This window comes from Ranitomeya variabilis, chromosome 3 (genome assembly GCF_051348905.1).
Source record: "Ranitomeya variabilis isolate aRanVar5 chromosome 3, aRanVar5.hap1, whole genome shotgun sequence".
Classification (NCBI taxonomy): Eukaryota; Metazoa; Chordata; class Amphibia; order Anura; family Dendrobatidae; genus Ranitomeya; species Ranitomeya variabilis.
The window spans coordinates 379,900,770-379,972,858 of NC_135234.1; the positions used below are offsets into that span (position 1 = coordinate 379,900,770).

Below are 72,089 nucleotides of genomic sequence, written 5' to 3' on the forward strand. Positions count from 1 at the left end.
AGTTTAAACAGGTGCCATTACTACAGGTAATGAGTGGAGGAAAGAGGAGACTCTTAAAGAAGAAGTTACAGGTCTGTGAGAGCCAGAAATCTTGATTGTTTGTTTCTGACCAAATACTTATTTTCCACCATAATATGCAAATAAAGTGATAAAAAAACAGACAATGTGATTTTCTGGATTTTTTTTTCTCAGTTTGTCTCCCATAGTTGAGGTCTACCTATGATGTAAATTACAGACGCCTCTCATCTTTTTAAGTGGTGGAACTTGCACTATTGCTGACTGACTAAATACTTTTTTGCCCCACTGTATATCCCCATCTGGTGCTTGAGGACGGGGATAACATGGGCCTGTGTGATTTCAAATGCCAGGGCTGAATTTCAGTCCCAGTCCGTTCCTGCATGACGTCATCAGAGAAGCGGTCACATGACCGCAACTTAGCGATGACCACAGCACACTGTGCACGTTTCCCACAAAAAAGCAAGAAGTCATAGTGAAGCTCATATAAAGATGAGAAAGTTCTGACTGCTGTGACTGTGAATGAAGGAACAAAAAATAAATCCACAGGTTCCAACTAGAGATGCACAGGATGTACAGATGACTGCATCAGCCTTGACTAATCAAAAACTGCGCCAGGGATGCTAGCAGGTAAGAGATTTGCAGCCTCCCATCCAGCCGCCAGATAACACTGATCTGGATGCTGGACTGGAGTCCCATGTATTGATCTGCTCATCTCTAGTCCTAAGAGACCTGGATACAGAGGGCAGTCCAGGATTTGGGTCTACGCTCTGCAGTCTTGGGCATCTGCTGAGTATCCCTCACTGCTACTGCCCGTCTGACATCTTCTCCTACTTGGGGAGAAAGAAATGGTAAATTGGTGTGGATTGAGGTGTGGCCAATAGCGTGGCCAAAATTTGCCATAATTTGTTCCTCTTTCTGTTCTTTAAAAGATGTGAGGTACGGAATCCTGTTTTTCATAGATTTACACAGAAACCCCCACCCAACATAAGTGCTCAGAGTAGCGCACAGGATAAAGGGAAAACGAGCCTAAAACAATAAAAAAAAATGCTATTTACTCCAAAATAGTGTCAATAAAAACCTTCAACTTATTGCCCAAAAAACAAGCCCCCACTCAGGTCTGTCATCCTTCAACAGAAAAATATGGGGTTTCCATATTACTGATGGCTCAAAGGATCTGGCAAAGCGACACTGAACCACCCCACCTCAAAAGTAAAATCCAGAGAAATCCAAATGCCCCCCTTCCTTCTGAGCTCTGCATTGTGCCTAAACCTTAGTTATGTCCACATTTAGCATTACGGAGTGCATGTCTCCAAAAGCACAACTGTGAAGAATGTATTGGCCACAATGTATCAGTCACTAAGCTGGCATATTTGCAGTTTTCCCTCTGTATGCTTATTTCTGAAAAACACTAGTAGAATCAAAATAGATAAATTCCCAGAGGTGCGTAATTTCCAAAATAAGGTCACTTGAGGAGGGTACTGCTGTCTTGGCCCCTTAGGGACATTGACAACTTATACGACAGTCACACATGGTGCAGGTACTCACAGTGGAATACCTAGAACAATTTATAGAAAAGTGCCATGTGTATGTAGGGGACTGGTAAGGACCTATCTTCGAACTACAAAACAAAAAGAAAAACGATGATATGTTGGTCAAAATAAGTATAAATATAACCTTTATTATTAAAATATAGATAGAACAGGTGAGGGGGAAACAACATATACCACCATAGTCACACAATGTGCTGTAAAAAATGGAGGTGCATCACCCCCAAGACATGGCAGTGGGATATATACGCATAATACCTTCCTGTGTACAATGCATTATTTTAGTTGATATGTTAATTCTAACTAGAGATACAGACACAAACACAGGGCAAATCACTAGCATTAAAGCCCTGCACTAAGATAGGTACAGACCTCATTAAACATGCAAGTGCACAGGTAACATAATAGTCATATATCAGCTTATTAGTAACGTTTATAGAGGAGCTCTTTTACCTAACAAGGGAACAATCCACCACCAGGAGAAATGCGGATCCGCCCCGACGCGCGTTTCGGTCCTGCCTTCGTCAGGTGGCATTGTATGGGTGCACGTAGTCCAATCGGATGCACCCGCAGCATGCTCTGATTATTTTCTCCTGACGAATCAGCATGAGAAATGAATCGAGGATCTGGACTGCCCCATAGTATAACATTGGCTATCAGGAAAAACATTGGATAGCACTCGTACGTGTTACATGTCGGTGTGAGCTAGCCCTTATTGTCATATAGTGCTCCTTTCCTTCCGAGCTCTGCCACGTGCAGTCGTTTACAGCCATATATGTGGTAGGTACTGATGTATCCAGGAGAAATTGTTTAACGCATTTTAGCATCTTCTCCGTTTAACCCTTGTGAAAATGAAAACTCTGAGGCTAAAACAATATTTTACTGGTACAACTGTTATGGTTCTCAATGGCAAGAGAACATAGCCCAGCAAACATAAGTACTAGCTCTTGGAAGAATGGAAACTAAACTGACCATGAACTAAACCTGCCGCACAACTAACAGTAGCCGGGTAGCGTTGCCTACGTTTTTTATCCCTAGACGCCCAGCGCCGGCCGGAGGACTAACTAATCCTGGCAGAGGAAAATATAGTCCTGGCTCACCTCTAGAGAAATTTCCCCGATAGGCAGACAGAGGCCCCCACATATATTGGTGGTGATTTTAGATGAAATGACAAACGTAGTATGAAAATAGGTTTAGCAAAATTGAGGTCCGCTTACTAGATAGCAGGAAGACAGAAAGGGCACTTTCATGGTCAGCTGAAAACCCTATCAAAATACCATCCTGAAATTACTTTAAGACTCTAGTATTAACTCATAACATCAGAGTGGCAATTTCAGATCACAAGAGCTTTCCAGACACAGAAACGAAACTACAGCTGTGAACTGGAACAAAATGCAAAAACAAACGAGGACTAAAGTCCAACTTAGCTGGGAGTTGTCTAGCAGCAGGAACATGCACAGAAAGGCTTCTGATTACAATGTTGACCGGCATGGAAGTGACAGAGGAGCAAGGTTAAATAGCGACTCCCACATCCTGATGGAAACAGGTGAACAGAGGGGATGATGCACACCAGTTCAATTCCACCAGTGGCCACCGGGGGAGCCCAAAATCCAATTTCACAACAGTACCCCCCCTCAAGGAGGGGGCACCGAACCCTCACCAGAACCACCAGGGCGATCAGGATGAGCCCTATGAAAGGCACGGACCAGATCGGAGGCATGAACATCAGAGGCAGTCACCCAAGAATTATCCTCCTGACCGTATCCCTTCCATTTGACCAGATACTGGAGTTTCCGTCTGGAAACACGGGAGTCCAAGATCCTCTCCACAACGTACTCCAACTCGCCCTCAACCAACACCGGAGCAGGAGGCTCAACGGAAGGCACAACCGGTACCTCATACCTGCGCAACAATGACCGATGAAAAACATTATGAATAGAAAAAGATGCAGGGAGGTCCAAACGGAAGGACACAGGGTTAAGAATCTCCAATATCTTGTACGGGCCGATGAACCGAGGCTTAAACTTAGGAGAAGAAACCCTCATAGGGACAAAACGAGAAGACAACCACACCAAGTCCCCAACACAAAGCCGAGGACCAACCCGACGCCGGCGGTTGGCAAAAAGCTGAGTCTTCTCCTGGGACAACTTCAAATTGTCCACTACCTGCCCCCAAATCTGATGCAACCTCTCCACCACAGCATCCACTCCAGGACAATCCGAAGATTCCACCTGACCAGAAGAAAATCGAGGATGAAACCCCGAATTACAGAAAAAAGGAGACACCAAGGTGGCAGAGCTGGCCCGATTATTGAGGGCAAACTCCGCTAAAGGCAAAAAAGCAACCCAATCATCCTGATCTGCAGACACAAAACACCTCAAATATGTCTCCAAGGTCTGATTCGTCCGCTCGGTCTGGCCATTAGTCTGAGGATGGAAAGCAGACGAGAAAGACAAATCTATGCCCATCCTAGCACAGAATGCTCGCCAAAATCTAGACACGAATTGGGTTCCTCTGTCAGAAACGATATTCTCCGGAATACCATGCAAACGGACCACATTTTGAAAAAACAGAGGAACCAACTCGGAAGAAGAAGGCAACTTAGGCAGGGGAACCAAATGGACCATCTTAGAGAAACGGTCACACACCACCCAGATGACAGACATCTTCTGAGAAACAGGAAGATCCGAAATAAAATCCATAGAGATGTGCGTCCAGGGCCTCTTCAGGATAGGCAAGGGCAACAACAATCCACTAGCCCGAGAACAACAAGGCTTGGCCCGAGCACAAACGTCACAAGACTGCACAAAGCCTCGCACATCTCGAGACAGGGAAGGCCACCAGAAGGACCTTGCCACCAAATCCCTGGTACCAAAGATTCCAGGATGACCTGTCAACGCAGAAGAATGAACCTCAGAAATGACTTTACTGGTCCAATCATCAGGAACAAACAGTCTACCAGGTGGGCAACGATCAGGTCTATCCGCCTGAAACTCCTGCAAGGCCCGCCGCAGGTCTGGAGAAACGGCAGACAATATCACTCCATCCTTAAGGATACCTGTAGGTTCAGAGTTACCAGGGGAGTCAGGCTCAAAACTCCTAGAAAGGGCATCCGCCTTAACATTCTTAGAACCCGGCAGGTAGGACACCACAAAATTAAACCGAGAGAAAAACAACGACCAGCGCGCCTGTCTAGGATTCAGGCGTCTGGCGGACTCAAGATAAATTAGATTTTTGTGGTCAGTCAATACCACCACCTGATGTCTAGCCCCCTCAAGCCAATGACGCCACTCCTCAAAAGCCCACTTCATGGCCAAAAGCTCCCGATTCCCAACATCATAATTCCGCTCGGCGGGCGAAAATTTACGCGAGAAAAAGTCACAAGGTCTCATCACGGAACAATCGGAACTTCTCTGCGACAAAACTGCCCCAGCTCCGATTTCAGAAGCGTCGACCTCAACCTGAAAAGGAAGAGCAACATCAGGCTGACGCAACACAGGGGCGGAAGAAAAGCGGCGCTTAAGCTCCCGAAAGGCCTCCACAGGGGACCAATCAGCAACATCAGCACCCTTCTTAGTCAAATCAGTCAATGGTTTAACAACATCAGAAAAACCAGCAATAAATCGACGATAAAAGTTAGCAAAGCCCAAAAATTTCTGAAGACTCTTAAGAGAAGAGGGTTGCGTCCAATCACAAATAGCCTGAACCTTGACAGGATCCATCTCGATGGAAGAGGGGGAAAAAATATATCCCAAAAAGGAAATCTTTTGTACCCCAAAAACGCACTTAGAACCCTTCACACACAAGGAATTAGACCGCAAAACCTGAAAAACCCTCCTGACCTGCTGGACATGAGAGTCCCAGTCATCCGAAAAAATCAAAATATCATCCAGATACACAATCATAAATTTATCCAAATAATCACGGAAAATGTCATGCATAAAGGACTGAAAGACTGAAGGGGCATTTGAAAGACCAAAAGGCATCACCAAATACTCAAAGTGGCCCTCGGGCGTATTAAATGCGGTCTTCCACTCATCCCCCTGCTTAATTCGCACCAAATTATACGCCCCACGGAGATCTATCTTAGAGAACCACTTGGCCCCCTTTATGCGAGCAAACAAATCAGTCAGCAGTGGCAACGGATATTGATATTTAACCGTGATTTTATTCAAAAGCCGATAATCAATACACGGTCTTAAAGAGCCATCTTTCTTAACCACAAAGAAAAAACCGGCTCCTAAGGGAGATGACGAAGGACGAATATGTCCCTTTTCCAAGGACTCCTTTATATATTCTCGCATAGCAGCATGTTCAGGCACAGACAGATTAAATAAACGACCCTTAGGGTATTTACTACCCGGAATCAAATCTATGGCACAATCGCACTCCCGGTGCGGAGGTAATGAACCAAGCTTAGGTTCTTCAAAAACGTCACGATATTCAGTCAAGAATTCAGGAATCTCAGAGGGAATAGATGATGAAATGGAAACCACAGGTACGTCCCCATGCGTCCCCTTACATCCCCAGCTTAACACAGACATAGCTTTCCAGTCAAGGACTGGGTTATGAGATTGCAGCCATGGCAATCCAAGCACCAACACATCATGTAGGTTATACAGCACAAGAAAGCGAATAATCTCCTGATGATCCGGATTAATCCGCATAGTTACTTGTGTCCAGTATTGTGGTTTATTACTAGCCAATGGGGTGGAGTCAATCCCCTTCAGGGGTATAGGAGTTTCAAGAGGCTCCAAATCATACCCACAGCGTTTGGCAAAGGACCAATCCATAAGACTCAAAGCGGCGCCAGAGTCGACATAGGCATCCGCGGTAATAGATGATAAAGAACAAATCAGGGTCACAGATAGAATAAACTTAGACTGTAAAGTGCCAATTGAAACAGACTTATCAAGCTTCTTAGTACGCTTAGAGCATGCTGATATAACATGAGTTGAATCACCGCAATAGAAGCACAACCCATTTTTTCGTCTTAAATTCTGCCGTTCACTTCTGGACAGAATTCTATCACATTGCATATTCTCTGGCGTCTTCTCAGTAGACACCGCCAAATGGTGCACAGGTTTGCGCTCCCGCAGACGCCTATCGATCTGGATAGCCATTGTCATGGACTCATTCAGACCCGCAGGCACAGGGAACCCCACCATAACATCCTTAATGGCATCAGAGAGACCCTCTCTGAAATTCGCCGCCAGGGCGCACTCATTCCACTGAGTAAGCACAGCCCATTTACGGAATTTCTGGCAGTATATTTCAGCTTCGTCTTGCCCCTGAGATAGGGACATCAAGGCCTTTTCCGCCTGAAGCTCTAACTGAGGTTCCTCATAAAGCAACCCCAAGGCCAGAAAAAACGCATCCACATTGAGCAACGCAGGATCCCCTGGAGCCAATGCAAAAGCCCAATCCTGAGGGTCGCCCCGGAGCAAGGAAATCACAATCCTGACCTGCTGAGCAGGATCTCCAGCAGAGCGAGATTTCAGGGACAAAAACAACTTGCAATTATTTTTGAAATTTTGAAAGCAAGATCTATTCCCCGAGAAAAATTCAGGCAAAGGAATTCTAGGTTCAGATATAGGAACATGAACAACAAAATCTTGTAAATTTTGAACTTTCGTGGTGAGATTATTCAAACCTGCAGCTAAACTCTGAATATCCATTTTAAACAGGTGAACACAGAGCCATTCCAGGATTAGAAGGAGAGAGAGAGAGAGAAAGGCTGCAATATAGGCAGACTTGCAAGAGATTCAATTACAAGCACACTCAGAACTGAAGGGAAGGGAAAAAAAAAAATCTTCAGCAGACTTCTCTTTTCTCTCCTTTCTCTGTCAATTAATTTAACCCTTTTTGGCCGGTCAAACTGTTATGGTTCTCAATGGCAAGAGAACATAGCCCAGCAAACATAAGTACTAGCTCTTGGAAGAATGGAAACTAAACTGACCATGAACTAAACCTGCCGCACAACTAACAGTAGCCGGGTAGCGTTGCCTACGTTTTTTATCCCTAGACGCCCAGCGCCGGCCGGAGGACTAACTAATCCTGGCAGAGGAAAATATAGCCCTGGCTCACCTCTAGAGAAATTTCCCCGATAGGCAGACAGAGGCCCCCACATATATTGGCGGTGATTTTAGATGAAATGACAAACGTAGTATGAAAATAGGTTTAGCAAAATTGAGGTCCGCTTACTAGATAGCAGGAAGACAGAAAGGGCACTTTCATGGTCAGCTGAAAACCCTATCAAAATACCATCCTGAAATTACTTTAAGACTCTAGTATTAACTCATAACATCAGAGTGGCAATTTCAGATCACAAGAGCTTTCCAGACACAGAAACGAAACTACAGCTGTGAACTGGAACAAAATGCAAAAACAAACGAGGACTAAAGTCCAACTTAGCTGGGAGTTGTCTAGCAGCAGGAACATGCACAGAAAGGCTTCTGATTACAATGTTGACCGGCATGGAAGTGACAGAGGAGCAAGGTTAAATAGCGACTCCCACATCCTGATGGAAACAGGTGAACAGAGGGGATGATGCACACCAGTTCAATTCCACCAGTGGCCACCGGGGGAGCCCAAAATCCAATTTCACAACATACAACATTTCATGAAACACTGGTGGTATCAACATTCTCACTGTACCACCAAATAAATTCATTGAGGGTTTGTAAAATTGGCTCATTTTTGAGGAGCTCTTCTAATGTGACCGGACCCCAGCAAACCTGCTCTCAAGCTCAGAAGCCTTCCTTTCTGAGTCCTTCCGTGTGCCCAAGCACTCGTTTCTGACCCTGTATTGTCATGTCGGACGCTGTTCATACCAGGGCGTTCGACAGACAGCGGTAATTCCGCTTTTGTCCACTATGTGCTCTGTGGCGTCGGCTAGTTTTTATCTAGCTGGTCCGGGGTTAATTTAGCTGGTGCTCGGATTGGAAGCTGGGCCACGCCCACTGCCTTTAAATAGTTCTTCTGAACATTGGGCATCGCCGATTATAGCTTCTGTCTAGTGCTTGGTTATCTCGGTCTGGAGTGTTGAGCTAGGAGTTGGAGTATCGTATCTGGTGGTGTATTTCCCTTTGTCTTATTTACTCCTTCTTATATTTGTATTTATTTTGCCCTGTGCATTTATAGTGTATTCCTGAGTGACTGCGGCGTGGTGTATATTTTCCGTTATCCTTGTCTGTGCTAACTGTGGGTATTGGTGTATTATCTTTTCACTGGGTGGTGGGCAGTTGGTTTCAGCCTAGGGTTGAAACAGGAGACAGGGTGAGGGTCGAGGCCTAGACATGCACACCATCAGTGTAAACTCTAGGTAGAGGGTCAGACAGGATTTCCCTAGTCTGAGGGAAATTGCAGGGGCCCGGGTTATTAGCTCTTGCCCACCTAGTCTCCCCGTGACACGTATGGGGTGTTACCGTGTTCAGGAAGAATTGCATAATTAAAATGTGCGGTCCATTTTCTCCTGTTACTCTTGTGGAAATTAAAAATTTTAGGGTTAGAACAGCATTTTAGTGAGAATTTTTTTTTGGGGGGGGGGTTTCCATGTCCTAGTGCTGTAAAATTCTGTGAAAAACTTGATGGTTCAAAATGCTCCCATATCCTCAGATGAATTCTTCAAGGGGTGTAGCTTAAAAAAATGTGGTCACTTTCTGAGGGTCTGTGCTGTTTTGGCACCTCGGGGGATCTGCTAATGTGACATGGCGTCCGTGCTCCAAAAATCAGATAGCGCTGTTTGTCTGATGAGCGCCCAAACAGCAGTTTCTGACCACATGTGGGGTATCGTTGTGCTCAGGCGAACGAGCGCCCAAACAGCAATTTCTGACCCCATGTGGGGTATCGTTGTGCTCAGGCGAACGAGCGCCCAAACAGCAGCTTCTGACCACATGTGGGGTATCTGTTATGGACTGGTAATTTAGGAGCGACATGCGACTAGCTCTGGGCAGGTGGTAACTATACAGACCGCAGTTCCTGATCTTAACACAACACTAGCAGTAGCCGTGGAATGTTCCTGTCACTCCCTGGACATCTCGTCACAGCCGGAGAACTAGCTACCCCTAAAGGTAGAAACAGGAAAGCTATCTTGCCTCAGAGAAAATCCCCAAAGGATAGGACAGCCCCCCACAAATATTGGCTGTGAGAGGAGAAGGAAATGACATACGTAGTATGAAACAAGATTTAGCAAAGGAGGCCAATTCTAGCTAGATAGACAGTAAGGAAAGAAACTGTGCGGTCAGTAATAAAAACTAGAAAAAGTCCACCGCAGAGATATGCAAAAATCTCCACACCTGACTAAAGGTGTGGAGGGCAAAAACTGCAGCCCAGAGCTTCCAGCTTAGTTTTTTCTTATTTTATTTATATTTTTTTTTATATAGCGCTAACATATTCCGCAGCGCTTTACAGGTTGCACACATTATCGTCGCTGTCCCCGTTGGGGCTCACAATCTAAATTCCCTATCAGTATGTCTTAGTTGAATAGATCCATACTGATAAGCTGGACAAATGAGCAAAACATAGAATGTGCTGAACAATAAAGTCCACAACAAGTGGACAGCAAAAGGACAAAAGGACTTATCTTTGCTGAACTGGACAGAGTGTCAGAGAAATCCAAAAGAGCAGTGGCTCCAAGCAGGAACAATTGACAACTGGCATTGATTGAGGAATAAGGCCAGACTAAAATAGCCGAGCCAGAAAGACGATCAGTGGGAGCAGCTGCTGATGCTAAATCCAAGAAGCAGCTATACCACTCAAAACCACAGGAGGGAGCCCAAGAGCAGAATTCACAAAAGTGCTACTTACAACCACCGGAGGGAGCGCAAGAGCGGAATTCACAACAGTACCCCCCCCCTTGAGAAGGGGTCACCGAACCCTCACCAGAGCCCCCAGGCCGATCAGGACGAGCCAAGTGAAAAGCACAAACCAAATCGGCAGCATGGACATCGGAGGCAACCACCCAAGAATTATCCTCCTGGCCATAACCCTTCCACTTAACAAGATACTGAAGCCTCCGCCTCGAAAAACGAGAATCCAAAATGTTCTCAACCACATATTCCAACTCCCCCTCAACCAACACCGGGGCAGGAGGATCAACAGAGGGAACAATGGGTACCACATATCTCCGCAACAAAGATCTATAAAAAACATTGTGGATGGCAAAAGAGGCTGGAAGGGCCAAACGAAAAGACACTGGATTGATAATCTCAGAGATCCTATAAGGACCAATAAACCGAGGCTTGAACTTAGGGGAAGAAACCTTCATAGGAACATGACGAGAAGATAACCAGACTAAATCCCCCACACGAAGCCGAGGACCAACACACCGACGGCGGTTAGGAAAACGCTGAGCCTTTTCCTGAGACGTCAAATTGTCTACCACATGAGTCCAAATCTGCTGTAACCTGTCCATCACAGAATCTACACCAGGACAATCAGAAGGCTCAACCTGCCCTGAAGAAAAACGAGGATGGAAACCAAAATTACAAAAAAAAGGCGAAACCAAAGTAGCCGAACTGGCCCGATTATTAAGGGCAAACTCGGCCAACGGCAAGAAAGCCACCCAATCATCCTGATCAGCAGACACAAAGCATCTCAAATAGGTTTCCAAGGTTTGATTAGTTCGCTCAGTTTGGCCATTTGTCTGAGGATGGAACGCCAAAGAAAAAGACAAATTAATGCCCATCCTAGCACAAAAGGCCCGCCAAAACCCGGAAACAAACTGGGAACCTCTGTCAGACACAATATTTTCCGGAATGCCATGCAAACGAACCACATGCTGAAAGAACAATGGAACCAAATCAGAGGAGGAAGGCAATTTAGGCAAAGGTACCAAATGGACCATTTTAGAGAACCGGTCACAAACCACCCAGATAACAGACATCCTCTGGGACACAGGAAGATCCGAAATAAAATCCATGGAAATATGCATCCAGGGCCTCTCAGGGACAGGCAAAGGCAAAAGCAACCCACTAGCACGGGAACAGCAAGGCTTAGCCCGGGCACAAGTCCCACAGGACTGCACAAAAGAACGCACATCCCGCGACAAGGAAGGCCACCAAAAGGACCTAGCCACCAAATCTCTGGTACTAAAAATCCCAGGATGACTGGCCAACACCGAACAATGGACCTCAGAAATTACCTTACTTGTCCATCTATCAGGAACAAACAGCTTCCCCACAGGACAGCGGTCAGGTTTATCAGCCTGAAATTCCTGAAGCACCCGCCGTAAATCAGGGGAGATGGCAGAAAGAATCACCCCTTCCCTAAGAATGCCAACCGGCTCAAGAACTCCAGGAGAATCAGGCAAAAAACTCCTAGAGAGGGCATCCGCTTTAACATTCTTAGATCCCGGAAGATATGAAACCACAAAATTGAAACGGGAGAAAAACAGGGACCATCGAGCCTGTCTAGGGTTCAGCCTCTTGGCCGACTCGAGGTAAATCAGATTCTTATGATCGGTCAAGACCACAATACGGTGCTTGGCCCCCTCAAGCCAATGTCGCCACTCCTCAAATGCCCACTTCATAGCCAACAACTCCCGATTGCCGACATCATAATTGCATTCCGCAGGCGAAAACTTTCGGGAAAAGAAGGCACATGGTTTCATCAAGGAACCATCAGAATTCCTCTGTGACAAAACGGCCCCTGCCCCAATCTCAGAAGCGTCAACCTCAACCTGAAAAGGAAGAGACACATCCGGCTGACGCAAGACAGGAGCAGAAGTAAATCGGCGCTTAAGCTCCTGAAAGGCCTCAACAGCCTCAGAGGACCAATTTGTCACATCAGCGCCTTTCTTCGTCAAATCGGTCAGGGGCTTAACCACACTGGAAAAGTTGGCAATGAAACGGCGATAAAAATTAGCAAAGCCCAAAAATTTCTGAAGGCTCTTCACAGATGTGGGTTGAATCCAGTCATGAATGGCCTGGACCTTAACAGGATCTGTTGTGAAATTGGATTTTGGGCTCCCCCGGTGGCCACTGGTGGAATTGAACTGGTGTGCATCATCCCCTCTGTTCACCTGTTTCCATCAGGATGTGGGAGTCGCTATTTAACCTTGCTCCTCTGTCACTTCCATGCCGGTCAACATTGTAATCAGAAGCCTTTCTGTGCATGTTCCTGCTGCTAGACAACTCCCAGCTAAGTTGGACTTTAGTCCTCGTTTGTTTTTGCATTTTGTTCCAGTTCACTGCTGTAGTTTCGTTTCTGTGTCTGGAAAGCTCTTGTGATCTGAAATTGCCACTCTGATGTTATGAGTTAATACTAGAGTCTTAAAGTAATTTCAGGATGGTATTTTGATAGGGTTTTCAGCTGACCATGAAAGTGCCCTTTCTGTCTTCCTGCTATCTAGTAAGCGGACCTCAATTTTGCTAAACCTATTTTCATACTACGTTTGTCATTTCATCTAAAATCACCGCCAATATATGTGGGGGCCTCTGTCTGCCTATCGGGGAAACTTCTCTAGAGGTGAGCCAGGACTATATTTTCCTCTGCCAGGATTAGTTAGTCCTCCGGCCGGCGCTGGGCGTCTAGGGATAAAAAACGTAGGCAACGCTACCCGGCTACTGTTAGTTGTGCGGCAGGTTTAGTTCATGGTCAGTTTAGTTTCCATCCTTCCAAGAGCTAGTACTTATATTTGCTGGGCTATGTTCTCTTGCCATTGAGAACCATAACAGTTTGACCGGACCAAAAAAGGGTTAAATTAATTGACAGAGAAAGGAGAGAAAAGAGAAGTCTGCTGAAGATTTTTTTTTTTTTTTTTTTCCCCTTCCCTTCAGTTCTGAGTGTGCTTGTAATTGAATCTCTTGCAAGTCTGCCTATATTGCAGCCTTTCTCTCTCTCTCTCTCCTTCTAATCCTGGAATGGCTCTGTGTTCACCTGTTTAAAATGGATATTCAGAGTTTAGCTGCAGGTTTGAATAATCTCACCACGAAAGTTCAAAATTTACAAGATTTTGTTGTTCATGTTCCTATATCTGAACCTAGAATTCCTTTGCCTGAATTTTTCTCGGGGAATAGATCTTGCTTTATATGTTGGGGACTTGGTGTGGTTGTCTTCTCGTTTTGTCCCTATGAGGGTTTCTTCTCCTAAGTTTAAGCCTCGGTTCATCGGCCCGTACAAGATATTGGAGATTCTTAACCCTGTGTCCTTCCGTTTGGACCTCCCTGCATCTTTTTCTATTCATAATGTTTTTCATCGGTCATTGTTGCGCAGGTATGAGGTACCGGTTGTGCCTTCCGTTGAGCCTCCTGCTCCGGTGTTGGTTGAGGGCGAGTTGGAGTACGTTGTGGAAAAAATCTTGGACTCCCGTGTTTCCAGACGGAAACTCCAGTATCTGGTCAAATGGAAGGGATACGGTCAGGAGGATAATTCTTGGGTGACTGCCTCTGATGTTCATGCCTCCGATCTGGTCCGTGCCTTTCATAGGGCTCATCCTGATCGCCCTGGTGGTTCTGGTGAGGGTTCGGTGCCCCCTCCTTGAGGGGGGGGTACTGTTGTGAAATTGGATTTTGGGCTCCCCCGGTGGCCACTGGTGGAATTGAACTGGTGTGCATCATCCCCTCTGTTCACCTGTTTCCATCAGGATGTGGGAGTCGCTATTTAACCTTGCTCCTCTGTCACTTCCATGCCGGTCAACATTGTAATCAGAAGCCTTTCTGTGCATGTTCCTGCTGCTAGACAACTCCCAGCTAAGTTGGACTTTAGTCCTCGTTTGTTTTTGCATTTTGTTCCAGTTCACTGCTGTAGTTTCGTTTCTGTGTCTGGAAAGCTCTTGTGATCTGAAATTGCCACTCTGATGTTATGAGTTAATACTAGAGTCTTAAAGTAATTTCAGGATGGTATTTTGATAGGGTTTTCAGCTGACCATGAAAGTGCCCTTTCTGTCTTCCTGCTATCTAGTAAGCGGACCTCAATTTTGCTAAACCTATTTTCATACTACGTTTGTCATTTCATCTAAAATCACCGCCAATATATGTGGGGGCCTCTGTCTGCCTATCGGGGAAACTTCTCTAGAGGTGAGCCAGGACTATATTTTCCTCTGCCAGGATTAGTTAGTCCTCCGGCCGGCGCTGGGCGTCTAGGGATAAAAAACGTAGGCAACGCTACCCGGCTACTGTTAGTTGTGCAGCAGGTTTAGTTCATGGTCAGTTTAGTTTCCATCCTTCCAAGAGCTAGTACTTATATTTGCTGGGCTATGTTCTCTTGCCATTGAGAACCATAACAAGGATCCATTTCTATAGACGAAGGAGAAAAAATAAACCCCAAAAAAGAGACCTTCTGAACTCCAAATAGGCACTTAGACCCCTTCACAAATAGAGCATTATCACGAAGGATCTGGAATACCATCCTGACCTGCTTCACATGAGACTCCCAATCATTGGAAAAAATCAAAATATCATCCAAATACACAATCAAGAATTTATCAAGATAATTGCGGAAAATGTTATGCATGAAGGACTGAAATACAGAAGGAGCATTAGAAAGCCCGAAAGGCATCACCAGGTATTCAAAATGGCCTTCGGGCGTATTAAATGCAGTTTTCCATTCGTCACCCTGTTTAATACGAACAAGATTATATGCCCCACGAAGGTCAATCTTGGTAAACCAACTAGCCCCCTTAATCCGAGCAAACAAATCAGAGAGCAAAGGTAAAGGGTATTGGAATTTGACCGTGATCTTATTAAGAAGGCGATAATCAATACAGGGTCTCAAGGAGCCATCCTTCTTGGCAACAAAAAAGAATCCCGCTCCCAATGGTGACGAAGACGGCCGAATATGCCCCTTCTCCAAGGACTCCTTAACATAGCTCCGCATAGCGGTATGTTCTGGCACAGACAGGTTGAAAAGTCGGCCCTTAGGGAACTTAGAGCCTGGAATCAAGTCAATAGCACAATCACAGTCCCTATGTGGAGGAAGGGTACTGGACTTGGGCTCATCAAATACATCCTGGAAATCTGACAAAAATTCAGGAACATCAGAAGAGGGGGAAGAGGAAATTGACATTAAAGGAACGTCACTATGTACCCCTTGACAACCCCAACTAGTCACAGACATCGATTTCCAATCCAACACTGGATTGTGTACTTGTAACCATGGAAAACCCAGTACAACAACATCATGTAAATTATGCAATACCAGAAAACGACAATCTTCCTAATGTGCTGGAGCCATGCACATAGTCAGCTGAGTCCAATACTGAGGTTTATTCTTGGCCAACGGTGTAGCATCAATACCCCTCAAAGGAATAGGGCTCTGCAAAGGCTGCAAAGCAAAACCACAGCGCCTGGCAAATTCTAAGTCCATTAAGTTCAGGGCAGCGCCTGAATCCACAAATGCCATGACAGAGAAAGATGACAATAAGCAAATCAGGGTCACAGACAGGAGAAACTTAGGCTGTACAGTACTAATGGTAACAGATCTAGCGACCCTCTTAATACGCTTAGGGCAATCAGAGATAGTATGGACTGAATCACCACAGTAAAAACACAGCCCATTCTGACGTCTGTATCCCCTCCGTTCCGCTCTAGTCAGAATCCTATCACATTGCATAGGCTCAGGACTCTGTTCAGAGGATGCTGCCATATGGTGCACCACTTTGCGCTCGCGCAGGCGCCGATCGATCTGAATGGCTAGAGACATAGATTCGCTCAGACCAACAGGCGTGGGGAACCCCACCATAACATCTTTAAGGGCTTCAGAAAGACCCTTTATGAAAATTGCTGCCAGAGCGTCCTCATTCCATTTAGTGAGCACAGACCATTTTCTAAATTTCTGGCAGTATAATTCTGCCGCTTCCTGACCCTGGCACAGAGCCAACAAGGTTTTTTCCGCATGATCCACAGAGTTAGGTTCGTCATACAATAATCCGAGCGATTGAAAAAATGCATCTACATTAAGCAATGCCGGATCCCCTGACTCAAGGGAGAATGCCCAGTCCTGAGGGTCACCACGCAGCAGAGAAATAACTATTTTAACTTGCTGAGTGGGGTCACCAGAGGAACGGGGTTTCAGAGCAAAAAACAATTTGCAGTTATTTTTAAAGTTCAAAAACTTAGATCTATCCCCGTAAAACAAATCTGGAGTAGGAATTCTAGGCTCTAAGGCTGGAGTCTGAACAACATAATCTTGGATACTCTGAACTCTTGCAGCAAGCTGATCCACACGAGAAAACAAACCCTGAACATCCATGTCTGCGCCCAAATCCACCCAGAGATTAAGAGGAAGGAAAAAGACAAAACAGACTAAAGAAAAAAAAATGGCTCAGAACTCTTTTTCTTTTCCTTCTTTTGAGATGCATTCAACTCATTTTTGGCCAGTTGTACTGTTATGGACTGGTAATTTAGGAGCGACATGCGACTAGCTCTGGGCAGGTGGTAACTATACAGACCGCAGTTCCTGATCTTAACACAACACTAGCAGTAGCCGTGGAATGTTCCTGTCACTCCCTGGACATCTCGTCACAGCCGGAGAACTAGCTACCCCGAAAGGTAGAAACAGGAAAGCTATCTTGCCTCAGAGAAAATCCCCAAAGGATAGGACAGCCCCCCACAAATATTGGCTGTGAAAGGAGAAGGAAATGACATACGTAGTATGAAACAAGATTTAGCAAAGGAGGCCAATTCTAGCTAGATAGACAGTAAGGAAAGAAACACTGTGCGGTCAGTAATAAAAACTAGAAAAAGTCCACCGCAGAGATATGCAAAAATCTCCACACCTGACTAAAGGTGTGGAGGGCAAAAACTGCAGCCCAGAGCTTCCAGCTTAGCTGAATAGATCCATACTGATAAGCTGGACAAATGAGCAAAACATAGAATGTGCTGAACAATAAAGCCCACAACAAGTGGACAGCAAAAGGACAAAAGGACTTATCTTTGCTGAACTGGACAGAGTGTCAGAGAAATCCAAAAGAGCAGTGGCTCCAAGCAGGAACAATTGACAACTGGCATTGATTGAGGAATAAGGCCAGACTAAAATAGCCGAGCCAGAAAGACGATCAGTGGGAGCAGCTGCTGATGCTAAATCCAAGAAGCAGCTATACCACTCAAAACCACCGGAGGGAGCCCAAGAGCAGAATTCACAAAAGTGCTACTTACAACCACCGGAGGGAGCCCAAGAGCGGAATTCACAATAGGTATCGTTGTGCTCAGGCAAATGAGCGCCCAAACAGCAGCTTCTGACCACATGTGGGGTATTGTTGTGCTTAGGCGAATGAGCGCCCAAACAGCAGCTTCTGACCACATGTGGGGTATCGTTGTGCTCAGGCGAACGAGCGCCCAAACAGCAGCTTCTGACCACATTTGGGGTATCATTGTGCTCAGGCAAACGAGCGCCCAAACAGCAGCTTGTGACCACATGTGGGGTATCATTGTGCTCAGGCAAATGAGCGCCCAAACAGCAACTTCTGACCACATGTGGGGTATCGTTGTGCTCAGGCGAACGAGCGCCCAAACAGCAGCTTGTGACCACATGTGGGGTATCGTTGTGCTCAGGCGAACGAGTGCCCAAACAGCAGCTTCTGACCACACGTGGGGTATTGTTGTGCTCAGGCGAACGAGCGCCCAAACAGTAGCTTCTGACCACATGTGGGGTATTGTTGTGCTCAGGCGAACGAGCGCCCAAACAGCAGCTTCTAACCACATGTGGAGTATCGTTGTGCTCAGGCGAACGAGCGCCCAAACAGCTTCTGACCACATGTGGGGTATCGTTGTGCTCAGGCGAACGAGTGCCCAAGCAGCAGCTTCTAACCACATGTGGAGTATCGTTGTACTCAAGCGAACGATCACCCAAACAACAGATTCTGACCACATGTGGGGAATCGTTGTGCTCAGGTGAACGAGTGCCCAAGCAGCAGCTTCTAACCACATGTGGAGTATCGTTGTGCTCAGGCGAACGAGCACCCAAACAGCAGATTCTGACCACATGTGGGGTATCGTTTTGCTCAGGTGAACGAGTGCCCAAGCAGCAGCTTCTGACCACATGTGGGGTATCCTTGTGCTCAGGCAAATAAGCGCCCAAACAGCAGCTTCTGACCACATGTGGGGTATCGTTGTGCTCAGGCAAATAAGCGCCCAAACAGCAGCTTCTGACCACATGTGGGGTATCTTTGTGCTCAGGCAAATAAGCGCCCAAACAGCAGCTTCTGACCACATGTGGGGTATCATTGTGCTCAGGTGAATGAGCGCCCAAACAGCAGCTTCTGACCACATGTGGGGTATCGTTGTGCTCAGGCGAATGAGCGCCCAAACAGCAGCTTCTGACCACATGTGGGGTATCGTTGTGCTCAGGCGAATGAGCGCCCAAACAGTAGCTTCTGACCACATGTGGGGTATTGTTGTGCTGAGGGGAAACTGCCTAATAAATTGCGGGGTCCAATTTTTCCTGGGAAAATAAAAAATATGGGCCAAAAGAACGTTTTTGTGAAAAAATCTAACATTTTATGTTTCCCCTCCAGATATGATAAACTTTTGTGCAGCATCTCTGGGGCCATCATGGCGACTGCAGCCCTAAGTCAAATGGAAAATTGCTGCTTATACTTTTAACCCTTCACATATCCTAACGAAAAAAAAAGATGTTTTCAAACCAATGCTGACACAAAGTAGTCCAATAGGGGGGGTGATTTATTATCTGGGGCGCGTGGCTACTGTGACACCCCCTCATCAGGCGTTGGAGGGGCAAGCGGAACCTTTCTCGCCACCTCACATGAAAGGCGGGGAACAGTCACAGTAACCGTCCGTGTGCAGAACAAGGGAAGCGCAGCCGTGAGCCTGACTCCTCCCACACATGTGACCGATCACATGGACATGACGTCATCACAGGTCCTTTAGCTGCTCGGATCCGGCACTTATTACCAACGTCTGCACTGGACTGTAGCGTCTCACTTCCCCTTCACAGCGTAGACAATGAAGGACCAGGAAATGCAAACTTGCACAACAGCTGCACTTCCCGCCTCCCCCAACAGCTCCCCTGCCCCCATACCAACTCCTGAAGGACAGGACTCAGCAGCTCCATGCACAGCTGCCAGCCAAGGTGAGTGCCCACCCTCACCCTCTAAATGTGCCCCCCACACTGGCTAGTGCTGGCCCAGGATGGGGCTATGTGGGTGTTGTTTACAGGGCGGGGAGTTTTGTTGTGTTCCTGATTGTTTTCTATTTGTTGCAGATTTTCATGTTTTTTTTTATTTGCCTAAACCCCAGCATTGGATAATGAGGAGAGATGACGGGAACATCTGACTTTATCCTCTCTGAATCCCAGTTTGGTACCTTCTAACTCCATTGCGGCCTAAGGTGTTATGCAGGCGACCATAATATTGGTGGATTTTAGCGTCCATATTCCGGCTGCTGGACGCAGCCTGGTTGTGCGTTTTCTGACGCGAGCTAATGGCATCATGGATCCCTATCATACTGTTGGCTCAGGTTACAAAATCTACTTTCAGGCTGGAACTTGGACGTGTAAAAAAAAAAAAGTTGCTAAAATGTGCCTCAATCAGGGCTATAAGGGGATGTAGAGTTAGGGGCTTTCACCAGGACGTCTTGGGGTATCCGGCACAGTTACGTAGCTAAGGAAAATGACTTAAAGTTACAGCCCCAAGGCCTGAAGTGAGAGATGTGATTGCTGCCCGGTGCATTGTTGTCACGGAGACCACCATATACATAGAGACCACCACATACATTGATGTCCTTGTAGAGCCGCCACTGCCCAGACTAGGTGGGACACACATGGTCTCCCCGACAACACTGCACAAGTGACAGCACCGCAGGAAATGTGGCATGTAAGTCTGGCACTTCTGATACACCTTTTGTCTGCTCAAAGTCCACATAAGCCTGTTTGTTTGTTTTTAACACATCCAATTGTGGAACTTAATAATTATTCCAAGATCTATTAATTAAAATGCACCTTGTTTGTATTGTAAAGCAAACCCTTTAAGCCTCCTCACGATAGATATCCGTTGATTGACCGATCAATGATTTGGCTGACATTCTCTTCCCCCAACTCTTTCATCACAAAAGATACGGCTGGCAGAGTCTGAGACCCATTGTTTCAAAGTACAGTGAAATAATAGTATACAGAGGTAAGACCCAACATCCAAGGAAAATAGTTATAAAAAGAGAAAAAAAAGCTTTACTTCATCACAAAAGATTTTTATCTGACCAAGACATTAAATGCTAAAAAAAACAATTAAAATGACCCAAAATTGCATGTCGCATCATATTCTAGGTGACAAGAGTATATATTTGTGCACGCGAACACACCTGTCACAATATAGAAGTCGTGCATGACCACCTAATTACAACTTAACAGTGTCCCATGCCAAATAACGTGAGCAGTGATAATAAATCGCTAACAAACTCTTAGCAAAAAGTATTATTATAATAGCGCCATTTATTCCATGGCGCTTTACATGTGAGGAGGGGTATACATAATAAAAACAGGTACAATAATCTTTAGCAATACAAGTCACGACAGGTACAGAAGGAGAGAGAACCCTGCCCATGAGGGCTCGCAGTCTACAGGAGATGCGGGAGATTACAGTAGGTGAGGGTAGAGCTGGCCGTTCAGCTGTATAGTGGAATGAAGGTCACTGCAGGTTGTAGGCTTGTCGGAGGTAGATCTTCAGGTTTCTTTTGAAGGTTTCCACAGTAGGAGAGAGTCTGATATTTTGGGGTAGGGAAGATGCACGGGAGAAATCTGGTATGCGATTGTGAGGAGAAGAGATAAGAGGGGAGTATAGAAGGAGATCTTGTGAGGATCGGAGGTTACGTGCAGGAAAGTACCGGGAGACCATGTCACAGATGTATGGAGAAGACGGGTTATGGATGGCTTTGTACGTCATGGTTAGGGTTTTGAACTGGAGTCTCTGGGCAATGAATGGGGAGCCAGTGAAGGGATTGACGGAGAGGATTGGCTGAGGAATAGCGGGTGGCTTAGTCGGGCAGCAGAATATAAGATAGATTGGAGGGATGCGAGAGTGTTAAAGGGGAGGCCACTGAGTAGGAGGTTGCAGTAGTCAAGGTGAGAGATGAGGGCATGCATTAGTGCTTTTGCAGATTATTGGTTAAGGAATGTACGGATCCGGGAGATATTTTTGATTTGGCAGGAGGTGGAAAGGGCTTGGATATATGGTTTGAAGGACCAATCAGTCAAAGGGTTACCCCCGAAGCAGCGAGCTTGTGGGACTGAGGAGAGTGAGCAGCTGTTGACTTTGATGGATATGTTTTTTGGGGTGGTTGAATGAGATGGGGTAAAGATGATGATGAATTTTGTTTTGTCTGGGTTGAGTTTTAGAAATTGAGAAGAAGGATGGAATAGCGGACAGACATTGTGGGACTCTGGTTAGTAGGGAGGTGACAACTGGTCCAGAGAGGTAGATCTGTGTGTCATCAGCATAGAGGTGATACTGAAAGCCGTAGGACTCTATACGCTCTCGTAGGCCGAAGGTGTAGATGGAGAAGAGCAGGGGTCCTAGAACTGAAACTTGGTGGACACCGACAGATAGGGGTCATTTCATGGTAACTTACATTACATTCACAAGCCAAAAACTGGCTACAGACTGTTCTTTGAAGGCAGGCACAAAAAGGAGTGAATGTATATTGTACATTAAACTATTCTCAATAGATTTCAACACAGTTTGATTTTTCAACGCTAAAATTAAATACAAAATAAAATTGTTATTACTTGGTAACTTACATTACAAAAAAAGGAAAGACAATTGTCCATATCATGAGTCTGCCAAATTTTCTGTTCTGGTAAACAGGGGAGAAGCACTATTTTTATTGTATTAAAACACCATAGTCCCAGCAACTTTAAAACATTTATTTTAACCTCTCAAGTTAAAAGCAACAGTTTTTATTACAAGAAATATAGATAAGTTTCGTTACCGCACAGTATAGTAACTTTCGTTACTAAGCAGATGGTAACTTACATTACAATATGTTTTATCCATTGGATTAAACTTATTGTAAGGTAAGTTACGGTCATCTTTGTAACGTAAGTTACTATATTGTGTTGTAATGTAAGCTACCATGGAGTGACCCATAGGTGGTTTGTGAGTGGGAGATGCTGAATGTCCGGTCTGTTAGGTATGAAGAGGTCCAGGATAGGGCCAAGTCTGTGATGCTAAGAGATGAGAATCTGTAGTAAGAGGGAATGGTTCACTGTGTCGAAGGCAGAGGACAGGTCCAGGAGGAGGGGGACAACAGAGTACAGTTGCTTTGGCAGTTAGTAGGTCATTGGTGACTTTAGTTAGGGCAGTTTTGGGTGAATGATGCAGTTGGACGCCAGATTGTAACCAGTCAAAGAAGGAGCAGGAGAAATGGGAGGACAGTAAATTAAGTAAACCTTGAAAAATCCCATATTAACAAAGATCAGTGTTAGTGGAAAAAAACAAAACTAAAAAACAAACAAACATGGGGAAGATGTCATGCTAGATAGAGCTGTGTTTCAGGGGGAAAAAATCCCAACTTCCCTATACACGAGCTCTTGGCTTTGCTGAGCACTCCTATGTTCTCTATGAAGGAGCCGTTGTAAGACTTCTCTGGTGGTGGCTTATCTCACCAAGAGCAACAGGATCAGCATTCTGAAATCGGACATGCTGAAGTCTATTCTCTCCTGACATCATCTATTGGTGGATAGTCGGGAGGCCCTATACACTGTTGGCCGAACCTGCCTATATTGCTAAGATCAGATGACATCAGTTTGTGTTTGCGGACCATAAAACCCTGTTCACACATTCATGATTTGATAGATTTGTGTGCAGATCTGTGTGAAAGCATCCGCATCCCCTGTATGTAAATACATTTATGTGCTACAGAAAATTTCCACCCAGATTTTTGGTCACACTGAAAAAAATGTACAAGAATAAGTAGCGTGCTCTTTATTAGCTATACTGACTGGGGATAATCTTTTTGCAGATCTGAGAGACTCGGCACATCCATAAGCAGAAAGTGTCATCTTTTGATTTCTGATGTAGTAGTTATATGTGGGATTTAATGTGTGACTATAACCTCATCCCGCTTTCAGATAGTGTATCCAGACAATGCAAGCGCTCCAAGCAGTTACCGTATGTTTTACCCTTACTGATAAACTATTGAATTTACACTACAGTGATTTTTGTCCTTTAAATGATGTATTTAGCCCACTGTCTACATGTATAATTGTGTGCTCCTCTAAAGGTACCGTTACACTAAAGGTACCGTTACACTAAACGACTTACCAACGATCACGACCAGCGATACGACCTGGCCGTGATCGTTGGTAAGTCGTTGTGTGGTCGCTGGGGAGCTGTCACACAGACAGCTCTCTCAAGCGACCAACGATCAGGGGAACGACTTCGGCATCGTTGAAACTGTCTTCAACGATGCCGAAGTCCCCCTGCAGCACCCGGGTAACCAGGGTAAACATCGGGTTACTAAGTGCAGGGCCGCGCTTAGTAACCCGATATTTACCCTGGTTACCATTGTAAAAGTAAAAAAAACCACACTACATACTCACATTCTGATGTCTGTCACGTCCCCGCCGGCGTCCACAGGGTTAAAACTGCTTTCGGCAGGAGCGCTGCTATTGCACGCGCTGCTGCCGAGAGCTTCCCTGCACTGAATGTGTCAGCGCCGGCAGTAACAGCGGTGATGTCACCGCTGTGCTCTGCTTTACGGCCGGCGCTGACACAGTCAGTGCAGGAAGCTCTCGGCAGCAGCGCGTGCATTTAGCAGCTCTCCTGCCGAAAGCAGTTTTAACCCTGTGGACGCCGGGGGACGTGACAGACATCAGAATGTGAGTATGTAGTGTTTTTTTTAACTTCTACAATGGTAACCAGGGTAAATATCGGGTTACTAAGCGCGGCCCTGCACTTAGTAACCCGATATTTACCCTGGTTACAAGTGAAGACATCGCTGGATCGGTGTCACACACGCCGATCCAGCGATGACAGCGGGTGATCAGCGATCAAAAAATGGTCCTGATCATTCCCATCGACCAACGATCTCCCAGCAGGGGCCTGATCGTTGGTCGCTGTCACACATAACGAGATCGTTAGCGGGATCGTTGCTACGTCACCAAAAGCGTGACATTGCAACGATATCGTTAACGATATCGTTATGTGTGACTCAGCCATTAGGGTACATTTATACAGGCTGATTCGCCTAATCTGACAGCAGCATAATCTAGAGACAGGGACCCTATTGTGTTTGCTGTAGGTTTGATAAAATCAGTTGTATCCGCAGGAGATTATCACTAGAGGACTAGCAAATCTGCTGCCATGTAGTCCTCCATATTCATGAGCTGTGTATAACCCCGCCCCCACTACTGATTGGCAGTTTTCTGCCTATGCACTATGCACACAGCTGCAAATCAGTGGTGAGGGCAGGGTTATACAGAGCTCAGCATTCATAGAACTAATAGATAAAAAAGTGACGTTTATCAAAATGACAGCAAGCAGCCCATTAAGTGCTACATCGAGGAATCTGGTTCGGTGCTCGATAACATACTTGTTTACATAGGCCAGCAAAAACTGATGGGGACAGATCACTTCATCATATTGGAAGCACAGACTGAATATGCAATTGATAATGATTATTTTTCCAGGGCATAAAAGATCTAGTTACCCGATGAATGAGCTTTTTGCTCCTTCAGTGGATGATCACCATCTTGTTTACATGGGCCAGCAGTCAGGAGTGAAAGTTTGTAGATTGTCAGCCTGTGTAATAAATGCAGCTTCAGCTTTCAGCAGGGCTAGGTCTCTACAGTTTTCCAGCCTCTGGATATAAACAAAAAATGTTCCATTCACTAATCGCAAGCAGAGATCTTGAAGTTGAGGAGAAATGTAGACTTCTTGTTTTTACAAATGTAATTAATGAGAATCTGTCACACAGCTCTTTACTTTCTACTATCTAATGTGTCCTCTCAGACAGCCATGCACTCTGAGAAAGCTTGTGTACCTTCACATGTGCTGAGAATATGTTCATGTCCAGTAGTGATCAGTTAGGACAGATCCAGCAGCGCAGACACAAGTTTTTGGTCCGTTTTTAAATGAAGGATCTCTTTTGGATCCAATAAGTAAAAAACGGATTCAATACAAATGAAAGAAAAACTGTTGGCCAATTAACAGATTCCTTTTCCATAGACTTCAATGTTTAAAAAAAGGAATCCGGCAGAGATCATTTATTTAAAAGCAGACTAAAAAGTTCTGTCTGCCCAACTTTTTTGCCAATGGATTGCTGCTGGATCCGTTCTAAGTCATCTCTGCTAGACATGTGAACATAGCCTTACTTTGTTTTGTTATGTTGCCTTTGCAGGTGAGGGAGCTGTTTGTCATGCTGCTGCCTCTAACTGTGATGTTTCGGAAGAACTTAGCAGGCAATTAGAGGATATTTTGAATACCTATTGTGTGACTGTCGGCCAAGAAGGAATGGCTGACTCTGAAGAAACGGATAAAGGTCCTCCCGAGACTGCTAAGAATGGACAAACTGAGGTTGTGGTGCCAGAAGTTAATGGAGTGAAGGAGGAACTACGTGGTGCACATGATAACCGGACAATAAGTGAGCCAGACAAAGATCAAAAGCGAGTGCCAGACAAGAAAAAGGCAAAGGGGCTCGGTGAGTAATAACTATGCCAGTGCAGAAACCAGATTCATGGTGAGAGTCCTCCCCCATGTCATTGATGCTGTGTTGTGTATCCAGGAGACATATCAATTACCTGCTTGTATCTCATCGGGACCTCTGATAAGTATACATTTTACAATGGAGTTGGTGGTTCTATACTATCTAGTCTACTGAAAATGTGGAAACAGCCAAGCAGATATGCAGTTTTTAGAACTTCTAACTGGTGGAAGTGGTCACAGGATCACCATCTGACTCCAAGGAATCACCCCTCCTTTTTGGGAATTTGGAGGGCTGTTTAGTGGGTGTGTACTTGTACCAAGTATCGACTATTAATTAGTGTGAAGAGGCTCTGTATGATAGAGATGTATGCGGGATGAGTGGAAAATGGAATAATGAACACCACTGACAACCTTTATGCACATTGATGCTGTGAACTGGTCCTCCAAACTGAATATTCCCATTCAGCCATGTCATTGAATTTCAGGAAAGGAAATCACCCTGCTAATGCAGACCCTAAATACACTAAGCACCCCAGAAGAAAAACTGGCTGCCCTGTGCAAGAAATATGCAGAACTGGTGAGAGCTGATAGAAATATGTTTTAATACTTTGTCACTTGCTATGATACTAATGTTTACTATGTTGTCCCCAAAGCTGGAAGAACATAGAACGTCTCAAAAGCAAATGAGAGTTCTGCAGAAAAAGCAGACTCAGCTCATCCAGGAGAAGGACCAGCTCCGTAATGAACACAGCAAGGCCATTCTAGCTCGTAGTAAATTGGAGAGTCTTTGTAGAGAGTTGCAGAGGCACAACCGAAGTTTAAAGGCAAGTATAAACCTATGTTTCATGTATAGAATGCATGGAGGAAGCAATTCCCCCCCCCCCCCCTGGTGCCTTATGGTGTCAAAAAGCCCCTCTGCCATATAAGACACCAGGAGGTGATGGCCCCTGCTACAGATTTTGCATTGGGGCCCAAGAGTTTCAACTTGCGCCTCAGGATCCAGGGTAATAACTGTAGGAGGAAGTTGTTTTTTTTTTTTCCAGTGCAACCATGTGTTGGTATCCATGAGATATTATCATTAATATGTAGTACAATTGATTTTGAAGTATGCAAAAATAAATTAAAAATTAGGACCCGTTTAGACATTTCTGTTTTACCTATACAGGAGGAGGGTGTGCAAAGAGCCCGCGAGGAAGAGGAGAAACGCAAGGAAGTGACTTCTCACTTCCAGTTGACACTGAATGACATCCAGACTCAGATGGAGCAACACAATGAGCGCAACACGAAGCTGCGCCAGGAGAATGTCGAACTAGCGGATAGGCTAAAGAAGCTGATAGAGCAGTATGAGCTGAGGGAGGAGGTATGTAAGGAGTCCGCAAGACATAAACATGTGAAGGCTGATAATCTCTCTAAGGAACTGGTTTAGCAGACACAGCTGGTTGCCTCAAAACAAGCTTCACTGCTCCACTGAAGTAAAATGACAAAAAATGCTTAGGTAAAGGTATACAAATTCTCAGTTTATGATTATAATGTGAAGTCAGAGATGGGGGGTTTTTTGCATCTTTTGGGGAAAATATAGCTTTTGTTTGGGATATTTTTTATTTTTTTGCTTCTCATTGGAAGGTGTGTATTTTGTCGACCCCACCAATAGGAATGGGCAGATTTCTTTTACCATGCCTAAGGCATTTTTTCTCCTACGCCTCATTGGGGGACACAGGACCATGGGTGTTATGCTGCTTGCCACTAGGAGAACACTAAGTAAACACAAAGAATTAACTCCTCCTCTGCAGTATACACCCCTTGACTAAAGAGAACTATTCACTTGAATTATTATTTTTTTTTTTAAGTGGAAACGGAATCCCTCCACCAATTACTGCGGCTCCTCTGATTCCGAAACAGTTTTTCTTATTCTGTGCCCCACTGTTTCAAAGTTATGCTTCCCGGTAATAAAGCACATTTTACCTTCAACTAACTGGCTGTATACCCCAGAACTTCTCTGTGGACATCCATCCTGTTAGACAGCGGTTCTGTGGTATATACCCAATTGGATGAAGGTACCATTTGCATCTTTGTTACCAGGGTGCATAATTTTAGAACAGAGGGGCACAAAAAAAGAAAGCTGTTCTAGAATCAGTGGAGCATCTGTAATTGGAGAAGGTACTCAGTTTCAGTTACAAAAAAAAAATCCACTGAAAGGTCCTCTTTAAATGAGTATTTTGGGTTGTGCTTGTGAAAACCAAACAACTTACTTTTTAATTAAAGTTCATCTCTGATCTTTTTTATGTACTACCAATGAGACCATGCACAGTGCTTACAAGCTGTTTGCTACTTTGCTTGGAAGCACTGCCCTGAGGCTGTCTGGAATTGCAGGAGTGCCATGTTGGCCCCTGATCTCGGCCAGCTTCAGCACCATGGCACTTCCAAGGCTTCAGAAGCAAGGCTCCCTGATAAAGCGACATTGGAGGTCACACAGTTAGGCCAGCAATCCTGCTGGCTTCAACTGTCAATCAAGCAGTAGCGCCCAACTACACCCATCATTTAGGAAGTCTGGAGGCTGCTAAACAGTGTGCTTCTGCTTAGAAAGATGGGACGGCCATTGACTCCCCAGTGTGTGTGTGAATAATAAACACACTATTCATTTGGACCCAATTTCTTACTAGGGTCAGACAACAGTATAAAAAATTGGTGCAAATTTTTTTTTTTCTCACTTGTCATTCCGATATTTATTTTATAAAATAATAAAAAATAAGCTGTTATATATGTGTTAGAAATCAGTTGTGTGACTGGTGGGGCATAGTGCCCTCTTAGTTATGGTCTTCTGTTTAGTTATAGCTGTAATTAATTGCTTAATTACAATTCCTTAGCATTGACAGTGATCAGAGACAGCAGGACCGCCAAGGACACGGTTTTCCTTCAGTTTCTAGAACTGCCAGATTTTCTCTTATGGCCAGGTCAGCACACGTGATCCCTCTCGCTTTTTCTCCTTTCTACAGCACATTGATAAGGTTTTTAAACACAAAGATCTTCAGCAGCAGCTAGTGGATGCTAAACTGCAGCAGGCTCAAGAAATGCTCAAGGAAGTGGAGGAGCGTCATCAGCGGGAGAAGGACTTTGTAAGTCAAACACCCACGTCTTTTCATATTTCCTTTGTGCTGACCAACATGATCTGCCATATTTTCTCTACAACTATTTTATTACTGTTCCTTATTTTTCTTAACATTTTTGCTATTTATCAGAGCCACCTCAAGATATTGCGTTGAATCTACAGTTTGTGTGCTTGAGCATACTTAGGCTGGCACATTCATTGTTGTTGATTTCAAGCTTCCTTCCCATTACGCTGCGTACCTAGAATATGGATGGCTCGTAACTCCATAAGTATGACAGGCTCTCGGTACACCACACTCACAGGACATATGTCAGCCAATATTCAGCATATGTCTACATGAGGAACTCATAGCTGGTGCTGCTGCCGAATACTTAATCACTACTTAAGAGGCAATAAGTGGACAAATTCTTTTTAATCACTTGTAATAACATTTAGAATATAGCACCTGACTCATTCTTTGCTGTTGTATTCAGCTGTGATAGCCATAACCTCTCTTTTGGGAGGTTATTTTGCCTGTTCAGGCAAAAACAACTAAATGTGAGAGCTTGTTCACACGCTGTGATTTTGCCGCAGAAAAAAAAACGCAGCGTTTTGCATTAAGAGTAAAATGATGGAGATTTTTTGGAATCTCATGCACATGCAGCTTTTTTTCTTTGGTTTAAACCATTAAGGCTGTGTGCACACGTTCAGGAGTTTTCACGGTTTTCGCTATAAAAACGGGATAAAACCACAAAAAATCGCATACATTAAGCATCCTATTAGAATGCAATCTGCAATTTTTGTGCACATGTTGCGTTTTTTTCCGCGGCGGAATCGCATTCCGGAAAAAAAATGCAGCATGTTCATTCCTTGTGCGGAATCGCGGGGATTCTGCACACATAGGAATGCATTGATCCGCTTACTTTCCGCATGTGGCTATGCCCACCATGCAGGAAGTAAGCGGATCATGTGCAGTTGGTACCCAGGGTGGAGAAGAGGTGACTCTCCTCCAGGCCCTGGGAACCATGTAATTGTTTAAAAAAAAAAAAAAAATTAAAATAATTGTGACACTCTCACCTTCCGGCGTCCGTCGCAGCGTTGCCGCTCCTCGCAATGCTCCCGTTCCCAGTGATGCTTTGCGGCAATGACATGTGATGACGTGAGTCTCGTGAGACCGCTACGTCATCTGAGGTCATTGCCTCTAGGCATTACTGGGAACGCAAGCATCGCGAGGAGCGGGAACGCTGCGAGGGACGCCGGAAGGTGAGAATATCACAATTTATTATTTTTTATTATTATTTTTAACATTAGATCTTTTAATATTGATGCTGCATAGGCAGCATCAATAGTAAAAAGTTGGTCACACTTGTCAAACACTATGCTGACAAGTGTGACCAACCTGTCAATCAGTTTTCCAAGCGATGCTACAGATCGCTTGGAAAACGCTAGCATTCTGCAAGCTAATTACGCTTGTAAAACGCTAGTGTTTAGTGGGAAAACGCATGCCAATTCCGCATGCGTTTTACCCACGGCACAGTTGCAGAATTGCCGCGGAAATTTCCATGGCAATTCCGGACGCGTGCACATAGCCTAAAGGTTTTTTTTTTTTTTTTCTTTTCCAAATCTGAGGCATGTTAATTCTTTGAGTGTTTCTGCAGTGTTTTACTGATTCCAATGACGTGTCAAAAACTGTGCATATTTTACTCAGTGATTTTCTTGCCAAGAGTATATTCAGTATATTTTTCTGTAGCAAAAAAGGGAAATGTGCATATACTGTTACTGTACATTTTATAAAAGGTTTTTCATATATTACTGAATGGTGGGGTCCAGGTTCTGAAACCCCCCTCCGTTTTGTCAGAACACTGCTTTGAAGTGTGTGTATTATTTTAGTTTAGTTGTTCATTTTGTTTTTCTTTATATATAGCTTTTGAAGGAAGCGGTGGAATCACAACGTATGTGTGAGCTGATGAAGCAGCAGGAGACCCACCTCAAGCAGCAAGTAATACCTTCATTCTTTCGTCCTCATTGAATCTGCACACTTCTCCGTAAAGCTCCCAGATTGAGTTTTATAGACATTTAATAATAATAATAATAATAATAATTTTATTACCGTATTTTTCCGACCATAAGACGCATTTTTTTCCTCCAAATTTGGGAGGAAAGTGTGGGTGCGTCTTATGGTAGGGATGTAGCATGTGGGGAGGGGGGCAGCAGCGAGTGGGATCGCACTGTTATCCCACTTCAGGAGGCAGAAAAATGTCCCCGCTGCTCGGAATCAGCGCCGGGAAACCATATGGTCCCGATGATTAAGTGCAGTGAATATTCATTAGCTGCTTCCACGCCCACCTATCAGCTGAGCAGTGAGCTGGGAGCAGCAAATGAATACTGCACTTAAGCAGCGACACACATGGTTTCCCCAGCGCTGGATTCCTGCAGCAGCTGGGGAGATCTGTGTGTCTGGGGGAGGAGGAGGCAGCAGCAGCAGGGGCCAGGGGAGAGGAGATCGCTGCATACCTGCCTGGGCTGGACGCTGAGTGCTGTGCACAAGGAGGACCTGTGTGATGACAGAAGTGGGCGGGCTGGAGCATCACATGGCAGCTCAGAACCCTCCCTCTTCTTGACATCATCACAGGTCCTTCAGACTCCCCACTAGAATCTGCTGGCTTCCTCCTGTGCTGTGGAAAGGCAACAAGAGGGAGGGCTCTGTGTGAGGTCATGGGATGCTTTTACCTCACCACAGTGTGGTTGGCTGCCACAATTAAGAGGTTAGTCTTTACAAAACACAATAAAGCACTCTGCCACTCCTTTAGTGAACTATAACTCCCAGCATGTCATAGGATCTGCAGGACATGCTGGGAGTTATAGTTCTCCCATGGGATTTTAAAGCAGCACTCCAGTGTTATTTTGCAGTGCTGGAGTGGTGCTTTCAATATAAGCCCTGTGCCCCCATCCTTATACTCACCCTCCAGCATCTTCATATAGTACTGTACAGACACCACACTGGTCCTGCAGCTTTCAACATAATAACATACTATTATACGTGGTGTTATTATATATAATAGTATGTTATTTATGTTATTAAATATTTTACCACATTTTTTTGCTTTAAATATTTTTTCCCTTTTTTCCACCTCTAAAACCTGGGTGCGCCTTATAGTCCGGTGCATCTTATAGTCCTAAAAATACGGTATATAGCACCAATATATTCTGCAGCATTTTACAATTAATCCGGAACATGTACAGATAATAAAGACCTTACAAAGTAACACATGTATCAACAGTTAAAGGAGGGTCCCACTCGCAAGCTTACAATCTATGAGGTAATAGGGGGAACACAATAGGTATAAAGTGCTTGTCATGTACGGTCCAGCCATCACTATAATAGGGTTTCCAGTCCACCACCTGACAGCACCATTGGAGGACGTCCTTCTTATCCGTAGTGGGACAGGAACCACAAGTTAAAAGGACCCTCCCCACTCCACCCATCAGTGTTTTTCCTGTCCCACTGCGGATAGGAACTGCAAGACGCCCTCCGACGGTGCTGTGCAGATGGTGGGGATCGGGGGGCCCAGCCTTTCCCTTCCCCGCCGCAAGATATCTGCGGCTGATACCTGCCATGGGGGGTCCCTCATCCTCCCCAGTGTAGCGCTGCTCCTGGGGTCCAGTCCGCTTCCTCCTCGGGGGGCTCTCGGCCCGGGTGCCTGCATGCCGGGAGGTGTATGCGGCGACCGCTTCCAGCAGCGGCCGGCTCCAGCGTGCGGCCGCGGTTTCCGGGTCCAGCGGCCGCGTCACTTCCGGTTGCGACGACCGCGTCACTTCCGGTGCGACCAGCATGGAGGATGACGCCGGCAGCAGCGCCGGCCTCGGTGAGGGGCTCAGCGCGGTCACCGCAGCGGCGGTAAGGAGGGCAGGATCAACCAGGTAAAACCTATATAATCTCACCAGGGGGGTCTGTATACCGCCGGCCATCCTGACAAAGGGAGCACTCGGCTATACGTAGAATTGTCACTAATGGAGGAGACTGCCAGACCTGAGGGGACTGACCAGCTTCAGGGGCACGTGAGTGGGCTATGCAAAGCCATACCACAAAGCTCACCCCTCCCCCTGCTTCCTACTTACGGTGCCACGTGTCTCTATTTTACCCTAGGCTGAGCCTTCCATCCCCACAGCCGAAAGAAAAAAATCGGGGAAAAATAAATGCCCGATATGTTCCACTAAGTTTCCGGAAAACTGGCGGAAACCATTGTGCAAATCATGCACATCCAAAATTGTGGGTGATGAGCAGACAGCGCTGCTATCCAGTATGAGGACCATGATACGACAGGAGGTTCAGGCTTCTATCTCAAGCTTGAATCTTCCCCAGGCTACTCAGTCAGAACCGCAGACTTCACGGAAGAGGCCGAGGGAATCTAGCCCCTCTTCCGAGGGTGAGGTTTCGGGGGATTCTGACCAGGAAGAAAGAGACGGATCTGTGGGCAGAGGGAAGAGATATCTCTTCTCCGCAACAGACACGGATGAGCTTCTTTATGCTGTGCGTAACACCATGCAGCTACAAGATACACCAGAGGAGACCTCGATCCAGGACGAGATGTTTGGCGGATTACATGCCCAAGTGACAAAAGTCTTCCCCGTCAACAACCACATTCGTTCCATGATCCTGGAAGAGTGGCAGGAAGCGGAGAAGAAGCTAGTGATTCCCAGGGACTTTAGACTTCGTTTGCCCTACAACCCTGAGGACATTAAAGTGTGGGATGAAGTTCCCAAGATCGATGTCCCACTAGCAAAGGTGGCGAAGAAGACCTCAATCCCATTTGAGGACTCTTCCGCATTAAAAGATCCTATGGATCGTAAAGCAGACGGTTTGCTAAGGAGAACTTGGGAGTCCTCCGCGGCAATAATACGGGCCAATATAGCGGCAACCTCCGTAGCCCGGTCAATGCACTTATGGATTGACGATTTAGAGGATCACCTCAAAGCCAAAACTTCCAGAGAGGTTATCCTTAAATCATTGCCATTGCTCAAACTCGCAACAGACTTTATGGCAGACGCTTCTGCCGAATCTGTAAGGTTCGCGGCTAGAAGCGAATCCCTGTCTAATGCGGCCAGAAGAGCCATATGGCTTAAAACCTGGTCGGGGGATCTCCAGTCAAAAAATAAATTGTGTGGAATCCCATTCTCAGGAAATAAAGTATTTGGGCCAATTCTAGACGATATTCTAGAAAAGGCCTCAGATAAAAAGAAAGGTTTCCCTGAGGAGAATACCAAAAAATATCAGCCCTTTCGTAGGTCCCGACCTGGTCAGAGGACAGACTACAAGGGGAAAGGGAAGACTGGGAGGTGGTCTTATCCCAAGGGTGGAAAAGGTAGAGATTCCATCTTCCCTGGTGCAGGGACACCAAAGTCAAATAAATGACATAAAGGTGGGAGGTCGATTACAGAAATTTCTAGGGGGTTGGCAGAAGGTGTCCCAGAATCCTTGGATTCTACAAGTAATTGCACAGGGATACAAATTAGAATTCTCCGGCAGTCCCCCAGAAAGATTTGTAGTAACCCGACCTTGCCCGCTCTCCGACTCCTCCATGTGGACAAACATCCAGGAGCTGTTAGAATTAGAAGCGATTGTGCCAGTTCCCATCTCAGAAAGAGGCGAAGGCCATTATTCTCATTTATTTTCAATAAAGAAACCGTCCGGGGACTCCCGGACGATTATAAACTTAAAACCATTAAACAAATGGGTACGGTACAAAAGATTCCGGATGGAATCTATAAGATCCACGACGCCTCTAATAGACAAAGACATGGTAATGTGTACCCTAGATCTGAGCAATGCATACTATCATGTCCCGATACACCTCTCCTACCAAAAATTCCTGAGGTTTGCCATAATGAACAGGGGGATTGTACATCACTTTCAGTTCAGATGTCTCCCCTTCGGGCTTGCTTCAGCGCCCAGGATCTTTACCAAGCTGATGTCGGAAGTGGTGGCCTATCTGAGGAATCAGAATGTGACCATAGTCCCATACCTGGACGACTTCCTGATAATGGCGAAATCACAGAAACTCCTCAAGATAGACTGCACTTTCACCCTTTCCATCCTACAAGAGCTGGGGTGGATTGTGAACTGGAAAAAGTCCTGCCTGGTCCCAAATTCCAGAATAAAATTTTTTGGGGTGATCTTGGATTCCAACCTAAGAACATCTTTCTTACCAGAAGACAGACAAGAGGCCTTGATCAGACACATCCATCAATTCAGAAGAAGTACCCCCTCCATAAGAGATGCAATGAGGATACTTGGCTTCATGACAGCATGCATACCCTGTGTGAAATGGAGCCAATTCCACTCACGGGAGTTGCAAAGAGAAGTCCTAGGATCCTGGAACAGGAAACAGAGTTCCCTAGACAGGAAGATGCTTGTGTCTCCGTCAGTGAAGAGATCCCTAACCTGGTGGACCAGACCGAGGAACCTGAGAGAGGGAGTACCGTGGGTACTCGATCCCTGTGTTACTGTTACCACAGACGCCAGTCAATACGGATGGGGCGGTCATATAGGAAGAACATACTACCAGGGAGAATGGACTCCTCAGATTGCGGCAAGATCATCGAATTTCAGAGAGCTGTATGCAATCTGGAAAGTGTTGAGCCAGGCCCAGTCATTGGTCCGAGACAGACACGTGAGAATACTGTCCGACAATGTCACAGCAGTGGCATTTCTGAGACACCAGGGAGGTCCGAGACATCCACCACTGCAACACTTAGCAGACCAGATTTTCAGGTGGGCAGAAAGATCTGTCAAATCCATCTCGGCAGTTCACCTGGAAGGTACCAAGAATCAACTAGCAGATTTCTTGAGCCGAAAGTCGGTACATCCCGGAGAGTGGGAACTGAACCCGGAAGTATTCAGCTGTCTATGCCAGAAATGGGGCACACCTCAGGTGGACCTCTTTGCCGCCAGGTCAAACGCAAAGGTCAGAGCATTTTTTTCTCTGAATCCTCTAGATGGAGCCACAGCAGTAGACGCCTTGTCTCAGTATTGGGGAGAAGGCCTCCTGTACGCCTTTCCGCCTCTTCCTCTGATATCGAAGACACTCAGGAAGATACGAGACGAGAGAGCAACTGTAATCCTGGTGGTTCCCTTCTGGCCAAAAAGAAGCTGGTTTTCTCTACTGTCCAGGATGTCAACAGAAGAACCAGTCTTTCTACCGAACAGGCAGGACCTTCTGCTTCAGGGTCCGGTGTTCCACAAGAATCCAGACTCTCTGCACCTATCTGCTTGGATCCTGAACGGCAAACCTTAAGATCCAGAGGCCTGTCAGAAGAGGTCATTACCACTCTCCAGGCAAGCAGAAAGCCGGTGACTTCGGCGATTTACAACAAGATCTGGAAGCGGTATTGTTCCTTTCTGGGAGAAGGTCATGTGGATACTTCAAAACCAGATATCCCCAAGATCCTCGATTTCCTGCAACTCGGATTTGACAAGGGCCTTCGGCCTAGTACTCTAAAAGTACAGATTGCAGCACTTAGTGTATTTTTTGATACATCACTAGCCTCCCATCCCTGGATAGCAAGATTTTCCAGGGCCACACAGAGAATGAGGCCACTTGTGAGGAAATCAACTCCTCCTTGGGACCTAAACCTGGTCCTTAACACTTTGTGTAAAACCCCTTACTTACTGTCAGAAGATATGGACATAGCCAATCTCTCCTTTAAAACCGCCTTCCTAATTGCCATCACATCGGCTAAAAGGCTAGGGGAGATGCAGGCTCTTTCTATCCAGAACCCATATCTTCAAATCTTTGACGACAGAATAGTCTTCAAACATAACCCAGCTTTCCTCCCCAAAGTAGTATCATCTACCAATATAAATCAGGAAATAATCCTTCCTTCTTTCTGCCAACACCCTAAAAACGCAAAAGAAGGGGTCTACCATAACCTTGACGTTAGGGAGACTGTTCTAAAATACCTGGGGGCGACAGAAAGCTGGAGACGGGACACTAACTTATTTATTCAATACGGTGGTCCAAATAGGGGTTGCAAGGCAGCAAAATCAACCATTGCTAGGTGGATTAAAAACATGATTAGCCTAGCATATACAAACCAAGGGAAAGATCCCCCGGATACTCTTAGGGCCCACTCAACACGAGCTATCTCTACATCATGGGCAGAGAAGGGGGGAGCCTCAGCTGAGCAAATCTGTAGGGCGGCGACTTGGACTAGTCTTTCTACCTTTGCTAGACACTATAAAATAGATGTCGTATCAGACCAATTAGCCTTTGGTAGGAAAGTCTTACATGCAGTAGTCCCACCCTAGTTAACATCCTTTGGTATTCTCCAATGGTGCTGTCAGGTGGTGGACTGGAAAACGGTAATTAGTTCTTACCGGTAATTGTATTTCCAGGAATCCACCTGACAGCACTACTAGTTCCCTCCCACTGCAAACTTTTACTACTGACTAATGTGATGTAACATTGGTGTGTAATTGTAAATAAACTCTTTTTTGCATCCATCCAGATGTGGTACTTAGAAAATCACTGATGGGTGGAGTGGGGAGGGTCCTTTTAACTTGTGGTTCCTGTCCCACTACGGATAAGAAGGACGTCCTCCAATGGTGCTGTCAGGTGGATTCCTGGAAATACAATTACCGGTAAGAACTAATTACCGTTTTTTCTAATAAACTGCGTGAGCCGGTCACTAGCCAGTATTGTTATAGTTACCAATTGCTATTGGGTGCATGAAGGATGTGGACACAGATGAATAGGAAGGAGCAGATTTAGAAAGTGGTAACAAGGAAGAGTTAGGTTAGTGAGTTGAGGTGATAGTTTTGTCTAGAGATGTGTTTTTAAAGCACGCTTAAAAAATGTGTGGGCTAGGTACTAGTCGGAACATCTGGGGGAGTGCATTCCAAAAAACTGGGGCAGCATGAGAGAAATCTTGAAGACAGAGGTGCAAGGTTCAGATTATGGAGGATGTTAGTTTTAGATCAGTGGCAGAAAGGAGAGCACGGGTAAGGTAATACACAGATGAGGGAGGTTCTGGGGTGATGCAGATCTGTTTAGAACTGAGAAGTTTGTATTGTATTCTGTAGCGAGCGGGCAACCACTGCAATGACTGACACAAGGTGGAGGCATTTGTGAAGCTTCTGAATAGAAATACGACCTTGGCTGCTGCATTCAGGAATTTGAAACAATGATCTGAGTTGCTATTTGGGTATTGATGGATCTGTCCGTTTTTTGTTTTTGTTTTTTTCCTTTTTATATGATTGAAGAGAATTTCTGAACATCTACTGCACAGTTAATCATTTCTAATGGTAACATTTGTGACTTATTACCCATACATGACCTGACTGTTAATTAGGAAATATTAGGTGCGATAATAAGACCATGTATACTTACAGCAGTTGTCGGCCATTGTAGTGCTGTCTCATTCTCTTTTATTTCTCCCGTTACATTCAGTTGGCCCTGTATACAGAAAAGTTTGAGGAATTTCAAAACACTCTTTCTAAAAGTAATGAAGTCTTCACAACATTCAAGCAGGAAATGGAAAAGGTGAATTCTTCTGATCCGTGTCTTGCTCCTCTAACTTCTTTTAAGATCTCATTTTTGGCTGTCTTGCTGTCCTCCATTGCATCAGAAGCTTACAGGGCCTTTAGCAGACTCCTTGCTACATGGTAAACTATTGACATCCCGTGAACGTGTAGCGGAGAGGAAGGGTTGGCAAATAGGAGCCAATGCATGCGTGCGCTAGCAGCACAGCCATTTAAATGCAGCTGTCAGTGATTGACATCCATATCTGAATAGTTGCACAGCAGCAATCAATGCCAGCTCTGGTCGCTGCTGTTATAGGCAGCAGCCAGCTGTGTAAAACATCTGACCTCTGCCATGCTTGGAGCAGACTCAGCTGTGACAGTTTCAGGGGGCGCAAATGTGTTAATAGCAGTTTCCCATATATCCCACTTCCTTGTCTTAAATGATGTCCACATGACATAAGTAATACTATTTTATGTACATTTATTTGTTTTATGTAACATGTCTCAAAACAGAAAATGCAATTAGCTAGGAAAAGATATGCAATCAATTAAGTGGTTTCAAATACGAAACAGATGTCATATAAATACTACTATTATTTATTGTTATGATGGTATTTGTCTTGCAGATGACAAAAAAAATAAAAAAGTTGGAGAAAGAGACAACTATGTACCGATCCAGATGGGAGAGCAGTAATAAGGCACTGCTTGTCATGGCTGAGGAGGTAAGATTTGTGAACTATTTGCTCTACATAAAACAGCTAGTAATGACAACTTTAGTGAAAATGATAACACTTTATTTTTCTATTACGTGGCTTTCTTTTTTATAATAGAAATTATTTTGGGGAGTAAAATGGATTTTTGCAACCAGAATGCTGTAATAAAAAAAATCTGGAAAATCATATCCATGCTAGGGGCTTTTATGGACTAGGAGGCTCATGGTCAGCTTGTCCTGTAGGGATAAACTTCTGTCGCTTTAAACCACACAGCCCAGTAAGTGACACATCGCCATAATCAAGGTCTTTGCCCCTACATCATGCTCCTCTCAGATTACACAGCAAAAACCTGCTGACAGATTCCCTTTTAAATTCTGTTCACTTGGAACCATAACCTGTACATCTTAAAGAAATTGGTGTTATATGACCTATGCAAATTTTTCTGTGGAATTGCTACAGATAAATGGATATATAAGTTGGAAAGATTTGCTTTCGTGTTTTGTAACAATCATTCTGCCAAAATCTGACATATTACAAGAAGTTAAAGGAAAAAAATGCCATTCTAAAAAAGCTGCTATGAATTAGACATCAATAGTTGACCCATAAGGAATTCAAAATGGTGAAGATGACGGAGCTAGACCGGTGCTAGACCAGATGTCCTTCATGTCTGCTCTCCTTCTACTGATATTTCTTTTGTAGATCTTAGCTGGGGGGCAGATGAGATGCCTTGTATATGCTTCATGTGTACCCCTCTTACCACTCTGTGCTTTTATCATTCTGTCTCCTGCAGTTTCCTCACGTTACTATTGTTCCACTAAATCTTTCTCCGTATTTCATCCCCCCCAATTTAATTGTAATAACATTTGCTTTCCAGAAAACTCTTCGTGATAAAGAGCAGGAAGCTCTGCAGGCCAAGATACAAAAATTAGAAAAGCTGTGTCGTGCCTTACAGACAGAGCGTAATGACCTGAACAAGAAGGTGCAGGGTCTCAGTGGACCTCCAGCCCCCTCTCCAGAGACCACTCCAGATGATTGTATGAGTTGCGCTGCACCCACCAGCAGTGAGAATGTTGAACTGAACAGCAGTGGTGCATGCGGGCAGGATGCCCTGCCAATCTCCCCGCCGTCTCCTACTCCAGCTGCTGCAACTGAATAATACAGATGGGAGTGAATGCTTCATATGTAATGTCCTCATTCCTTTTATAAAATGGCTTCCACTTTTATAACCCGCCTTACACACTTACACTTCTGTTTGCTGTTATGTTAATTGTTTTCCTTTCCAAACTACCCTGTAAGACAGTCTGTATGTCATACACCAGTGGCAGTCTACTCTGGAGCCACATGCCTTCTGCAGGTTGCCCAAACTCAATGTACTTCTTTTTTTTTGGATGCTATTCTGTCCTGATTCATTTTAAGGAAAATAATTTAATAAAATAAGGCATACTTTCTCTTAGTGTAAAATATCTGCTGGAAAGCGGTGTGAAGGATCTCGGCTTGGACTTATGTTGCCGATCCATAAGATGCATGTATACGAGTCATATCTAAAGTTTGCATCAATCATGGAACGTGTGAGAGTCTCTGTTCTAGGTGCTAACTTTGGGATCATCGGCTATATGTGACACCTTGTAGACCAGGGGTGTCAAACTGCATTCCTCGAGGGCCTCAAACCATGCGTGTTTTCAAGATTTCCTTCTCATTGCACAAGGTGCTGGAATCATTCTGTGCAGGTGATTAAATGATCACCTGTGCAATACAAGGAAATCCTGAAAACATGACCTGTTTGCAGCCCTTGAGGAATGCAGTTTGACACCCCTGTTGTAGACAATCCCAAAGTCAGCTCGGCCTCATTGCCAACCCAGAAAAGGGAGAGGATGACATATGTTGCGCAGGACCATTAGAGTTTTGTAAAGTTGCTCCTTTATTTTACAACCTGCTAGAAAACAAGACCTTAAATCTGATTGGCAGAAAGATCACTGATTTTTTTTTTTTTTTATTTAAATAAACCACCTCGACTTATTTTTCCCATGCAACCAGAGCACATTAAAATGTTATATAAGAAAAAGTGAAGTGCTTAGTGAGAAGCTAATGGGGAATGCAAACTGCTGGCATGTGTTTCCCTGATGATGGCTAGTAGAATTGGGGCCTTCCATTTAACTCTCTCATTTGCTATCGTAGACAAAATGTTCATTTATTTAGTGGCACAGTTATCTTGTTTGGTTTATAAGGTCTCCCCCACCCCCAATAATGGCACCTATCCGCTGTGTAGGTGATAAAGGTTCATTGTGGGACACCCCCGTCCCCATGCAGAGACCCTCCACCGATTACTAGAGCCTCCTATTACTCCTTGCTGTCTGTCGAGCAATGTATGGACATTCATTGTTTTTGGGACAGTCAAGGGCTGTACTCTCTTGAAGGAGTTTCCATTTGCAGCACAAAAGATGATTCCACTGGATGAACCAGAGTTTTATTTGTTTGAGTGTTAGGCAGCCTGTTTATAGTGAAACCAGCCTTCCTAGGAACGTTCGTTCACGATAATCTTTGTGTTAATGCTCTTTAATTTTGTCCGATAAAATACTAGGAGCATCACAGTGCTCCAATTTAATCCCAATTGCAGCAAGGAGGAATAGGGGCTCCAAGGAAAAAGGATCACTCTTATCAATTGGCCGTTGCTTTGCAGCTCCGCCTCATTCACGTGAAGCGCAAAGTCACGCGGCCTACTCCAGTCCTATCCAATCAGTGTGGCTTATTCAGTTATCGATCGTTGTTTTACAACAGTCTTGTTTCTTTCTTATAGCATGTATGTGTGGAATAAATATCAACTCTTATCTTTTTTGTATTTATTACCACCGTCCATTACTGGCATGGCCAAATATGCGGAGTCTGTGAAGAGCTTTACTTTGCACCCCTTAATTTTTCAGTATTCTCATTGCTGAATGTACGTATCACAACATGCTGCAGTAAGCGGGGCTGAGTCTTGCACATGAATATATTCTACTTTTATGCACACACCAGAAGTCTTTCATTGTCACCGCGGGTTTGGTACAACATAATTGTTAGAATGAAAAACCTTTCCACTGTTACGTGTGTCATTGTGTGATAAAGGCTGCTTCATATGTCATATATAATTGCTCTTAATGAATCAGAATGATAACCTATATTTCCCCGGATTCTCTTTGGTCATGCCTTGGAAAGATATCCCATATCAGCAAGAAAAACACATTCTTAATATCAGTTCTTCAGTGAATGGTGAAACCAGTTTGTGAATGATGTTATAAGGTGAACTGCTGCTATATATCAGGGGCTCTTCAGCCGTCAAATGGGGACCAGTAATAAAAGCCTCCTTGGCCAGGCATTTGTACTGTAATTTTAGAGGCTCTAGTGTGGTGTATCCAGCACTTAGGTACCAAAGAGACTGTCCTACTCTGTGAGTTAGGCAAGCAGGCTGATCTTCATTGTTATAATGGAAGTAGCGTGTAATATTGAAAATAAATAAATTGTGGCTTTCTATTCCATCAGTTTGTTTCTTTTATCTACAGCCTTTCTAGCATACGTCTAAAGGGCACACAAACCTTGCCAACTGTGATACACTTGTGATTGTGTAACGTAGTCTGTTAGCTTTTTACTTATTTTTTTGTGTGGGTTTATATGTCAGAAACGGTATTACCGGTTCCACCAACTTTGTCATGAGCACCACTCGCTCTCAACACATGCGACGCGGATGCTACTGTGAAGGCAGACTCTGCTTCCCCACTGGATCGTCCACTCACCAATAGGCAATTGGTGAGAATGATGGCTGGAAACGAGCTACGCGCATCCCACAGCCAGTTCTCTCATCCACACCACTCGGGCTACTTTCACACTAGCGTCGGGAACAACCCGTCGCTGCGCGTCGGGCCGACGTTCCCGACGCTAGTGTGTTCTCCGCCGCACAACGGGGGCAGCGGATGCATATTTCCCACGCATCCGCTGCCCCATTGTGATGTGCGGGGAAGTGCGGGGAGGTGGGGGCGGAGTTCCGACTGCGCATGCGCGGTCGGAAAAAGCGGACCGTCGGGAGCAAAAAACGTTACATGTAACGTTTTTTTCTCCCGACGGACCGCTACCATACGCCCAAACGCCGCCAAACGCATTCACCGTTTGGAAATGCGTCGCAAATGCGTCGCTAATGTTACTCTATGACGAAACAACGTATCCAGCAAAAACTTTTGCTGGATGCGGCGTTTCGCAAAAACGACGCATTTGCGACGTATTGCAGTTAACGCTAGTGTGAAACTAGCCTCGCAGGTTTGATAGTGTATGACCCGATGCTGGCAGCCCTTCTTGCACTGTGACATACATAGGGTAGAACAATCAAGCTACTACCTTTATAGCAGCAAGGAATAAATTAATTACATTTTCTATTAAAATAAATAAATCGCTTACATTTACAAAAGATGAATTAATAAACAGACATGCATAGAAGCAACAACAGTATAACACAAAAGGGATAAAATACAGATACTTCTTACAAATTGGATCCATGAGCGCTTCTGTTGAAGAATGCCGCATGAAACATGAACAGATCTGCAATGCTTGTGGATTCTTCTTGGGTCTGACACTGATATTTGATATTTATACACTACAAAGTGATTTCCATTGGGAACACGGCAGATGTCTAGGCAGTACTCTAGTTCTGTACAGACCTGTGCATGTACCAGCATATACTCGGATGTGGACAGCACTGTTTCATTGATGTGTTGTAGCAGATCGTTCAAATCCTGTGGCTGAAGGACAAATACACCGAGTCCTTTATGTAGCCCCACATACAGAAATCGCAGTGTTAGATTTGGCGATCATGGAGGACAGCGCAACATTGGTGAATCAGCTTGAGACAATGTCTCACTGAAACAGTAGTGTCCATGTCGGAGGATATGCTGGCACGTGTCTGCTAAGAACTGGACTATACCCTACACATCTGCTGGGTCACCAGTGGAAATCACTTGAGACATTTTAGATTACAGAACAGGAAAAGGACTTGGGTATTCTAGTTACAAGTAAGCTGAGCCGCAGTACTCAATGTCAAGCAGCAGCTGCAAAAGCAAATTAGATTTTAGGGTGTATAAAAAGATAAAACGCTGCGATCCCAATGTATTGTTATCCCTTTTATAAATCAGATGCAGGAAAAAAACTACATACACTATGGCGCTCGCCACAATAAGGGAAAGAGGGGGGGGGGGTGTAGAGTTGGTGACAGGATGAATGGGCGATCGAATAAACACCCCTAGCTGCTGGAACCACACAGGATCTATGCCTATCCTGGGAAGGAAATGTGTGTACAAGATATCACAAAGTGGATATGGTGGACCGCGCTCAGGGGTACGTGCTCTGTGGTAATGGGCAGTGGAGGCTTATAATAGTATACAAAGAATTGTACCTAGATCGCTAATATGTACACAGACCTGCTGTAACTGCTGCAAGAATCTAATGCCATAGAGGTGTATGCCTGTGACGGCTATACAAATGATGCTTACCTAGCTGTGATTGCTGTAACACTCCAGCGTCCTAAGTAAACCCCGACCTGGCATCCGCGGTAGGGTAAGATGCGGCGTCCGTGAAGGGCGGGGGGGGAGTGGAGGAGGACTCTGCAGCTGACGCGGTACCTGGGAGCCCCGGCCGAAGGCGTCCCTGGTAACCGCGAGGAAAAAAGAGATGGCCGCTAGCGCCGGCTCGTAGGTGCCTAAGAAGTGACGTCACTAAGGTACGGAGCGGCGTTGGAGCCAAATAGGTGGTGACTAACGCGGTCCACCATATCCACTTTGTGATATCTTGTACACACCTTTTATAAATCACTGGTGAGACCACATCTAGAATATGGGATACAGTTTTGAGCTCCACATTTTAAAAAGGACATTCAGAAGTTAGAGTCAGTTCAAAGGCGGGAAACTAGATTATTACAAGTGATGGAAGGCCTCTCTTATAAGGAGAGGTTGGAAAAGTTGGGCTTGTTTAGCTTAGAAAAAAGACGCTTCAGAGAAGATCTCATGTACAAACGTGTGGTCAGTACAAAGGACTGGCGCATGACTTATACCTTCCAAAGACCATACTGGGGACCAGAGGACACTCATTACTGAAAGAAAGGCGATTCTGGCAGCTAAACAGGAAAGGGTTCTTTACAGTTAGAGCAGTCAGACTGTGGAATGCCCGACCACAATAGGTAGTAATGGCAGACACTATAACAGCTTTTTTCAATCAACCGTATATAACTATGTAGTGTATTGATAAAACTTGGATAGTGTGCCTTTTCATGTTAATAAATTTGTGGTATGTTATCGGTTATGAATATAGAGGCTATAATTTTGCACCACCCTTTTATAGTCACCTTCTGTATACAGTGGGGAAAAGGTAATCACCTACCAATCACACCATTTAGACATTGCGGTGCATTACGTTCATTTTATGGGGTGCTTTTGCAGTGCTTTTTCCATCTGGAATCCACCTGAAAAAAACACCTTGTTCACATAGCCTTGAGGGGTTTTCCAGGTTTCAACACTGATGGTCTATCCTTGGGACTGCACGCTTACTTAACTCTTTATTGCACGCTTTGCAAGTATCAGTTTTACAAATGTTTCAGTCTGTAGTCAGTAAAGTAATTAGGTCTTTGTGATTATATAAATTCGGTTAGGTATTACAATTCTCATTTATTCTCCCCAGATGGCTGCATATAAAAATCAGTGTTGCTTACAGTTTACACTGTGTGCAAAATGTAAAACTGATATGTTGCCTGGAGATTAGCGAGTGCAATCTCAGGTTAAAAACCTTTTCTTTTTTTTTTGTTAATAAAAATAAAAAAGGTCCTTCAAAAATAAGCAGATGATGAATCTTTCAATGTTCAAACTATTTGAGAAAGAAATGGGTAGCTCGTGTTCCCTTCCTGTGCCTCACCACCATAGAAGAAATGCAGCAATGCATGGAGCACATTAAAGCTATGACTATTCTCAGCCATGTTTTGCCTTTTATTTGTGTGAAGTAGGATCAGCAGTTTTTTAATCCGGTGACACCAGGCTATCACGCTGTGTTAGGCCAGTCTCACACATCCAGATAATTCCGGTACCGGAATTATCCGTGTCCGTGTGCCCCTACGTTTCTGGTGTACATCAGTGTGCACACGTGTGCCGCCCGTGTGCCCACTGGGTACCACACGCACCGTGCTGGGTACCACACGTACCAGCATCTGATGCTGAATCCGCGATTCATATCTTCCCTGCAGCAGCGTTTGCTGCATAGAAGATATGAATAATAGTGTTTAAAAGAAAGATCTATCTGTCCCCCGCCCTCCCACCCCCTGTGCGCCCCCCCCACCCCCTGTGCGCCCCCCCATACCCTGTGCGCCCCCCACCCCCTGTGCACCCCCCTGCTGTTCTGAAAATACTCACCCGCCTCCCTCATTGGCTGTCGCTGCTTCCTGTCCTGGCCGCACCTTCTACTGTATGCGGTCACGTGGGGCCGCTCATTTACAGTCATGAATAGGCGGCTCCACCCCTATGGGAGGTGGAGCCACATATTCATGACTCTAATCGGCGGCCCCACGTGACCGCATACAGTAGAAGGTGCGGCCAGGACAGGACAATGCGAGGGAGGCGGGTGAGTATTTTCAGAACAGCGGAGGGGCGCACAGAAGATATGAATCGCGGCTTCAGCACCATGTGGGGGGGACAGCGCTTACTGTAGCGCTGTCTCCTGCACGGCACAGGGACTGCACACGGAGACCGTCCGTGTGTGGTACGTGTTTTACACGGACCCATTGACTTTAATGGGTCCGTGTAATACGTGCGCTCCCACGAACACTGACATGTCTCCGTGTTTGGCACACGGAGACACGGTCCACAAAAAATCAATGACATCTGCACAGATGCATTGATTTTAATGGGTCTACGTGTGTCAGTGTCTCCGGTACTGAGGAAACTGTCACCTCACGTACCGGTGCCACTGACGTGTGAAACCGGCCTTAGGTACATTTCTTGAGTTTTCGTCTCAAATGTTCATGTGCATATGATAGAATCCCTCGTCCACAAAAATACAAGGGCTCTTCCCAGGAACTCCTCCAATAGAAAAAATGTATAGACAAAAGTAAGGATCAGGTGCAATGCATACTAATAGGAACACCTAGTGAAAGGAATACAAAAGCATAGCTAACATACTGCTGCATATTTAATGTTCCAGCACTAGATGTTAACTCTTTCAGGGAAACCCTTGAAGACACTAATGATTAATATACTGTAGGTTTTGAGTAGAAAAAATGTGCATCATTTTACATGATATTTCAATTCCTGTCTTCCATAAGTACAACGGGGGATGGTGCACCTTTTGGTGCTAAAATGTTTCAATATAATTAGGGCTTCAGGATACGCCTAAAACACTGACTACTTTCAGGGAAAAGAGGTGTTGTAACTGTCTACTTTCAAATGAATAACATTTATGGCTATTTTGTCAGAGCACTTTGTCCTGGATTCAACATTTCCAAGGTAAGGAACTTTAAATGTGGGGCTTCTAGAGCTGAGCGAACTCGAACTGTAAAGTTTGGGTTCGTACCAGACACCTACTGTCCTGTGCTGAACTCTGGACACGGACTTCTCCCGGATGTCCGTTTTAATGTTAGAAGTTCGAACGCAATAAAACGTGCAAATCAGGCAAGGAGTCTGAGCCCAAAGTCATGCAGCAGTCACTTCTGCTTTTTGATGACTCTGTTGGCTGTGGTTCTGTGGGCCATTCATCTGGCCCTGCCCCATAAGTGGACGAGACGGAGTGATTTGATGCCCAACCACTTGTTCTGTTTGAGGATGAGTACGTGGAAGGGATAGTACAAATGGTCAGGAGACCACTGCATCTACTTTCTGCAGTGTACAGACCAGCAAGGAGGGCAGGGGTGAGAAGAGGGTGAAAGATGATGCAGGGGGATGATGAGGTCCTAGTCCCCACATGGAATCAAGGCCATCTGAGTGATGTGGGCAGTTCAGAGGAAGAGGTGGTGGTCACGCTGCCCCAGCTGCACAGCAAACGAGGGAGCAAGGTGCAAAACCACAGCAGCCGGCCCCTAGCCAGTACATTGGCTGCTACTGCCAACCGTGCCGACTAACTGAACATACAGTACCAAAGTCAGCTCAAATGAGTTCCCTGGTGTGGCATTTCTTCAGGCAATGTGCTGATGACAAGACACTGGTGGTGTGCATTCTGTTCCATCAGAGCCTGAAGCAAGGTATAAATGTTCTTAACTTGAGCACCACCAACATGACGAGGCATCTGAATGATGCAAAGCACGAACTGCAGTGGAGTACACACCTGAAAAAACAGGAAAGATCTAAGGCTCCTTCTTATGCAGTCTTGGCCTCTTCCTCCCGCTGCCAAGCAAAAGGGCCACCTGGTTCCTGGCAAAAAGAGGATGTGACAGCATCATCACCAGCAGTGTCACAAGCATCCCCCCACCATCCCATGAGCTGCTGCAGATCCTAATGAAAGTGCAGACGTGCCTCAGCTGAATCCAGGTGATTGGGTAGTCATACATAGCCATACGCAGACACGTGAGAAGGAGCCTATATCCACGGTTTGACGGCCCGTTCCAAGTCCAACTAACCACATCCACCTTGGTGAAACTTGAAGGAAAGCCCACCTGGATCCACGCGCCACTGCAAAAAGGTCACTTCACCAGCAGAATGACTGTTCTACTAATCACCTTGCTTGCTGGATTTTTGCACTATACAGACATACTGGATAAACTTTTAAATGTTGACTGGAACAACAAACTTATTCGACATCATGCTCTTATAAAGGACATGGAAGGACAAAAAACAAAAGACTGTTGGATCTGTACACACAGCCCAGTATCTGCAAGGACTATGCCGTACTTAGCCTTAACTCTGGAGCCATCCATCCCCCAAATTCCTGGCTTTTGAAATTCTGCCATTCCAGCTGGTGGAGTCGGACACTTTTAAAAAGTACTTGGTTCTCAGCAGCTACTACTTTTCCAGGAGAGCCATCCCTGCCCTGCATGAACATGTTGTGGACAAAATCTGGTGTGCACTGCGCAACACTATCAATGGCAAGGTCCACATATATCTCCCTAACTGTCCACTCAGTAAATATAGTGGCAGATGGCCCTGAGGCAGAAATCGTTTTGTGGCATGTCCTACCTCAACCGAGGATTGCTGGATGTTTCTCTGTCCATGTTGCTTCCTCCACTGCCTCATCCGGTCATGGTAACACCTGCACAACTTTAGCACAGCCAGGGGGACTGTTGTGAATTCCGTTCTTGAACTCCCTCCTGTGGTCATGAATGATACTTCGGCGAGTTCTGTCTGTGGACTCCCTCTGGTGGCTGTGAGTGGAACTGCTGGTTCTGAGGTTGCTCCCTCAGCTGCCTCGTTTGCGGCTAGGCTGGCTTCTCTATTTAACTCCACTCAGATCGTTACTCCATGCCAGCTGTCAATGTATTAGCACTGGTTCAGATCTCTCTCGGATCTTTCTGATGACCTGTCTACTCCAGCGAAGTTAAGTCCCTGCTAGTTCATTTTTTTGTTTATTTTGTACTGAATATATTTCTTAGTACTTGCTAAGTTCTAGTCCAGCTTGCTAGCATGATATTGCCTTGCTAGCTGGAAGCTCTGGGTTGCAGAGTGGCACCTCCGCACCGTGAGTCGGTGCGGGGGTCTTTTTGCACACTCTGCGTGGCTTTTTGTAGCTTTTTGTGCTGACCGCATAGATCCCTTTCCTATCCTCAGTCTATCTAGTAAGTCTGGCCTCCTTTGCTGAAACCTGTTTCATCCCTGTGTTTGTGACTTTCCTCTTAACTCACAGTTAATATATGTGGGGGGCTGCCTTTACCTTTTGGGGAATTTTTCTGAGGCAAGGTAAGGCTTATTTTCCTATCTTTAGGGGTAGTTAGCTCTTAGGCTGTGAAGAGGCGTCTAGGGAGAGTTAGGTACGCTCCACAGCTATTTCTAGTGTGTGTGTTATAGGATTAGGATTTGCGGTCAGCAGAGTTCCCACTTCCCAGAGCTCGTCCTGTCTTCTAGTTTAACCATCAGGTCATTCCAGGTGCACCTAACCACAGGTCCATAACAGTACAGCTGGCCCACAAAGTGTTAATGCATCTCAATAGAGGGATAAGAGAAGTTCTGAGACCATTTTTTTTCTCTGCAGTGTGCTTTGTCTTTCTTTTCCCCTTAACCTCTGGGTGGTTCAGGACTCAGGTGTAGATATGGACATTCGAGGTCTGTCCTCTTGTGTTGATCACCTCACTACGAGGGTACAAAGCATTCAAGATTATGTAGTTCAGAATCCTATGTTAGAGCCTAGAATTCCAATTCCTGATTTGTTTTTTGGAGATAGATCTAAATTTCTGAATTTCAAAAATAATTGTAAACTGTTTCTTGCTTTGAAACCCCGCTCCTCTGGTGACCCCATTCAGCAAGTAAAAATCATTATTTCTTTGTTACGTGGCGACCCACAAGACTGGGCATTCTCCCTTGCGCCAGGAGATCCTGCATTGCTTAATGTAGATGCAATCCAAGCGCCAGAAAAAAACGCTTTATGACGAACCTAACTCTGTGGATCAGGCAGAGAAAATCTTGCTAGCTTTGTGTCAAGGTCAGGATGAAGCGGAGGTATATTGCCAGAAGTTTAGAAAGTGGTCTGTGCTTACTTAATGGAATGAGTATGCCCTTGCAGCAATTTTCTGAAAAGGTCTTTCTGAAGCCCTTAAGGATGTTATGGTGGGGTTTCCCACGCCTGCTGGTCTGAATGAATCAATGTCCTTGGCCATTCAGATCGATCGGCGCTTGCGTGAACGCAAGGTTGTGCGCCATTTGGCGGTGTCCTCTGAGCAGAGGCCTGAGCCTATGCAATGTGATAGGACTTTGACCAGAGCTGAACGGCAAGAACACAGACGTCAGAATGGGCTGTGTTTTTACTGTGGTGACCCCACTCTTGCTATCTCTGATTGTCCTAAGCGGTTCGCTAGGTCTGTCACCATTGGTACTGTACAGCCTAAATTTCTTTTGTCCGTTACTCTGATTTGCTCTTAGTCGTCCTACTCTGTTATGGCATTTGTGGACTCAGGTGCTGCCCTGAATTTGATGGACTTGGAGTTTGCCAGGCGCTGTGGTTTTTTCTTGGAGCCCTTGCAGTATCCTATTCCATTAAGGGGAATTGGTGCTACACCTTTGGCCAAGAATAAGCCTCAGTACTGGACTCAGTTGACCATGTGCATGGCTCCTGCACATCAGGAAGATGTTCGCTTTTTGGTGTTGCATAATTTGCATGATGTGGTCGTGTTGGGTTTGCCATGGCTACAGGTCCATAATCCAGTATTGGATTGGAAATCAATGTCTGTGTCCAGTTGGGGTTGTCAGGGGGTACATGGTGACGTTCCGTTGTTGTCAATTTCTCCTTCTACGCCTTCTGAAGTCCCTGAGTTTTTGTCGGATTACCGAGATGTATTAGATGAGCCCAAATCCAGTGCCCTACCTCCTCATAGGGATTGTGATTGTGCTATTAATTTGATCCCTGGTAGTAAATTTCCTAAGGGACGACTTTTCAATTTATCTGTGCCGGAACACGCCGCTATGCGGAGTTATATAAAGGAGTCCTTGGAGAAAGGGCATATTCGCCCGTCGTCGTCACCGTTGGGAGCAGGGTTCTTTTTTGTGGCCAAGAAGGATGGTTCTCTGAGACCTTGTATAGATTACCGCCTTCTCAATAAAATCACGGTCAAATTTCAGTACCCTTTGCCTCTACTGTCTGATTTGTTTGCTCGGATTAAGGGGGCTAGTTGGTTCACCAAGATAGATATTCGAGGGGCGTATAATCTTGTGCGTATTAAACAGGGAGATGAATGGAAAACAGCATTTAATACGCCCGAGGGCCATTTTGAGTACCTGGTGATGCCATTCGGGCTTTCTAATGCTCCATCTGTGTTTCAGTCCTTTATGCATGACATCTTCCGAAAGTATTTGGATAGATTCATTATTGTATATTTGGATGATATTTTGGTCTTTTCGGATGATTGGGAGTCTCATGTGAAGCAGGTCAGAATGGTGTTCCAGGTTCTTCGTGCTAATTCTTTGTTTGTGAAGGGGTCTAAATGTCTCTTCGGAGTACAGAAGATTTCCTTTTTGGGTTTCATTTTTTCCCCTTCTACTATCGGGATGGATCCTGTTAAAGTTCAGGCCATTTATGATTGGACTCAGCCTACATCTGTGAAGAGCCTTCAGAAATTCTTGGGCTTTGCTAATTTTTCTAGTGTTGTTAAACCGTTGACTGATTTGACCAAGAAAGGTGCTGATGTGGTGAATTGGTCCTCTGCGGCCGTTGAGGCTTTTCGGAAGTTGAAACGTCGTTTCTCTTCGGCCCCTGTGTTGTGTCAGCCAGATGTTTCGCTCCCTTTATAGGTCGAGGTTGATGCTTCTGAGATTGGAGCAGGGGCTGTTTTGTCTCAAAGATCTTCTGATGGCTCTGTGATGAAGCCATGTGCTTTCTTTTCTAGAAAGTTTTCGCCTGCTGAGCGTAATTATGATGTTGGCAATCGGGAGTTGTTGGCTATGAAGTGGGGGTTCGAGGAGTGGCGACATTGGCTTGAGGGAGCCAAGCATCGCGTAGTGGTCTTAACGGATCACAAAAATCTGACTTATCTCGAGTCTGCTAAGCGGTTGAATCCTAGACAGGCTCGATGGTCGCTGTTTTTCTCCCGTTTCAATTTTGTGGTTTCATACCTTCCGGGTTCTAAGAATGTGAAGGCCGATGCCCTTTCAAGGAGTTTTGTGCCTGATTCCCCGGGAGTTCCTGAGCCGGCTGGTATTCTCCAAGAGGGGGTAATTCTGTCTGCCATCTCACCTGATTTGCGGCGGGCGCTGCAGGAGTTTCAGGCAGATAGACCTGACCGTTGTCCAGCAGAAAAACTGTTTGTCCCTGATAGATGGACTAGTAGAGTTATCTCTGAGGTTCATTGTTCGGTGTTGGCTGGTCATCCTGGGATTTTTGGTACCAGAGATTTGGTGGCTAGGTCCTTTTGGTGGCCTTCCTTGTCACGGGATGTGCGTTCTTTTGTGCAGTCTTGTGGGACTTGTGCTCGGGCCAAGCCCTGCTGTTCTCGTGCCAGTGGGTTACTTTTGCCCTTGCCAGTCCCGAAAAGGCCTTGGACGCATGTTTCCATGGATTTTATTTCAGATCTCCCTGTCTCTCAAAGGATGTCGGTCATCTGGGTGGTTTGTGATCGCTTCTCTAAGATGGTCCATTTGGTACCCTTGCCTAAGTTACCTTCCTCCTCTGATTTGGTTCCACTATTTTTCCAGCATGTGGTTCGTTTGCATGGCATTCTGGAGAACATCGTGTCGGACAGAGGTTCCCAGTTTGTTTCAAGGTTTTGGCGGTCCTTTTGTGCTAAGATGGGCATTGATTTGTCTTTCTCTTCGGCTTTCCATCCTCAGACAAATGGCCAAACCGAACGAACTAATCAGACTTTGGAGACCTATCTGAGATGCTTTGTTTCTGCTGATCAGGATGATTGGGTGACCTTCTTGCCATTGGCTGAGTTCGCCCTTAATAATCGGGCCAGTTCGGCTACTTTGGTTTCTCCTTTTTTTTGTAATTCTGGTTTTCATCCTCGTTTTTCTTCAGGGCAGGTTGAGCCTTCGGACTGTCCTGGTGTGGATTCTGTGGTGGACAGGTTGCAGCAAATTTGGACTCATGTAGTGGACAATTTGACATTGTCCCAGGAGAAGGCTCAACGTTTCGCCAACCGCCGTCGCTGTGTTGGTCCCCGACTTCGTGTTGGGGATTTGGTTTGGTTGTCGTCTCGTCATGTCCCTATGAAGGTTTCTTCTCCTAAGTTTAAGCCTCGTTTCATTGGTCCTTATAAGATTTCCGAAATTCTCAATCCTGTGTCGTTTCGTTTGGCCCTTCCAGCTTCTTTTGCCATCCATAATGTGTTCCATAGGTCGTTGCGGAGATATGTGGCGCCTATGGTTCCCTCCGTTGACCCTCCTGCTCCGGTGTTGGTCGAGGGGGAGTTGGAGTATGTGGTGGAGAAGATTTTAGATTCTCGTATTTCGAGACGGAAACTTCAGTACCTGGTCAAATGGAAGGGCTATGGTCAGGAGGATAATTCCTGGGTTTTTGCCTCCGATGTCCATGCGGCCGAGTTAGTTCGTGCCTTTCATTTGGCTCGTCCTGATCGGCCTGGGGGCTCTGGTGAGGGTTCGGTGACCCCTCCTCAAGGGGGGGTACTTTTGTGAATTCCGTTCTGAACTACCTCCTGTGGTCATGAATGATACTTCGGCGAGTTCTGTCCGTGGACTCCCTCTGGTGGCTGTGAGTGGAACTGCTGGTTCTGAGGTTGCTCCCTCAGCTGCCTCGTTTGCGGCTAGGCTGGCTTCTCTATTTAACTCCACTCAGATCGTTACTCCATGCCAGCTGTCAATGTATTAGCACTGGTTCAGATCTCGCTCGGATCTTTCTGATGACCTGTCTACTCCAGCGAAGTTAAGTCCCTGCTAGTTCATTTTTTTGTTCATTTTGTACTGAATATATTTCTTAGTACTTGCTAATTTCTAGTCCAGCTTGCTAGCATGATATTGCCTTGCTAGCTGGAAGCTCTGGGTTGCAGAGTGGCACCTCCGCACCGTGAGTCGGTGCGGGGGTCTTTTTGCACACTCTGCGTGGCTTTTTGTAGCTTTTTGTGCTGAACGCATAGCTCCCTTTCCTATCCTCAGTCTATCTAGTAAGTCTGGCCTCCTTTGCTGAAACCTGTTTCATCCCTGTGTTTGTGACTTTCCTCTTAACTCACAGTTAATATATGTGGGGGGCTGCCTTTACCTTTTGGGGAATTTCTCTGAGGCAAGGTAAGGCTTATTTTCCTATCTTTAGGGGTAGTTAGCTCTTAGGCTGTGAAGAGGCGTCTAGGGAGAGTTAGGTACGCTCCACAGCTATTTCTAGTGTGTGTGTTATAGGATTAGGATTTGCGGTCAGCAGAGTTCCCACTTCCCAGAGCTCGTCCTTTCTTCTAGTTTAACCATCAGGTCATTCCAGGTGCACCTAACCACCAGGTCCATAACAGGGGACATGACAGCAGGCTGTCTGTTGAGGCAAAAATCCCATACCGCGTAGAAACTCTGGACAGGGATCAAACAACAGACCGATAAAATAAAAAAGCCTATACTTGCCTCCTGTGCCAGCACAGTTCCAGCAGGGTTGCCACTCACAGTCCCGGGTCTCTCGTGCAGTTGCATGATACGTGTTGCCCAGCACCCAATCGGCATTGGCATCACTGTTACCACTTTCTGTCCAATTGAACATGGAGAGAAAGCCGATTTCCCATTTAATTTTTCTCTCCTCTGATGTCCCCCAATCCCCCCCGATACCTCCGGTGTCCCTGGATCCTCCTGCATCCCCCTGTGATGTCCCCCAGCTGGCGGCGTCTCCTTCCGGGAACAAAATGGAGGGCACATGCGCAGTGCGCCTGCCGAGATCTGCAGGCCGGCAACAATAGGAAATGTTTCCTATTGGTTCATTTTGATCAAAATAAAAAAAAATAGTAAATCAATCCCCTCTTTATCACCCCCTTAGGTAAAAATAACAAAAAATTATTTATTTCCATTTTTCTATTATGGTTGGGGTTGGCTAAAGTTAGGGTTAAGGTTGGGCTAGGGTTGTGGTTATGGTTGGGATTATGGTTAGGGTTGGGCTAAAGTTAGGTTTGTGGTTATGGTTGGGATTATGGTTAGGGTTGGGATTAGGGTTAGGGGTGTGTTAGGCTTATGTTTGTGGTTCGGGTTATGGTTAGGGTTGGGATTAGGGTTAGGCTATATGCACACGCTGCGGACTGGTGTGCGGATTTTTCCGCACTGATTTTGATAAATCTGCAGGGCAAAAACACTGCGTTTTTTCCTGCGGATTTACTGCGGATTTACCGCGGTTTTTGTGCGGATTCTACTGCAGTTTTACACCTGCGGTTTTTTAATATGGAGCAGGTGTAAAACCGCTGCGGAATCCGCACAAAGAATTGACATGCTGCGGAAAATAAACTGCAGTATTTCTGCGCGTTTTTTTCCACAGCATGTGCACAGTGGTTTTTATTTTCGATAGGTTAACATGGTACTGTACACCGCATGGAAAACTGCTGCGGATCCGCAGCGTCAAAAAGGCTGCGGATCCGCAGTAAAAACCGCAATGTGTGCACATACCCTTAAGGCTGTGTTGGGGTTAGGGTTATAATTGGAATTAGGGTTAGGGGTGTGTTGGGGTTAGGGTTGGAGTTAGAATTGGAGGGTTCCACTGTTTAGGTACATCAGGGGGTCTCCAAGCACGACATGGCGCCATCATTGATTCCAGCCAATTTTGTGTGCAAAAAGTGAAACTGTGCTCTCACCCTTCTGAGCCCTATCATCCGCTCAAACAGTGGCTTTCCCCCACATACGGGGGTATTGGCGGAAAAATTGCACAACAAATTTTGTGGTCCATTTTCTCCTGATACCCTTGTGAAAATTAAAAAAAATTGGTTCCAAAGTACATTTTTTGGGAAAAAGTAAAATGTTAATTTTTTCCTTCTACATTGCTTTAGTTCTCGTGAAGCACGTGAAGGGTTAATAAACTTCTTGAATGTGGTTTTGCGCACCTTGAAGGGTGCAGTTTTTAGAATGGTGTCACGTTTAGGTATTTTCTGTTATATTGACCCCCCAAACTCACTTCAAATGTGAGGTGGTCCCTAAAAAATGGTTTTGTAAATTTTTGTTGTAAAAATGAGAAATCGCTGGTCAATTTTTAACCTTTATAACGTCCTAACAAAAAAAAATGTTTCCAAAATTGTGCTAATGTAAAGTTGACATGTGGGAAATGTTATTTATTAACTATTTTGTGTGACACCACTCTCTGATTTAAGGGTACACAAATTAAAAGTTTGAAAATTACAAAATTTTCAAAATTTTTGCCAAATTTCCGTTTTTCTCATAAACGCAAGGTATATCGAATAAATTTTACCACTAGCATGAGGTACAATATATCACGAAAAAACAATCTCAAAATCAGTGGGATACCTTGAAGTATTCTAGAGCTATAACTTCATAAATTGACAGTGCAAACACAGTCCCATAATGGTCTTAATGGGGCAAAAAAGAGATCCCACAAATACCATATAAAATCATATTTATTAGTAAATGATTAGAAATGAAACAATGGATAAATCCAAACAATACATAAGATACCATATAAGGAACGCCACGAAACAACAGAAATATGGGTATACCTATGTGTGTACAGCAACCTTCTGCATGCAACATCAGCTAGAAGATGACAACGTGTATCTTAGTCAACAACATGCTGACACTATACCCACTAACTATGACAGAGAAACTGGGCGGCATAAATGTCAATACTCAGATTCCTGAACCATATGAACTATAATATAAGGCTGGAGCTTCCTCTCACAATTAATGTGTGCCACAATGGGCATTATATACAGAGCCCAATAGCCTCAATAAGAGTAGGTGAGTAAACAATCAAAGATGTATAATATTACCTGCCGCACAGTTTCTCCCGGGCGTCCCTTCACCCCGACGCGCGTTTTGCCGCCAGCTTCTTCCCGGAATCCAAACGTATGGAGGAAGATGCTGTGGTCTGATGAGACAGAACTTTGGTGGTGGCAGTATCATGCTGTGGGAATGTTTTTCGGCAGCTTGGACGGATAATTGTCGAGAGGAAGACGGATGGTGCGAAATACAGGGATATTCTTTAGCAAAACCTGTTTCAGTCTGCAAGTGATTTGACACTGGGACAGATGTTCACCTTCCTACAAGAAAATGACCCAAAGCGTACTGCTAAGGCTACGTTCACATTTGCGCCTTTGGGCGCAGCGTCGTCAACGCAACGCATAACGCACTGAAAACGCACACAAAACGCAGCATATTTTGACGCATGCGTTGAACGCATGCGTCGAAAAACGCTGCGTTTATTTCAATTTAACTTGCGTTTTTTGCAAAAAACGCTGCGTTTTATGACGCACGCGTTGTCATACAATTATGTCATTCTTTACACAATTGCAGGAAAAAAAGCCCCAATAGTGTCTAGACACTAGATAAAGACCACCAATGGATAGAAGAGGGTGGTGTAATGGAATTTGTGTATATATACTCTGGAAGATATGAATTCCTCCCATTTTGCTTGTGTTTCCAGCATCATGATGGAGCGTCCCATGGAGAGTATCTACATGAATATGGAGTTGGATTTTGCCTTGGCTAATGCTTATGCTATTGCCTTTTACGAACAAAGGAAAAGAGAAAAACGGAGAAGGAGTCATCGGCGCTTTTGGCTACACCCAATAGTTGAAGTCCGTGAGAGCCGTGGAGCCTACCATTGCTTATTTGGCGAGCTGGATGACAATCTGGAAAAATATTTTGAATATACCAGGATGTCACAAGACAGCTTCCGCTATCTGCTGCGTCTTGTGGATGGATCCATTACCAGGCAGGACACACAGCTACGGAGATCAATTTCTGCAGAGGAACGGCTGCTGGTGACTCTGCGGTACGTTATCTTGCACTGTGAACGCCTGTCATATGTTCAGCAATGTAATTATTTTTTTTTTATATATATATATATATTATTTTTTTTTTCCAATGTACTTAATTAAATATTTTTATTTATCTTTTTGGCAGTTTCCTGGCTACCGGAGAGACCTTAAGATCCCTGCATTTTCAATTTAGGATTGGAGTCTCCACACTTTCCGGAATTGTTGCCGACACATGCCGCGCTTTGTGGGACAATCTCCGTGATGAATTTTTACCCCTCCCTACTACTGAATTATGGGAGGCCAACGCCAAAAAATTTGAACAAGTTTGTTCTTTCCCGAACTGCATTGGAGCTGTGGATGGGAAGCACATTAGGATTACAAAGCCTGCAAGAACTGGATCTCAGTTCTTTAATTATAAAAAATACTTTTCCACCGTGCTCATGGCAATTGCAGGTCCGGACTGCAGGTTTCTCGCCGTGGACATTGGAGCGTTTGGCCGGACAAATGACTCGCGGACATTTAAAGAGTCTGATATGGGCCAAAGGTTATATGGGAACAATTTTAATTTCCCCCAGCCATGACCTCTTCCCAACACCGAAGGCCCGGCAATGCCATTTGTTGTGGTTGGGGATGAGGCATTTCAAATGTGTGCCAACCTACTAAAACCCTACTCCAGTCGGGGCTTGGACCACACCAAAAGTATTTTTTTTTTTATAAATCAAGTTTATTAAAGCAAATGAGCAATACAGAAATGGAGCAACACTGAAACATAGTTTTTTCAAAAACAATAGAATACAGCTCATTATTCAGACAAATAGAGAAAGTCCCAGCGAGTTCCGGGTGTAATTGGCCAATGCCAATGATATCACTTTCAATTTAGCAATAATAATTTTCATTGTTGAAACATGTAAACAACAACGAAGGAAATCATGCATTACTAACTATATTTAGTCGTTTATTTTAGTGAGGAATGTCACTAGGTATGAAAGGTAGATAGAAAGAGAGAATGTTAGAAAAAGGAAAAAAGGGAGAAAAAAGAGGGGAATGCGGGTAGAGATAGAAGGATATGATAAGTACGGGGAATGTGACACCCCCCCCCCCCCCCTGGCGGATCCCAGTCCCCGTGTAGCGGTGGAAAAATCATTATATCGCTGACATTGGTTTAAAGCTATGACAGTAGGTTAGGGCAGAGGGGCAGCATCCATTTTGTGAACGCATCCAGAGCGGTTTCAGATGTAAGTTAGAATCTAGACAGCCACACGTCCAGCTCTGGGGTCTCCCTGAATACAATCCATGGGGCCCAAATGTTATAAAATTTCTCAGAGTCTCCAGTGGATTGGCTTATCAATTGTTCCATTCTATATATGTTATTTAGTTCCACAACAAAATCAGAGCATGAGGGGTAGCGATCCCGCTTCCAATATCGGGGAATCAAGTTCCTGACAGCCGTGAGGAAATGTCTGAGAAGACTCCTCTTAAACCCAGAGATCGATAGGTCACACAGAGATAAAAGGGCTAGTTCCACCGTGGGCTGTATTTTGCGGATGGATAATTTATTAAGAAGTTCAAAGACTAACATCCAAAGTTTCTTTATGGGCGGGCATTCCCACCAGATATGAACATATGTCCCCTTTTCTGATGCACATCTCCAACAAATATCCGGGATCACCGGGAACATAGCATGAACCTGGCAGGGGCATTTATACCACCTCGACAGAATCTTGTAGCTCCTCTCCTGTGATAGAGCAGACGACGAGGTCCTAAAAGTGAACAATAAAATCTTGTCCCTCTCCTCTTGAGACAAAGATCTCCCCAAGTCTCTCTCCCATCTCGAAAAAAACGTTGGAAAATCGTATGTTGGGGTTTGACTCCCTTGAAAGAGGTTATATAACAAGGAGACCTTGCGGACTGGGGGCTCCCTAGTAAGACAAATTTTCTCGAAAGGGGTCAACGCCCCCATGGACTTGTTAAGTTTGAATGTCGTGCTTATAAAGCTTTTTAACTGCTCATAGAAGAACCAAGAGCCCTCAGGAGGTTTCCCCCCCTGGTATATTTCGTGTAGGGGCTTAATACCCGTCTGGTTTATGAAGTCAAATATAATGGGTTTTGAAGCCCTGCTCTTACTCAGGAAGATTTCCCTACGGAGTCCTGCAGGGAAGTGAGGATTATCATAAATTGGGGTTAGTGGTCCTGGGGCTGTAGAGGTTATTATGTTCCTGCCACTCTGCCGGATAAGCAGGAGCATGTTCCTAGTCATGAAGGGAAGGCCAGACCTCCCCCCCCCCTCCTCCCCTGTTCCATAGTATCGTCTGAGGATCCCCGCCAACAAGATCACCCTCCAGGCCAACCCACTTCTTATTATTTCCGCTGTGGTATAAGTCTAAAATGCAGGTACCGATTGAGGCACGGCTATAAACTAGGAAATCCGGTAGGCCAATTCCCCCCACTTTCTTGGATCTACTTACTACAAAATATGATATTCGTGATCTGTTGTGGGACCAGACCAGTCGAATGACCGCTTTCTTAAGTCGCGAGAAAAAAGGAAGCAGGGAGGTATAACGGGATTGTCTGGAAATAATATAAAAGACGTGGCAGTAAGTCCATTTTGATTACGTTGACTCTACCAAACCAGGACAGTTGAAGTTTATGCCACCTCTCCAGGTCCAACTCCGCTTTTTGTAATGCCGTTTTGAAGTTTGCGTCATACAATCCGGAGATTTTGGCTGTTATCTTGACCCCTAGACACGGAAGTGAATCGAAGCGCCACCCAAACGGGAAGGAGGCGCGCAACCTGCCCACCTCAGATAGTGGTAATGATATATTTAAGACCATAGATTTGTGGGAGTTAATTTTGAAATTGCTTAGATGTCCAAATTTCGTTAATTCTGATATAATATTGGGTATACTAGTTATGGGGGAAGTAATATATAAAAGGATATCATCAGCAAAAAGCGCCAACTTGTGTTTCTCCGAACTTAGTTTAACTCCTCTAATAGAGGGGTTATTGCATATGGCGGTGGCCAGATATTCCATCGACAGGATGTACAAGAGAGGGGAAAGAGGGCATCCCTGCCTCGTACCATTCCTGATTACAAACGCATCCGAAAGAGCGCCATTTACTTTTACCTGGGCGCTAGGGGAGGTATACAAGGCCTTAATTCTATGCATCATATTTTCCCCCAAGCCAATCCCCTTCAAGGCCTGGAATAAAAACTCTCTAGTGCACCCTGTCGAAGGTCGAAAGTATTTTTAATTATAGACTGTCCAGGGCCAGAAGAACTGTGGAGTGCGCCTTTGGCATCCTGGTCTCCGTATTTTAGGATCCGCCATTAATCTGAAAATTGAGACAGTGGATGAGGTGGTGAAGGCTTGTGTGGTTCTCCACAATTATATTATTGCCAAAGAGAGACTGAACGTGGAACTAGATGAACCCATATCAAACCCATTGCCCGATTACCAACATTATCCTCTGAGGACAACTGTTGAAATTGGGCAGATGAGGGATCAATTTGCTTCTTATTTTGTTTCTGATGTTGGCCGTGTGTCATGGCAAGATGAAATGGTGTAGTGTTTATGTTTTACAGTTATACTTTATCCTGCTTTTAACTTACAATAAATTTATTGTGCTTAAAATTAAAGAAAATACTGACATTTAAAGATTTTAACACTATTGTGTCCATTCAGGGCCGCCATCAGGGCATGACAGGCATCACTGCTGTATGGGGCCCGGAGATGAGGAGCAAAAAGGGGGGCCCGCCGCCCGAGCACGCTGACAACCCGGTCCGCGCTCTGCTCGGGCCCCCTCTGACATTTTATTCATGCTGCTGCAGCTGCTGCGCTGCCATTGAGCCGATTAACTACCTGTGGGCTGGCGTCTCCGCGTCTGGCGTGTGTAAATGCAGGCTAAATGAGCGCTGTAGCTTTAAGGGGCCCGGTGCATCATGGGCGTGTGACGTCACACGCTGCCCTGCTCCACTTCCTCATTCCGGAGCAGAGCAGTGTGCGGTGTGCCACGTGCCTGCTGCGGACGGCGGTGGAGCAGACGGCGGAGCAGAAGAGGCAGGCCGGCGGCAGCAGGGGACCACCGCACGATGAGAGGACCGAGGACGTGCAGGATGCTGGAGCTGCTCTGCAGACCGGACCAGACGAGTGGAGCCGGCGGCGGGCGAGCAGGGTTAGTACCGTCCGTCCGGACTCCGGATGCAAACAGGGCCCGGGGGTGAGGGCCTGGGGGTGAGGGCCCGGGGGTGGGGGCCCGGGGGGGGGGTTTATTTGCTGCCTGCCTGCACGGGGGTCTGATTCAAACAGGGCCCCCCACCCCCGAGCCCTGTTTGAATCAGACTCCCCGTGCAGGCAGGCAGCAAATAAACCCCCCCGGGCCCCCACCCCCGGGCCCTGTTTGAATCAGACCCCCCGTGCAGGCAGGCAGCAAATAAACCTCCCCCCCCGGGCCCCCACCCCCGGGCCCTGTTTGAATCAGACCCCCCGTGCAGGCAGGCAGCAAATAAACACCCCCGGGCCCTCACCCCCGAGCCCTCACCCCTGGGCCCTGTTTGAATCCGACCCGTGGTGCAGGCTGAGGCAGGCAGCAAATAAACCCCCCCACCCCCGGGCCCTGTTTGGGGGGGGGGTTTATTTGCTGCCTGCCTGCACGGGGGGGGGTCGGATTCAAACAGGGCCCGGGGGTGGGGAGGTTTGTTTGCTGCCTGCCTGCACGGATTCAAACAGGGCCCGGGGGGGGGGGGGTTTGGGGGTTGGTTTGCTGCCTGCATGGATTCAATGAGGGGGGGGGGGGGGTTTGTTTGCTGCACATTCCAACAAGGCACAGGTGGAGGTGGTACACATATAAAGTATCCTTGCGTCCGTATCCTTGTGTCCCTGCTGGACACGGGGGCAGAGATGCTGGACACGGGGGCAGAGATGCTGGACACGGGGGCAGAGATGCTGGACACGGGGGCTATGAATGATGCTGGACACAGGGGCTATGAATGATGCTGGACACGGGGGCTATGAATGATGCTGGACACGAGGGCTATGAGTGATGCTGGACACGGGGGCTATGAATGATGCTGGACACGGGGGCTATGAATGATGCTGGACACGGGGGCTATGAATGATGCTGGACACGGGGGCTATGAATGATGCTGGACACGGGGGCTATGAATGATGCTGGACACGGGGGCTATGAATGATGGTGGACACGGGGGCTATGAATGATGGTGGACACGGGGGCTATGAATGATGCTGGACACGGGCAGAATGGAGATATGGGGTATGATGAAAGACATGGGGGCATAACTGGAGACAGATCGTGCAGGATCATGGGGCAGGATGGATATGATGGAGACAGATGGGGCAGGATGGGGAGATCATATGGGGCAGAAAGGATACTCATGAGGGCAGGATGGGAGAACATATGGCTGACGCCAGGAATGAGACACACGGGGCCAGGATGGCGAATATTATTACCATAGGGACTAATTAAGGGATATTATTACTGCAGTGATGTATTTATTTTTTGAGGACACTGTTTTAAATGAGGGGGCGGTCCTGTTACTGTGTAGAGTGACACTATGTCGCCTCTTTTTCTTTATGCGGTGTAATGTAGAAGTTGGGAAAAATTAAGTAATGTGTTCTACAAGCGGAGCTCGAGATAACTCTGTTATTTCCTGCAGAGACGAGTCCTGGCTGGAAGACATGATGGCGGTCTGTGCTGGATGAAAGATGAAGGACTTCACCTAGAGACGTCACTGGTAAGTCAGTGTTACCTGTACACTGACACTATACACTGTATACTATATACAGAGCTCCTGTGTATAATTTCACTAGTGATCACTGTATTATCTGTACACAGACACTGCATACTAAGTACAGCTCTCCTGTGTATAATGGCACTTAGGCCGGGGTCACACTGGTGCGAGATACGGCCGAGTCTCGCTGGTTAAAAGCAAGCTGTGGCACCTGCACTCCGGAGCGGAGCGTGCAGCTGCATAGCAATAGGAAAAGAAAGGAGATCCAGCTCAACGATGCAGTGAAAAATCCATAACTTTATTCACTTCCAATAGTATAGTGTAAGGATAAAACATCAGCGTGCAATAGAATAAAATCCAAGATCAACGCGTTTCCGGTGGCACAGCACCCTTAGTCATGACTAAGGGTGCTGTGCCACCGGAAACGCGTTGATCTTGGATTTTATTCTATTGCACGCTGATGTTTTATCCTTACACTATACTATTGGAAGTGAATAAAGTTATGGATTTTTCACTGCATCGTTGAGCTGGATCTCCTTTCTTTTCCTGTTCGTCTACGCCTTGACACAGCGGCTCCGTGCTCCGAGTCCTTGGGAATGTCAGTATGGTGAGCTGGACTTTGTTTATTTCTAAGCTGCATAGCAATACATGGAGCTGCACGCTCCGCTCCGGAGTGCCGGTGCCACGGCTTGCTTTTAACCAGCGAGACTCAGCCGTATCTCGCACCAGTGTGTCTCCGGCCTTATGGTGATAGTGTGGTGCTTTTTTTTTATTACTGATCAGAATTGTAGTATTCAGTCACTATGTGGTGGTAATATGTGGTCTGGACATGGTGTTGCGGTATTTGTCCCTTGTATGTGATATTATTCGATCACTGTGGTGGTAATATGCGGTCTGGTCATGGTGTAGTGGTATTTGTTCTTTGTATGTGATATTATTCGATCACTGTGGTGGTAATATGTCATCTGGTCATGGTGTAGCGGTATTTGTTCTTTGTATGTGATATTATTCGATCACTGTGGTGGTAATATGCGGTCTGGTCATGGTGTAGCGGTATTTGTTCTTTGTATGTGATATTATTCGATCACTGTGGTGGTAATATGTCATCTGGTCATGGTGTAGCAGTATTTGTTTTTTATGTGATATTATTGGTCATTTTAAAAATTGAAAAATAAATAAAAATATACCTAAATTGTTTTGCATATTTTAACAAATATTTAATAGGTTACAGCAGAGTAGGGCCTCACCAAAAGAGTCTACCGTGTTATGGTGGCGTCTTACAAAATCTTTTGGCCAAAACAAAAGCTGCCGGCTATATGTGTGATCTGGTGATGGGAACTGTTAGGGTATGTGTCCACGTTAAGTAAACGCTGTGTGTTTGACGGTGCGTGGGGCCACAGCGTCAAACACGCAGCGTCCAGATGTTCCAGCATAGTGAAGGGGATTTTATGAAATCCCGTCTCCACTATGCGTGGTAACACGCACCCGGCGGCCCTGCGACTCCGGACATACGGCGCTTCTTTTAAGATCGCAGCATGTCCGTGTTCCTTGTGGCAGCTGCGCCGCCGCAAGCTATAACACAGGGCCCTATGTGTGGGGTGCGATGATCCCGGATGTATGCAATGAACACATCCGGCATCATCGCGTCACAGTAGGGGGCGGGGCTTAGCGCCGAGCGGGTTTGCCGCGCCGAGCGGGTTTGCCGCTCCGACGCAGCAACCGCCGGCCATCCTGAAGGTGGACACGTACCCTCAATGTGTGATTGGTGAGAAGTGGAGTTTTTCCAAGAGAGAGCGGTGGGACTGTGGACAGTTCGAGGGGTGGAGCGTGGAGGCGGGGCTGGGGTGGAGCCTGGGCGGAGTCTCAAGGGGGCCCCGAAAATGTTGCCAGTATGGGGCCCCGAAATTTCTAGTGGCAGCCCTGTGTCCATTAAATGTAACCAGTTAAGGTGCCTAATGTAATGTTCTTTCAATTTTGTAATGTACCTAGATTTTCTACTGTTTTGTGTTTTGAATAAACTTACTTTATTGTGCCTTTCCTTTTTTAAACCTGCTCCCCTTTTTTTTTTCAAATGTTGTTGTCAATAAAAAAATGTTTAAACTATTCCAATGTCCATTTTACTACCAACTGGTCAAGGGCTAGGTTCCCATTGCGCTTTAGTGTGAGCGCTAACGGACAGCGTTGCACGGCGAAATTAACGCCGTGCAGCGCGTCCGTTAGCGCTCCCATTGCCGGCAATGTTAAAGCGCATTGCTAGCGCGTGTCATTTTCGGCACGCGCTAGCGATGTGCCATTCTTTTGTAGCGCGCCCGAGGTCCGTTCCCCGCTCTCGCAGATCGGGGATCTGCGCTAGCGGGGACGTTTAACTCGACCCCTTAAAAGACATTGCGTTAGTGCAATCCGCTAGCGCTTAGCGCTAAACGGATTGCCCTAACGCAATGGGAACCTAGCCTAAGTGTGTACCACAAAAAATGTACTCAGGTGTTCACCAGTTCCCAAATAGACTCTGCCAAACCATTATGTTCACATGGCCGTGTGTTCTATAGTTGAGCGAACATGATTGGCTCCCTCCTTGTCAAGCTATAAAGCTTGCAGACTAGTTGCATATGGAACCCGGCTTCATGTAGCGCGCTGGCTGATAAAAGCAGTTTTCAGCCGCCACAGCTGCATGTGCCGCGGCTGTGTGACAGGCACTACACATGCATGGCGAGGCCAACAAATAGGCCTGGGTTGTGCATGTGTTCTGCCTGTCACACAGCGGAACATGCGGCTGCGGTGGCGGAAAAATGCAGATCATAATCCGCACTCCAGGAAGCCGGTTTCCATATGCAAGTAGTCGGCAAGTGTTATAGCTTGCTAAGGAGGGAGCCGATCATGTTCGCTCAACTCTAGTGAGTTAACACTATTGAACTCAGGATGCTGGAAAACATCCTGAGTCAAATAGTGGCGACACTTGGCCACGTGACCATTGCTACCACCTCACCTGACCCATTACTTTAAAGTATGTTTAAAAATTGTTAGATTTTGTAATCCTCTTTGTGTTTGTAACACCTCATAGTACAATGAGAGACACTAAAAAAAGGCAGATTAAAAAATTTATAAAATAGTGTCTGATATTGCAGATATGAGGTGTAAAAAACAAAAGATTTGTGTACACGGCGCACGGTGTGAGTTGCCAACAACTAATTTTAGAACAATAAAAATAAATTGAGTTTTCAACATAACATTTTTAATGGGGGACACAAAAAAAAGGGGGAAAGATTATTAAGGGGTATGTATGTCTGCAATCAAGGGCGACTGATAACCACCGGTTTGGGAGTGGGTAGAGGAGAAGGAGGAGGAACCGTACTCAAGAATGCTGGATGGTATCTCAGACCACCCTGTGGCCGACGGTGGTGAGATTGCCAACGCAGGAGGGGAGGGAGAAGGAACGACCAGTCTATGAGTGATTGTTGACTGGCTCTGGCTACTCCTGCTCCGGCTTGACCCCGGCCGAGACCTCGGTGTGGGTATTGGAGCAGCCAGAGCCGCCGTAGCTGTCTGGGTTTTTAGTTTTTTCCTCTCTCCCTCTGGGTGTTCCTCTACATGCCGTCTTCTGGAACTTGAGGGCCTGGCAGGAGCAGGACACGGCGGCTGCGTACGATGGTGTTGGTGGCGGCGTCCTTCAGTACCCGGACCAATGTAGAGTTGCTGTGCAGCAGGAGTAGGAGTCATGCTTGCCAGCGTTGGTACTACTGGCATTGTAGTCGCTGACGGCACGATCCTAGCCTGCTGCAGAGCACTCACATAGGCGTTGTTGCAGGCCTGCATCACCGAAATCTGGAGTTCCGGTGTAAGGTGTTCCACCATGCCCTTAGCAATGGCACTAAAAAAATGTTTTGCCGGCCTCATGAGCTCGGATTCCATTGATTCAAGGCGCCGGTCAATATTGGACAGAGCAGTGTCCATCCTATCTCCCAGCACCTTGAAACAATTTTGGAAAACCGAGCCCAAATGAAAATATTCGGGCAATAATCGCAAAGAAAAAACAAAATACGAGCGGCACAATCCTTCATTAACACGACTCTACTCAGAGTGTACTATCAGATGTCACTCATCCATATACCGCTGACTTTCGGACTTCGGGTGCTCCTTCAGGGAAAAAAAGACCTTTGTACGCATAGTCCTTGTAAGAAAAACAATGAGGGCACTCACCAGTCTTCAAAAAGTTACTTCTTTATTGATCACAACTCAAGATAAAATTCATGGCCGGGGGAGAAGGAGCCGAAGCTCGTGTGAGCAGGGGAGGACGATGGCCGTTTCGCGCTGTGCCTGCGCTTCTGCGATTTGTGCTCAGGATAGACAGCGGATATAGTGCACCGGCCATGACACACTCCGCCACCAAATCCCTCCCACAAAACCACAAAGATACAAAATATAAAAAGCACATGTTAAAAACATTATAAAGCTATGACAATGGCTACACAATCAGACTCAAAATGTCACTAGAAATCACATCAAATATACAGTATCTTAGCCCACTACACTACCATGACGTTACCCAGCATTCTACTCCTACGCCACCTACAGGAATATACACATATCGACCCTATCATTGAAGCCAAGCGGACCCATCGCATTACTGTGCATGATCCACCTGGCTTCACATCTTAAGAGCAAGTTATCCAGATCTCCCCCCTGCAAGGGCAAGCCGACTTTTTCAATCCCGGCAAAGGTACGACAATCCGTGCTACTACCATGCTCCTCCCTCATGTGGGAGATAAGTCGCGGAAGGGGGCATGAGCATTGGTGTCACCAACTTTTTACTATTGACGCTGCCTATGCCGCATCAATATTAAAAAATGTAATGTAACTACGGTAATTTGATTTAAAAAAATACCTTGCTATACTCACCCTCCGTAGCCGTTTGCGACGGCCGCCATCGTTTACGCTGATCGCCGGACCTGCCATGACGTCACGGTCATGTGACCGAGATGTCATCACAGGTCCTGCGATCAGACCAACCCTGGGAACGGAACCTGCCGTGGACTAGAAGGTCTCCCGTGGAAATTTTTTTTTGTTTAAAAAAAATGTGACAAACCTGGATGGGCAATATACTACGCCACTATGAAATATTGTACGTGGCTGGGCAATATACTATGTGGCTCTGTGCTGTATACTACGTCACTGGGCAATATACTAAATGGCTTGGCAATATATTTCGTGGCTGGGCAATATACTACGTGGCTGGCCAATATACTACGTGGACATGCATGTTGTACAATACCCGATGTGTTGGAATAGGTACTAAATACTTACTCTCGGCGGCCAAGGATCGGTCTCAGGAACTGTAGAAGTCGTGTGTACTTATACGCTGATGTCCTTGCCGCAGCAGCACCACTTCGAGCCTGTTCCTCCTCCTTCCGCAGGCCCCGATTGAAACGGTCCTTCATGGAACGCCATCTTGTCTTCAATTTTTTGACTGTGAAAGCAAACAAAAAAAAAAGGTTAGAGATTGTAAATTTTCAAATGATAACACAACCGTGTGTAATGCAACAAACTTGCAGGAGTGGATCACATCACACACGGTTGTGTTACCCTGGCCAAGCAGGGTCAGAGCGGCGTTTCAGCAATACTTACCAAAGTTTGCTTTGTCCGTGGCTGAAGCGCTGTCAAAGCCAGCCCACAGCGATTTGGCCACCTCATTCCACATCCGCCTCAACACCACCTGGTCCGCGTGCCAGGGGTCACGGCTGTCCCACAACGGGCCTCGCTCCAGGTGACCATGAGATCAATGTCAATCCCCTCATCTTGTTCCCGTTGTGAAACCTAGAATAATAGAAAAACATTAATGTTTGCAAGCTACATAAAAATAGCTAACCACCACAACCCCCCCCAAAAAAAAAAAAAAGTGAAATAAAAAAAAAAACATTCCTAATGTTGTTTGCAAAAATACTTGCTCGCCGTCTTGCCACCACAGCTTGGCCCCGAGGTTGCTGCTCCTGCTGGGTCGCTTCCTCCTCACTTGAGGAAGCCTGGAAATTTTTTTAAAAAAAATTAGTGACATGTGTACAAATACACCGAATAGTAAGCAACAGTAGATCATGTACTCACCGAACTCCCCTGCGGCGTTGTGTGGTTTAAGTCTGTGGCCATGGTTTACCAAGATAATTCTGCAAGGAAAAATTGAAAAAATTATTACATTAATGCACAATACACAGCCACATACAAGAAAATATCAAAAATACCATACATAACATTACGACCACAACGAACAGTGCACCCATAGTACAATGCCAACTGAACAAGCGCTGATCAAACCACACCGCCATACATTGAAATAAAAATCAATGGCAGAGACGACACAATGCCAGAGTATAGCAAAAGCAGATTAGAACAGTCCCAGAAAAGATAACAAAACAAATAAAAAACAACAGCCCCTATGTACAAATCCAAAAAAAAAACATATACCTTTTTTTAAAAAATAAGTAATTTTTTTCAGAAAGGGGCAAGAAAAGGCAATCCATTATAAACCGCCATACTTTACAATTTAAAAAACAAAAAAAAACAAAACCAAGAAAACGCCATACGGTTACATATAACAAATTCATCCACAAATTGCAATAAAAAAATTAAAAAATAAACCACACATAAAAAAGACAAATGCGCAGATACATTCTATACTTACATCTCTTGAAAGCAGATCTGAGAGAGAGCTTGTCTTGTGTGTGTCCTATGCTGCAGGCAATTGACAAACAATGCAAAAAACTTTTTTTTATATATATATATATGGGTTGTTTTGTCACTGTCTAGACACCGTCTAGACCAGCGGTTCTCAACCTGGGGGTCGCGACCCCGAGGGGGGTCGAACGACCAAAACACAGGGGTCGCCACCTCTCTCACCTCCCCATCCACCTTCCCCCCCCCCGTATGCCTGGACTGCTGGCCAGTGGCGTAGGAAGAGGGGGGCGGTCCGCCCCGGGCGGCACAATGCTGGGGGCGGCACAATGCGGGGGTGAGTCAGTGCAGCGGCTGCAGCCGGCAGGGGGGCGCAGTCGGGCCGCCTAAAGCGGCGGTCCGCAGTGTCTCCCCCGGCGGCTGCATTCTGCCGCCCCCGCACTGTGAGTCAGCTGTTCTGTGTGCCGACTGTCAAGCTGACAGCCGGCACACAGAAGCTGCGGCGCGCCGGCTCCCAGTGTTCAATTGTACTACGATGCTGAAGTTGGTTTCTTATTCGTTCAGTTTCTTATTCGGGCTGAAGTTGGTTTCTTATTCAGCAGTTTCTTATTCGGCTATTTTTTATTTTCTGTTTTTTTCAGGTTTTTGTATAAAAATAAACCATTCTGAG

At 45.7% G+C, this 72,089-nt stretch overlaps 1 protein-coding gene across 1 annotated transcript; it reads left to right on the forward strand.

Moving 5' to 3' along the window:
• Positions 1-19,297: 19,297 nt before the first annotated feature.
• TXLNA (taxilin alpha) lies at positions 19,298-42,993 on the forward strand. Its single transcript, XM_077296025.1, has 10 exons — positions 19,298-19,595; positions 25,856-26,155; positions 26,646-26,737; positions 26,814-26,984; positions 27,326-27,520; positions 29,154-29,273; positions 31,170-31,244; positions 38,695-38,787; positions 39,395-39,490; positions 40,356-42,993. The coding sequence occupies exons 1-10, from the start codon at positions 19,469-19,471 to the stop codon at positions 40,635-40,637; spliced, it is 1,551 nt and encodes a 516-aa protein (XP_077152140.1). The 5' UTR covers positions 19,298-19,468; the 3' UTR covers positions 40,638-42,993.
• The last annotated feature ends 29,096 nt before the right edge of the window (positions 42,994-72,089 follow it).

What these genes read in the sequence shown, in the direction of transcription:
- TXLNA (XM_077296025.1), top strand. Translation starts at nt 19,469, where the DNA reads ATGAAGGACCAGGAAATGCAAACTTGCACAACAGCTGCACTTCCCGCC. An exon ending in ATCAGCGGGAGAAGGACTTT is followed by an intron (nt 29,274 to 31,169) that starts GTAAGTCAAACA and finishes CTTTATATATAG; the next exon opens with CTTTTGAAGGAAGCGGTGGA. An exon ending in TGCTTGTCATGGCTGAGGAG is followed by an intron (nt 39,491 to 40,355) that starts GTAAGATTTGTG and finishes TTTGCTTTCCAG; the next exon opens with AAAACTCTTCGTGATAAAGA.